This window comes from Leguminivora glycinivorella, chromosome 19 (assembly GCF_023078275.1).
Source record: "Leguminivora glycinivorella isolate SPB_JAAS2020 chromosome 19, LegGlyc_1.1, whole genome shotgun sequence".
NCBI classification, from domain to species: domain Eukaryota; kingdom Metazoa; phylum Arthropoda; class Insecta; order Lepidoptera; family Tortricidae; genus Leguminivora; species Leguminivora glycinivorella.
The window spans coordinates 15,997,460-16,058,407 of record NC_062989.1 but is presented as its reverse complement, the minus strand read 5'-3'; the positions used below and the strand labels follow the sequence as shown (position 1 = coordinate 16,058,407).

The 60,948-nt window shown below is 38.2% G+C and overlaps 1 protein-coding gene across 4 annotated transcripts; it reads left to right on the top strand.

Moving 5' to 3' along the window:
• The first annotated feature begins 685 nt into the window (after positions 1-685).
• On the top strand, positions 686-52,276 carry LOC125236338 (collagenase-like). Of its 4 annotated transcripts, XM_048143100.1 has the most exons (12): positions 686-783; positions 1,558-1,597; positions 1,911-2,067; positions 2,765-2,937; positions 5,784-5,885; positions 7,035-7,180; positions 8,943-9,051; positions 11,537-11,609; positions 11,828-12,256; positions 26,607-26,613; positions 51,350-51,368; positions 51,486-52,276. In XM_048143100.1, exons 1-12 carry the CDS (start codon positions 733-735, stop codon positions 52,232-52,234), a joined length of 2,055 nt encoding a protein of 684 aa, XP_047999057.1. In that variant the 5' UTR covers positions 686-732; the 3' UTR covers positions 52,235-52,276. The 4 variants fall into 4 exon arrangements, with proteins under 4 accessions (XP_047999057.1, XP_047999059.1, XP_047999058.1 ...); XM_048143102.1 differs by lacking the exons at positions 26,607-26,613; positions 51,350-51,368; positions 51,486-52,276 and adding an exon at positions 13,705-14,011 and having other exon boundaries at positions 11,828-12,055; positions 12,251-12,297; XM_048143101.1 differs by lacking the exons at positions 26,607-26,613; positions 51,350-51,368; positions 51,486-52,276 and adding an exon at positions 13,705-14,011 and having other exon boundaries at positions 11,828-12,297.
• Positions 52,277-60,948: the final 8,672 nt, after the last annotated feature.

Genomic DNA, 60,948 nt, shown 5'->3' with positions numbered 1-60,948 from the left:
TATATTTGACTGAACAGTTTCGTTTTAAATTGTGTATAATAATTACAACCACTAACTTAGTATTTATCTCCATTTTAACACAAATCAGCATTTCCAACATGAAATGAATCTACCCGTCAATTTGGGTAGATACGGGTAAATACCGGGTAGATAGGTATTTACCGGGTAAATACCTGGGTGGGTAGATTGGTGGTAAACTTGAACACTCCCTTTTGCCATGTTAAGTACACAGCAAAAAGGAATGTACAAGTTCCCAGGAGGGTTCGGGTTGCCGACGACTCAAAGGACAATAGACGGAACAAATTAGTTCCGTAGATCCTTCCGCCACCAGCACACCGCACCCTCGTTGAGCTCTGGCAGCCTTACTCACCGGCAGGAACACAACACTATGAGTAGGGTCTAGTGCTATTTGGCTGCGGTCTTCTGTCAGGCGGAGGTACTTACCCCAGTTGGATGGACTGTATGAAGAATGGTATGAGAGGTAATTACTATGACGACTGATAGAGAGGAATGGAAAAAAAAATCTACTGCGCCGAACTCAATAATGGGAAAAGGGCCAGTGATGATGATTTTTAGCGTATTAGAGATTACTTGGCTATGGCATTACTGTGCACCTAAGATATCCGGGGTTTTATGCTTTATCTTCTAATCCTTGATTATTCGTGTATGTCATGAAAGATTATTTTAAATTAATGAACTTAATCGAACCTAATAGATTGATTAATTGCCAAAATGAAATCGTGGGGTGTGATAGTGTTTTTGGTGGCATTAGCAGGAGTTCAGGTAATGGTTACCTAATTTGATTTATCTCTCGTGTAATATTGAAGCCCAAATATACCAATATTGAACCACGAAAGTCCTAAAAGGTTCGAAAAGTCAAATCTTGAGCGTCAAGAGGGTTTCAATGGACAAGGGTTAAATATATTATGCCACCGAGTGAAACACATTTTTAAAAATAATTAAACTCTGTTTGACCCAATTGTTGACTGCTAGAGAATGCCTTTTAGATTTAAGTCGCCAATTGTAAAATGTTTGTTACGTTGTGAAAAAAAAAACTTTTTATGGAAAATTAAAAAAAATTCAAGTTTTTATTTAGAATTCTCACAAATTTTAATGAAGGCCTAATTTCCAACGGCAAACTAGAATAACCGTAAAATGTAAAATTAGCGTCAAATGTAAAATAAAAACCGGTCAAGAGCGTACGCTCAGTGCAGGGTTCCGTAGTTTTCCGGGTACCCTAAAAAACTTTTTTTTTTTACCACTTTGTCGGCGTGATTGATATACATATTGGTACCAAATTTCAGCTTTCTAGTGCTAACGGTCACTGAGATTATCCGCGAACGGACGGACGGACGGCAGACAGACATAGCGAAACTATAAGGGTTCCTAGTTGATTACGGGACCCTAAAAATCACGAAAATATGTCTAATTTGTTATCACTAATAATTGTCACCAATTAGCTGGATTACTTATCACTCTTATCAGTATTTTATCTTGTTAATTAAAAAATAGCGATTGATAATAATTAAAATATATTGATAAGAATTCATATTTTAGGTATTCGCGGACGACGCTGCTTTCATTGAGAATGCAAGAAGTAAGTATCTACATCTAATTTATTTATTTATTTATTGGTAAACAAAAATGGGAAACAAACAGCACACAAGATAGGAAGCCAACTCTATTCAAAAATTTGACATAATTTGAACTGGTTTTGACACTACTGTTTGAGTCCTTTATATTCCTGCATACAGTTAAGTAACAACAAATGATAAAAATTCAAATTTTCCAATTGCACTTATTTTTGCTTCTTAAAAAACTACTTATTACCTTTCGCGTTCCACGTTGCAAGGGCATTACATTACTTAACAGGCCTTAACACTAACTTATAAACATTATACTTACTTCAGGTCCTGCCCGCATTGTGTCTGGATGGGAGGCCGAAGAAGGCCAGATCCCGTGGCAGCTGTCCCTGCGAATGGTGAACCCAACGGGAGACGTGTTTACATGCGGCGGCTCCATCATCCACCCTGAGTGGGGTCTGACCGCCGCCCACTGCACTGCTAAGTACGTAGTTATTCCATCATTATAGTGTTCGTATTAAGAAATTGTTTCAAGCATCTGAAACACCCAAATGCTTGGCGCCATATCCGAAAGAAGCAACTTAAGTCTGCTTAACGACTAATGTAGCTTTTACGCTGCTAAGTATTAAATTGTCAGTATTATATATTATGTTGTGGGCATTTTGAACCACTTAATGCTGACTGCCTTAGGGCCACTTGCACCAACGAAAATGGAGGGTTAACCCGAGCCACCCGAGGGTCAACCCACCATTTTATATGGAATTTGACAGAGGATGACGGCCCACTAACCCTCAGTTAAGTGGTTGGTGCAAGTAGGCCTAAGGCAATGAATGAATGAATTAATGGAGCAGTATTCGAATTGTAATTATAATTTCATCAAACACAAACTTTCGTTTTTTACCGCGTTGAGCGAGCGCAATGAAATGTCATCCATAGGTACATCCGGAATGCCCAATAAGGTACAAGTTATGAAAGAGGTGTAAAGAAACTAGATCTCAACGATATCGATATTAATTTGTACGGTTTCTCCACTACCTATGTTTTATTTCGCCAAAAAATACTTTTAACTCTCAAATTATTTGTCGTCTATCACCATTTACCTTACGTCCGAAATATCTCCCATTTAAAATGAAAGTGACAAAATACAAGTCATTCATTCATGATTCACATTTCTGTTCCAGTCGCGTGACCATGGTGCTTCGCGCCGGCGCAGTCAGCCTGCTGCGCCCGGAGCTCATCTTCGAGACGTTCGAGTATTTCAACCACCCGCTATACATCGACGCCATTGCTGCATCCAAGGTCCAGCCGCATGACATCGCTATACTTAAGTTCCAACGCACCATCACCTTCTCTGGTAAGCATCTTCTTGTTCTTAATCGTGCGCTTTTGTCAGAGAGGTCGTGGTCACTGGTCGAGTCTAGTGCCACTGCTTCTCTCGTGATGCGGCGCCTGGCAGCGTTTTTTTTTGGCAGAGCAGACAGGTTTACGCTGGAGTGCATCACAGATTTGATGTTCACAGATCTGTTCATCGGGTTAAAGAACACCCACGAGATCTTTTGCCCTAAACTTTCCAGTTGATCACACTAAATCAATTCGTATGCACTATGGGTGACATTTAGACATCAGCCATCCTCACATCGATGCCCGTAATGCGTAATTTCGTAATTCGTACGAAGTCCAAGCTCCAGCGAGCGTAGCTCTCTCTTTAACGTACATAAGTACGTTAGAACAGACGCATCGCGATCGAACAAGCGCCGGACAGTCCTAAAGTTACGATCAATTAGTATAGTTGTAGGCAATTTAAGACTCGTCTGTTTTATTTTAACCAACCAAGGCAGTTTGGTGGGGTTCCCTTTATCTTGCAGAATATCGATTGTCCGAAATACATTTGGCATAGCAGCTTTCGCAGATTTTTTTTACGCGAATGATACTTTTGCATAATAGTGCAGATAGCATAACTGTCATGTCGCATATCATTCGTTTGGCAGAATTCTGGATAGCAGAATACTAATGGGTCATTCTACGAGACAGCGATTTTTGTCTTATTCCTCTGTCCTTTTTTATTTTTGAAATTTGACCAATAAGGACATACTCTTGTGAAAATAGATTTATTTTTAGACATAACTATGGTTTTGGCCCATATTTTTGTGAACTCATTCATAAAATAAATTCATTTTAACTTTTTGGTCCAGAGGAATAAGAAATTTGGGCCCAGAGGAATAAGATAAGTCAGGATAGGTTAACAAAAATGTTAAAAAACCGTATATTTATAAATTATATATTGTACTTTTGTTCACAAAACTATCAAAAAAGTATTCTAGAATATTTTTATATTTATTTTTATTAATAACATTCAGACTGTAAATGCACTAGGTGCTAAAAAGATCTAAATTTTTTTTATTAATATTTTTAAAAAGATCTAAGTTTTTTTTATTAAGGTACTTTAAAATATAGGAAATCACTTGATAACTACTCTTCTTTTTGAAAGTCAGTTAAGAAAAACAAGAAAAATTTAGAAAATTCTTATTCCATTGTCCAAAATCCATAGGAATAAGGGACAGAGGAATAAGAAATTATCAAAAAAAAACCAATGATTCATAATGTGTATATACAACGCGGCTGTCGTTAATAATATGAATAGATAGTACGTAAAGCAATTAATTAAGCAAAAAAGTACATTTTTAAAAGTTACACAAATCCCAAAAAATCGAACAGAGTAATAAGAATGATACCTGAACCACGGACAGAGGAATAAGATATTTACCTTCGTAATTCCGAAGCCACGTGCAACAGCCGACACTTCCACCTCGTACCACGTTCCGAGCGCGACTGATTATTCCCCGCGGGGGGAAGTTTGTCTACAATCTTCAATACGTTTACGATACAGGCGAATAAACCCCGCACCAGAGAAATAAGAATTTTGTCGCGGACATCTCTTATTTCCTAAATTTTAAATACAAAATTATAGATAAAAAAATACTTGTTAAATTTTAGTAATGTAGTAACTAATAATGTATCCATGTACTCAATCAAAATATTCGTTAAGTTGACTGACTTGAAGTTATCATCACATGTTTAGAGAAAAATGGAGAACGGACACGACAGAGTAGTAAGAATAACGGATATATTTTTTTAATATAAAAAATTACAATGACCTTATACTAAAGCTAATCGATGTCCCAGTCGACTAGAGATATAAAGTATCTCTGAAAAAAAAACAGGATTTTAAACTAAAGTTTTCAGTGAAATAAGCCTCCGGACATTGAAAATTAGGGTCTCGGAGAATCACCCTAATATTGTCGATTGACAAAAGATATTATGCAAGATAATGGTAATCCAATTTGATGGCCTTACGCTGATGAACATCTTCCCTTCAACCTGACTGAAACTGAGATGGACTATAAACCTACATTATTTATTAACCGCCTTCCAAATCTCAAAGGAAGGGGTTTTCAATTCGTCTGTTTTTTTTTAATGTTTGTTCCTCGATATCTCCGTCGTTACTAGACCGATTTTGAATTTTTTTTTTTATTGAATGTATATGCATACAGATTGGTCCCATTTTTCTCAGAACCCAGTTCCGATGATGGGATCTTGGAGAAATCGAGGGAGCTCCTCAAATCTGAAAGGCATACATATGGTGATTTTTATGTTTTTAAAGGAACAGCATACATTTACGTACCTACGGAACAGTGCAGTGGAACTCCTGATGATGATCAGAATGGAACTCCTCAAATCTGAACGGCACACTTATAGTGACTTTGGTATTTTTATAAGAACAGCATGCACTTACGTCCAGAACAGTGACATTTGGTGCAGTGGAACTGCTGATGATGGTCAGAACGGAACTCCTCAAATCTGAACGGCACACTTATAGTGACTTTGGTATTTTTATAAGAACAGCATGCACTTACGTCCAGAACAGTGACATTTGGTGCAGTGGAACTGCTGATGAAGAGTGAGCCGCCCCTGGTTAGAGTTCCGTTCTGATAATCATTCTCATCTGTAAGTACTTCAGAATCATCCAGATTTCAAAATTGGTTCAGAAATGACGGAGATATCGAATAACAAACATTAAAAAATATACAGACTAATTGATAACATAATCCAACATTTGAAAGTATTTATCACCAAAACCCCAAAGGAAGGCGGTTTTTTTTTCTTAAAAATTATGATAAAGAGATTTGTTGATCTTTTCAGACCGTGTGCAGCCCATTAGAGTGCAGAATTCTCTGGAGAAGGACCGCAACTACAACGGCGTAAGGCTCGAAGCCTCTGGATGGGGAAGCACCTGGACCGACGGTAATGGCTAGGATATATATATTCCTACAATTTGTTATCAAGTAATCATAATAAATAATAAACATTGCACTTTCGTTCTCGTCTACACTAGGCTGTGGCCGATTACAAGAAAAAAGTAATTTTTCGATATATAAACGCCAAGCAAACCAACCGAAAAATAAAATCGATCGAAAAGAAAAATCTGTGAACACTCGAGTTTTTTTATCCATACTAATATTATAAATGGGAAAGTGTGTGTGTCTGTTTGTTTGTCCGTCTTTCACGGCAAAACGGAGCGACGAATTGTCGTGATTTCTTAAGTGGAGATAGTTGAAGTGATGGAGAGTGACATAGGCTACTTTATGTTTCTTTCTAACCCCCCCCCCCCCCTTCCCTAAATTAGGGTGTGGAAGTTTGTATGGAGAATTCCGCAATTTTCGAATTTAGCGCGAGCGCAGCCGCGGGAAAACGCTAGTTTCCTATAAATGATTGCCCCTTTAGGCCAAGCAATATTATCGCTTAAAAGACTTAAACTTTTCAGTGCTTTTCCTTCCTTATCAAAGAGTAAAAAATATCCTAAGAGGATATTGCTTCAAACAATTTTTGTGGCCTTGTAACAGATTCATCCACATAATAGGCTACTTGACCCTATTTAAAGTCAATTTTATTTTATTTATTACTGTCCAATTAACCAAAAAAAAATACTACCATATTTTATTACGACTTGAAAACCACAAAAAAACATTTATAAAGTTTACTTTAACTTAATTAGGCAAAAAACATCATTAGCCATGTTAATCTATAGATTGTCTGCGCATGACGTAAATCGAATTGAGCACAAAATTTTCTGACATTTAAGTTATGAGGCATAAAGTTTATCATGTCAGTGATTGACTCGGCATGAAGTTAAGTTAGGTTCTATGACGTCACTGTACACGTCTGGTCTGATAGCGTTTTCGGTGGCCAAAGATAAAATAAATATTACACACATTTTTAATCGAAAATACGTAACCACCATATACTTTTAATACCAAAAATCTATAAAAATTGGTTTCTTATATCAAATACTACAGGAAACAATCATTTCTTGTGCCTATTCAATAATAAACCTACTTCGCAGAATCTGGTCCAGAATACTCTAATCACATCTAACAGTCTATTAATCCTCAGGAGCTGCTCCCGAAAACCTGCAGTGGGTGTACCTGAGCGGCGACTCCAACGAGTTCTGCCGTTCCGCTTACAACGGCAGCTCCGTCATCGTTAACTCCACCATCTGCGCTAGCGCCTACAACGTCACCAGCCAGTCTACCTGTCATGTAAATCATTTTTCATCACACCCGCACTTTAAATGTGTTATTGCAATCAGGCGGAGCGTGAGTTATAGAAAAATCGTTCTCCCAAGGGAATAATGAAATTTCTTGTAATGTACTTAACTTTTTTACATCTATTTACATATTTTTTACATTGCGAGTGTGATGAAAAACATTGTGTGTAACTCGGGGAGTATGAATATTACTAACTCGAGTCTTTAAATCGCTCCGGCAAGCCGTCGCGATTTAACTTACTCTCGTTAGTAATATTCAACTTCCTCCCCTTGTTGCACAATGTACTATTTCATTGGTAAAGGTACTTCAAAGACGGAGGAGAAAATTGCATTTTATCCACAAGACTGCAAAGCAATTTCATAAAAACTTAACTATTCATGTCCCTCGAACTTTCTACGCAGAATTTTCTTTATAAACGTTAGAGAGATCGTTTGTACAGAAGAAAGCTCGCAAGCTTTCATCTGATAATGACAAACAGGACGTGTTTCTGACTTCTAACCCCCTAAGTCCCCTAAGAATACTCATTTATTAACCGACTTCTTTACTGAAAATATGGTGGTCCCATATTAATCTGGAGCAGTTCTGATTAGGGAACTCCTCAAATTTTAAAGGCACATGTATGGTGATTTCGGTGTTTTCTTGACAAACTTGAGCAGTTTCTTTCGAAAACAAGCACTTTCATAAAGTGGACTTGGTGATGATGATGATTTCTTAAACAATTACATGTTGACCGATTATTCCAAGACCCGTAGACCCGTAGAGACCTCCAAGGTGGTCCAGTATTAATCTGGAGCTGTTCTGATGATGGGATCTATGAAGAGTTGAGGGAACTCCTCAATTTTTAAAGGCACGTGTATGGTGATTTCGGTGTTTTCTTAAGTAACTCGAGTAGTTTCTCTCGAAAACTAGCACTTTTATAAAGTGAACCTCATGATGATGATTGTTCTTTTTGAAGTCGGTTGTATTTTTTTGTAAAAGTTTTTATATTTTTAGTCAAGGTGACTAGTATACATATAAGCGCTTTGGTTAACACTAATGCTTGTGTGTGTATGCTGAAAATTAATGAAATGAAATTTTTACAAGGCTGAATTTGTAATTTTAATAGTTCAAAATTATATTTTACATCGTTCGTTCGTTTTAAAGGAACTCGGGACTTGAAAGGCTTAAGATGTGCATTAATATTCTAACTGTTGAACTGTAACTGTTGATGTGTAATGTATCTGTGCATTTACGAAATAAATGAATATGAATATGAATATGAATAACGAATAAAAAGCTTGTAACTTTGATCGCAAGCAATTCACTAAGATATCAAACTGGTATGAAAATGATGACCGTGGGACAATCTGATTTGGTATTTTAAATCTAGAAGTATAATAAGTATGTAATGTATCCCATTGAATCTGGTCTCATTAGCTCATTACTAAACAAGTAACGATGTGTACAAACTCTACAAATAATTAATAAGTACCTATATATGACATACTCTTATAATCTTTAATAAGTATGTATGACAGAATATTTTAAAGGTTTCTCATGAATTTTGTATTAAATCCTCCCCCTCCACACTCCTTTTTCTGTGTATTTAACACAGCAAAAGGGAATGTACAAGTTTCTAATGGGGTGGCAACGCGCATGTGACACTCTTTGAGTTGCAGGCGTCCATAGGTTACGGTGACCGCTTTCCATCAGGCGGGCCGTACGCTTGTTTGCCACCGACGTAGTATAAAAAAAAATGTGTCTATTTTCACAGGGTGACAGTGGCGGTCCTCTCGTAGAGTTAGAAGAGGACGGCAAATACACGCTCGTCGGAGTGACCTCCTTCGTGTCCGGACGAGGCTGCCATGTTGGTATACCTGCTGGTAAATCATTCTAAATATTTTAAATACCCACATACAGACAGGTGTAGTGTGGAGTTGTGTCTGCTCGTTCACTGAAAAGATCGCTCATATAAATTGTGCATATAGCGTACAGTAACGTTCGCTCGTACTAGCCGAGAGCTGCAGCCTTACCACGATCTTTTAAAAACGATTCAAACGCAGAGCAGTTCAGTTTAGGTGCCTAAACTGAGCGTCTCAATTTGCTACCATGACCTCCAATGTTCAGAGTCGAAACTGAACCGCGTACAAGTGAATGAAAGACCGATATTGTCTCTGGTCCGCAACTGAATCGTTTTGACAAGAAAAGGATGACGCTATAGGAATCGTATAAATCTATCTCGTTTTCCCCTTGTGACGCTTGATCGTTCGAAAACCAGGAACGATTTGTAGTTAACTTACAAATTTTTAATTTAATTTTGTCCTCATAACTGAAAAAGGAAACATTTAAAAGTAAAATTCATAATAATTGCAATGTTTTTTGTAAGATTTCGTATCTTTTTGAGCAAAAATATACATAAATGAAAAATAATATAATGACAGTTCGTTAAAGCTTATGTTTCGAACATCGCGCCCTTGACTAGTAGGTAATTAATAATAAAGTTTTTGTTTATGTATTAGAAGTGCTGTGCTCGGCTATAGAACTCGCAGTGTTTGGATGATATTTTAACAAATACGTAAGTCATTAGTATTTGTAGGTAGCTCACTCGTGTCTAAATTTAATGTATATCGCTAAGTTATGCTAGACCTAGTTGATTCCTTAGCCATCCTAGTTCTAGGCATAGTTTGTCGCAAGTGTTAACATGACTCCTTGCCTATCGACTAAAAACGGATCAGACATTTTCTCGTTTCTTTTGATTTGCGTTTTTGCGAAAGTTGCGAGATCATAGGGCACTCTAAAAATGTAAAAACGTGTAGTTAGTTGGAATAATTGGTCCGTAAATATTACTAAACAAAATCATAAAACTTTATATTTTGTTATCGAATCGGTAAGGATCGAAAAACCAAAATAATAAATTTATCAGGTCATGAAACCAGCTTTAGTTATATTTTCCATCTCCTACTCCTTATAAAAAACACAAAACTATTTAGTATCGCTAGTGTTCCAACAAAGCGATTCAGAATAATGCCATAAGTGAGTAACTTTTTATGAAACGCTAAATTTGACATTCCTGCGATTCAGTTTAGGCTCAAGTGGCATGTCATGGTACGAAATACACTTGAGATGAGTGAATGAAACGGCTGGGACGCTTATCGCTCGCTCGGTCGAAATTTGATCGCAATAACAATGTCATGGTAGGAAATAGCGACACAGTTCAGTTTAGGTCCTAAACTGAATCGCGTTAAGAGATCATGGTAAGGCCCCTGATCGGCCGTTTTCGCGCGCTGTCGGTCCGAGTCAGTCGGTTCTAGGTAGTTCGGTTGCGGTCGGATCACACGGATCGCTTTGCTGTCATTGTCACTCCTCGGCTCTTCGCTCCTTTCGCTGCCATTCTGTTGCGCGTGTGTGAGTGTACTAAATGTACTAGAGAGCAGAATCATTTGGGAGTAGTTCGGTCTAGTACAGTGCAGGGAATCGTGTCTTTTGTACTATTAGTACATGTCCTACACAAGCCTAGTGTAGTGCGAAAAGATTTGCCTTCGTATCGTTACGGAAACGTACGAACGTGTCATGCTATTTCAGTCAGTCTCAATACAAGACGTACTGACAGTGTCTGATAGCATGGCAAATACGAACGTTTCCGTAAAAGTACGAAAGAAAATCTTTTGGCACTACATCTAGCTGTAATTCTGTACAGTTATTGATAATTCTGATACACAGGTTAATGGAAGTAAATGCATATGATGTAGGTACTATTGCTTCAGGTGGGCCACATGCTCGTTTGCCTCCTACAACCGACTTGTTATTAAATAGTACAATGTGTTAAGGGCGGAAAGTGAAGGATTACGAACGAGAGGCTGTGAAGCCCTCCGCCTTAACTCGAGTTTGTAATCCTTTAGCCGCCCGTGATATACACAATGTTTTCCATCAATCACACTTGCGAAGTAATAACTAAATGTATTGAAATACCTCCGCCATCTTGTAATTTTTGACAGGTCGTGGAAGACCCCACCCAGGTATTCACTTACCGCCCTAGGGCGGTAAAATATCTCATTACGTATCAGTATGCAGGCATGTAATAACACCGTTTACGAGCGAGTGTGATGAAAAAAGTATATCTATCTAGGCGTGATCACAAAATATAGCTTACTTTACGCGTCTGGCTCTTGTTCCGCCCACCAAAAGAACAGCAGCTGACGTTCAACAAGGTGCAATGTATCTCTTAGTCTCTCTTCGAGTTTTCTGTAATGCTACGTGTAGAAATCTATTGCTGATTCATGACTCCAACATTTTAAATGAGTATCATTAAAACAGGTTTCGAATTTGACTTTCTGTGAATTTCCATGATTAAAAACGCTTTCTTTTCAGGTTTCATTCGTCCCGGATATTATCACGATTGGATCCTCGAAGTGACCGGCATCAACTTCGACTGGGTCCCTGAACCACCTGTTGCGGACTCCTTTCTACGAGTGTAACCTGCGTCACTTACCTTTTTATAGACATATATGTTCTGTTATGAATTTAATTATTTTTGACTTTGACATGTGTCGTATGAAAAAACTGATACGGAAAATAAACACGCAATATGTATGAAGTCGTTTATTTCGATCTTAATAGTTACGTAACGTAAATATTATCGTGTTGCCGCGAGTCGGCAACACCACCCTCCGAATCTAGCTCCAGTGAGTCCAAATCTAGCGAGTCTAGTGAAGAAAAATCTGAATCGAGGGAGTCTTCGGAATCTGAATCTAAGGACTCTTCGGAATCAAAATCTAGCTCTGAATCAGAATCTAAGAACTCTTCTGAATCCGAATCTAAGGACTCTTCTGAATCAAAATCGAAGGAGTCTTCTGAATCCGAATCCAAGGACTCTTCTGAATCAAAATCTAAGGACTCTTCTGAATCAGAATCTAAGGACACCAATGAAACTGAGTCGAAGGAAACTTCTGAGTCAAAATCTAAAGAAACCTCTGAGTCAGAATCTAAAGAATCCAATGAGACCAAATCAAAAGAATCTTCTGAATCAGAATCTAAAGATACCAATGAGAGCGAATCCAAACAGATTTCTGAGTCAGAATCTAAAGAATCTAATGAGACCAAGGAATCCTCTGACTCTAAAGACACCAATGAGTCACAATTAGGGATTGCAATCCGGTCTGATATCCAATCCGGCCGGATCCGGCCGGATTTTGGTCCCAATCCGGCGGATCCGGCCGGATTCGGCCGGATTTGCCTTGAGGATTAAAAGTACCCAAATAGTAACTTTTTTTGTATGTTTTCAGCATAATATGAGAAATATGATTGTATTTTGCTTTACGATTAATAAACCAAAAGCTGAAAGCTTAGAAATCAACATTTTTACCAGGTAACAAGTAAATTTTACTAAAATAATCAGTCGCAAATAAAATTCTTTCGTTCTTTTTAAAGTTTCATAGGATAAAAAAATATATTTACTGTATTGTTTTACAGTAATGCCTTTAGAGCTTTTAAGATGCAATTAAGAACGGACATTATAACATTACCTACATGCATTATGAGATAACTATTTAAAAAAAATATAATTAACGTTATTTTACAGTTGACTTTTCTCACACGCAAAGAAGAACTAAAAAAAACTACAGTAGCTAAATTAAAATCATCAAGAGTAATTGACCTTATTTGCTATCGCTGAAACCACAATCTTACTGGATACCTTTTAAAAATGTTCATATTTAAGATTTGAATTGTTTTTTTATGATTCTTGTAGCAATTTGCCCTCATACTTCTTATATCATGCGGAAAACGTTATTGTTCTTGTAGTCCTACGTCACCACAGAGATGCAAAGGGCCTTCTAAAGCTCGCGCCATGCATTCTATCTTTAGCTACCCTCGTGGCCTCGCTCCAGCTCGACCCGGTCGCTCGTAGTTCATCCTGAACGGACCGCTTCCATGAGTTACCAAGGCTCCTTCCAGCAGCAGGCGATTTCCAGCCGAAATAAATGGTTGCGTTATTTCGTTAGAGGGAACTCTTGGAATTGTGTGCTACCAATGTACTTTTTGTGTCGCGGTTTCCTCACTAATGAGTGTTTGCTGGCATATACTCAATAGGTCTTGATTTCGAATAGTGTTTGACCAAAACACGCGAAGGATCGACCTCAGTAACATGTTAATAAAAGTTTTGTTGTATGGCCCTTTGTCACTCTCCACTATTCCACATTTTGCATCCAAGCAAACAATTGCACAGATTTCACTACAGATTCAAAGACGGAAAGTTTGACGCGTCACTTGAGCACATCATTTTACTTCCAAACGGCCTAGTAATACAAAAAACGTACGTTCTAAATTATGTTTTGATTGGAAATCAGACCAGATTGCAAGCCCCTGTTGAGCTACGTTGAAATGTTAGCGTAAAGGTTATTTTTTGCACTATTCTAACATATTAAATTACATAACCGGATCCGGTACCGGATCCGGCGAATTTCACCGGATCCGGTAGCATGAAAAAATCACCGGATCCGGCCGGATTACCGGATCCGCCGGACCGGATTGCAATCCCTAGTCACAATCTAAAGAAACCAATGAGATTGATTCAAAGGAAACTTCAGAAGCCTCCAAAGAGACCGTTGAAGTAGAATCGAAGGAAACATCCGAAGCTCAAGAAACTGAAGAAGCTAAATCTGATGAAGAAGCTGTTGAGGAATCTAAGGAGACCGCTGAGGCAGTTTCTGAGGAAACGAATGAAGAGACGAGTGAGGAAGTACAGTCTCGCCTTTTCTGGTCAGTCTTCCGCGGTGCCTCACCTTTGGGAACATTTTAAGTTAAAGAAGAGTAGAATGATATAAATAAAATGTTTAATAAAATGTGCTTTAAATCTATTTCATTCCCTCTGTCCTCTGTTATTGTTAGTGTCCACGGGCGGCAGTAATAGCTTACCATCAGACAACTAGACAAGACAACAGCTGCTCGTAAATCGTAGAAATGTCCAGAAAAGTAACAGATGATGAGAATTTGAAGTACTTAGCTTATAAAGGAATTAAGTAGGGTAAATTCAGAGAACGAGGTAATTTTCAAAGTAAAGTATCTCGTGAATTGGAAAATTTTGCTCAGAGGTCGCCTCAACTACAGAAGACTTAAGAACAGTATACCTCGAATCATATTTCGTTGTATCTTCTTCTTTCATGCGGCCCCTGCAAATGGGGCTGTTTAGTGTGTTCCTATTATTTTGCGCAATGGATTCCCAAAAGGCAGCAGCATTAACAACCCTGTGCATAATTCGTACATTGCTATCCCATGTATAATTAATACCTTTATCTGATACCATATCAAAAAACAATTTGAGATTATAACATCGGTGTTTACATATGTATAGCAATCATTTGTGTTTATAGCAATTATGGTTTCTTTAAACTCTGATAAGAACAAAACGATATCAACGTAATAATTAATCAATTCAAAAATATAATTAGCAAATTCTAGAAGCAGCAATAAATATTCATTGTCGGGGTGGGCAGAACACGTGATGCTAGTCTAGTCTCAGTGCCCCTCTCGACAAATTATGGAGTTGAAAGAAAACGAAACTGAAATTGCAGTTACAGTTACAGGTTGCCAGCCCATCGCCCACACAACATTGCTTGTATAACTTTTGTTTTATTAGTTTAAAATTAAAATCTCTTGATTTTTTAGGAAATTGAAAGGTAAATCCAAACACGTCAAATTTATGTATTATGTAAGACCCTTCACTAAAACCAAATTTCGAAAAAAGTGTTTTTTAGACCATATTTAAAAAAATCATAAAAACATAAGCATTTCTTTTTTTCTAAATATGGCTCTTACGAATAGAGATAAAACATTCATTCGTAATATTTTTCTCGTCACATGACTTCGCCATCGCACAATCGTCTTCTACCAAACCAAGTAATAAGTACAAAATGCCGACTTAATACTTTGCGGTGTTCTCCACCAGTAAGCCACCGGAAATTCGAGCAAGACACGTGTTGATAATTATTCATTGATAAATAAACAGTATTAAAAACCATGATTGGATTATAGGATAAAAGATAATTTAAAAAAATAGTCAAGAGAGTCGTCCGGCTCACGTAGGGTTCCGTACAAATTTAATTTATTACTACATAGTATAAAGCAAGGTGGCTTTCCGTTCTGTCTGTATGTCCCTATGTATGCTCAGATCTTTAAAAATACGCAACGGGTTTTGATGCGTTTTTAAGTATTTTAACCGCCGCCCCAAATCTCAAGCAAGGTGGTTCTCAATTCGTCTGTATGTTTTTTTTTAATGTTTGTTCCACGATATCTCCGTCGATACTGGACCGATTTTGATTTTTTTTTTTGATTGAATGTATATGCATACAGATTGGTCCCATTTTTATCAGAACCCAGTTGTGATGATGGGATTCTGGAGAAATCGAGGGAACTCCTCAAATCTGAAAGGCATACAAATGGTAATTGTTGTGTTTTTATAAGAACAGCATTCATTTACATACAGAACAATGACATTTAATTGGTGCAGTGGAACTGCTGATGATGGTCAGAACGGAACTCTTCAAATCTGAACGGCACACTTATAGTAACTTTGGTATTTTTATAAGAACAACATGCATTTATGTTTAGAACAGTCATATTTATTTGTTAGGAGATTTGTTCTCTTTGTTATGCTTACATATTGAGTTTTCAAATTTTGTCAAGCTCGATTTCTTATAATCGGATATCGGATTCATGAGTAATTGAGGAAACTCTTCAAACCTTAACGGTACACGTATATTTATAAATTGAAATAGATATCATACACGAAAGAAAAAACGGCAAGGCAGAAAAGAATTATTTAGATTTTCTGGAGGTTCCTTGTAGGTTAGGCGATTATTCGTTTTTTTTTTATTTTAACGTTTTTTTTCGAGATGTAGACAAGTCTAGATACAGTTTTAATTTCATTTCAATACATCTTAGCTGACAGACAAATCGACAAACATACGGGCGAACAAACAATAAAGTGACTTACAAGTTTAGTGTACTTAAAGAGTAGTCCGTTTTCCTTTTTTGAGGTTGAAAATAACTTCAGTACACAATTTGTCATATAAATGAAATAATTGCGGAGCTAAAATAAGTTCCTGATCCAAATTTATCACATATGTAATCCCATTATATCAACGGTCCCAAGTAACACTGTCGGATCTACAAAATCGTCATTTTCATTTTATTGCATTAATGATCTTAAAACATCCAAATTTATAATATGACATTTTCAGAATTTTACATTTCTCTCTATTTTCCGAAATAATATGTCACAAGAACGTCGTATCTTACACAGCGTCTAGTTTACAATGTCGGATGTCGCGTTGTAACAATGTTAGCGGGAGCGCGGGTAGGGCGACGCGGTCGTTTGTGCCACTACCCACAATATTGTATGGATAACCGCCGACTTCGCGAGCTCACACACTCTAAACACAAACCACAACATCTAGCTGTCGTATTTCACCACTATAGAAGAAAATGCACAACACAGGTAATTTAGTCGTAAATGACACATGCGACCCATATTATTACCTATTGTCCAATAAAAAAAGGCGTTAGTGACACATACGACCATTTTATATGAACCATGTCCAAACAAAAAAGTAGTATGTGACACATCCGACAAAATCGTTTAATAATCTCCTGGCAAGAATGTCGGTTGTACTATTTCTGAGGTTTCCTCAAGTATTTTCTTATTTTTACTTATGCACATCTTAAGAGTATCTAAAAATAGTAACTATTCCTAAATTTTATAACTTAATATCATAATTTGACAATTTTATAGAGCAAAAACCTGTTTGCAAAACTTTGATTGGCTCTGCTGGAAAGTAGTCATTTCGCAAATCCGACAGTGTTACTTGGGACCGGCGATATCTTTTAAACCACGATAAATGACGTATAGTAGATTAATTTGATAGACAAATAAAATTAATCGCTGTACAATCGACAAAATGAAGTCGAGGGGAGCGATTGTGTTACTGGTAGCAATAGCTGGAGTACAGGTAATTTAATTTTTAGGGATCCGTAGTAAAAAGAATACATCTTATAAGTGTACGCTAAGCGTAAAGAGTTCATATCTGCCATAAATACTACTACTACGGTGTTTCTCGGATTCGTGAACTGCGCTCTTCTGGCAACCTTTCCTTATCAATACCATCTCACCGAACAGGTTTTATGTCCAATTCTTTCTCCGTTCAGGGTGGCTAGCCGAATGGCACAATCGCTCACGAAACGCTCACGAAACGAAGCGCTAGTAGATATCTATCTCTATCGCGCTTGCGTATTGGCGCGACAGAGCCAGCGGCGTATCGCTTTCGTTTGGCGTCGGAGAAATGCCATTCGGCTACGGGGCCTGGCCATTGTGCCATTCGGCTAGCCACCCTGGTGTCTCGTCTTTGAAATAGTCTCCCAGTCAAACTTAGACAATGTCCGAATAGATTTGCGTTTAAAAAATCCCTGATTAAGTAGGTACTTTGCTGGTAGAATGACAAAACCTTAGTATTTCATTTTTGTAAGTTTCATCTGATGTCATATGTATGTATGTATTTTTATGTATTTAAATATATTGTATGTATGTATATTATTATCTGTGTGTATGTTTATTCTTTTATATATTACATATAGATTAGCTTAATAATATTGTGCAAATAACTTAACTATTTTGTTCTTAAGTAATATATTATAATTTAATGTTGCACCACCTACAATTTCTCTGTTTTGCCCGAAGGTTGACTGGTAGAGAATGACTGGTAGAGAGTGCAATAAAGATTAAATAAATAAATAAAATAAATGGCTTCGTATGCGGTAAAGGGTTAATATCTAGTCAACATCTAAAATAGCCTCTTAGGCATTTTACTGCATGCTGGCGACATGTCCTCGCTGTATAGCAAATATAGCAATGCTGATGTTATGCGAGGAACTCGCCAGTTACGTCAACCAGACGCTTCACGATTTCTATAAAAAAATCTAGTGAAATTGGAAAAGAATTATATTATATCTGTCTGTTCGTTTATTCCGTCTAATATCAAAATGCGGATTTTCTCCGTAATCGTTAAGTCCTAAGAACCTAACCTAACCTGTAAGGAAGCCGAAAAAGTGGTACAATAAAATATTACAACTCTTTCGATCATCACTATTTACCAAAACCCCACTAACTTATGCGCGCAACTTATTTATAAAACCAAATGATGTTAATTAATTCCTAATATTTTTCTAGCCATAAGAACGTAGGCCGATTTGACAAATTTAAACAAAATTAAACGCCATCTGCATATTATGGTAAAAGTGCTCCAGTGCTCGACAGTGTCCCCGTTGTTGTCACTTTCAATAAATGTGACAGACGGGTTTCATCTATTGGGCAAAGCGTGTCGAGCACCACAGACCAACCCCTATAGACATCTATTACAAGACGACTCGCGGTCGCCAGCCTTCCTAGTATTTGCACTGATATAAGCGCGGGCGCTCGCCGTGCCCGATCAGTATCGACCAAGTAACAGACCCGAAAGCAGCGCGTGTTTTTCGCACAAAAAAATTGGAAAAGGGTATTTTGATGCCTTAAAGATGTCCACCTGTAGTGTGAAATGGTGTGGAAAGGTAACAAGAAGCTCAAATTTAAAAACAGACGGCATTACATTCCACAAATAAATCATATTTATAATTTATTCAGAGCCGGCATAGGTCAACTTACATTGGCCACTTACGCGTCAGTAGAGGGACAGTCATACTTCTGTCCCTTTTCATCTGGCGCGACTGCCCGCCGTCCTTGAAACGGCCAATCACAGCGCGCTTAACACATTCCCCGCCCGCTCCTCGCACCCCAAACACTGGTGACTCGTATCGCGAACCAAATATACAAGACTGCCACTCTATAGGAGGTTCTCTGTGTCGAGCACAGTGTAACGGAACAAGCGTCCATGACGAGGAAATGGCCTCGTTATTACATATAAAACTTACGGCGAATAAACTTTTCCTTGACCAACATTTTGGTGCATATTTCCTTCGAGATTTCATTGAATATTTTAACAAATAATATCTGTGATGGTTAATCACATGTTTTGTCGCGTCATCACTTTCACTATAATTCGATGCTTGCAACTTAGGGAAAAAAGCTTATTTACAAACTATATTCACATGGATGGATTGTTGACACTAACAATCTGATCGGTCAAACGAATGGCGTTCCGATATTGCGTCTTGGTTCCAATTACAAGTCAGAGAGGTAATTAATCACTAATATTGATTATTATACTTTCTGAATATATCATTCAATGTAACAATTAGGAACAAATGTGATCTTTCATTGCGAAGTTACTAAATTGATTTAAACAATCTTTCACAAAATAATATTTACGTAAAAATATTTATCGATTTACGGAATGTTCCACTACTGGATGAGATAGGAATCAATATCAATAGCTCTGACTCTCTCTAAAACACGTGCAATCATGCAGGTGTTACTACTGATAGGTAAACGATTATTTGCTGACACAACATGGACGTTAAATGTATAGGGTGTACGGCTTAGTAAACAAAGCAGTCTCCAGTAGGTCTCCAGTCTCCATTATGTCTCCAGTATGTCTCCAGTCTCCATTATGTCTCCAGTATGTCTCTTTTATGTCTCCAGTATGTCTCCAGTAGGTCTCCAGTCTCCATTATGTCTCCAGTAGGTCTCCAGTCTCCATTATGTCTCCAGTATGTCTCTTTTATGTCTCCAGTAGGTCTCCAGTCTCCATTATGTCCCCATTATGTCTCCATTATGTCTCCAGTCTCCATTAGGTCTCCAGTCTCCATTATGTCTCCATTATGTCCCCAGTAGGTCTCCAGTCTCCATTATGTCTCTGTTATGTCTCCGGTATGTCTCCAGTCCCCAGTATGTCTCTGTTATGTCTCCATTAGGTCTCCAGTCTCCATTATGTCTCCATTAGGTCTCCAGTCTCCATTATGTCTCCATTATGTCTCTGTTATGTCTCCGGTATGTCTCCAGTCCCCAGTATGTCTCTGTTATGTCTCCATTAGGTCTCCAGTCTCCAGTATGTCTCCATTATGTCTCCAGTCTCCAGTATGTCTCTGTTATGTCTCCATTATGTCTCCAGTCTCCAGTATGTCTCTGTTATGTCTCCATTATGTCTTCAGTCTCCATTATGTCCCTGTTATGTCTCTGTTAAGTCTCCAGTATGTCTCCAGTCTCCATTATGTCCCCAGTCTCTGTTATGTCTCTAATAGATACTATAAAAGGGTCGGAGCGAGCCGACGCGCGTCATTCTTACAATATCCACAAGACTAACAGTGTCTCTGGCTTTCGTGTATTATACTGGTGAGTGAAGTTGTTCTGCTATTGTTTCTTTGTTTGTTTTTACTTGGAAATTATTCTAAGTGATTGTAAACTTTGAAATTGTGTCTCTGTTTGATTGTGCGGGGACAATATCGTCGTACAGTTGAACTTAGACCTGTAGTGGAATTGCTTTACTGTCAGTTGGGGGTTATTTTAGTGTTCTATTTATTGTGTAGTGTTACATTTCAATTAAAGTGAATAGTGAAGTTTTCTGTGCTTTGTTTCATGAGTGCCGTTAAGCAATACAAAGACTGGGTCGATGTATGGCTGGTGCTTGGAGATAAGTCTGTGTTTGGTTTTATAGGGAGTAATTCTTGCAAAACTAAGCTTAGATTATAGCACATAAAGGAAACTTCATTCGTTTGTTTAGTTGGTCAGTAAAATTGAACTTAGTAATTTTCTATGGGGTTATTTTATGAAAATTATAAGCCAGATCATTTTTTGTGACAGACTGTTATCCGGCTAAGCTTTATACCTTGCGGTGTTAAACATAAAGCGTTTAGGAGTCTTTTTGTTCCAAGTGGAGGCTTGGGCGCCTTTATTTATACTTACAAAAGGCGTACTTTCTCACTGGTCTCAAAGAGTCCAACTGTTAGATGGAAGTGAGGACTTTCACGATTGACGAAAGACATTAGGAGTAATCCTTGCTCACTGAAGTCGGCAGTATTTGAGGCTGGGGTCCTATATATAAATATAATTATTTACTCGGTGCTCTGGTTCATGCTGGTGTGGGTCGCTGAGGATTTCGGTTGTGATCGATCCATATCTAAGTAAAGTTTGATCGCACCTGGGTCTTCCATGTGGCTGGTACTGGTGTGTCCTAGAATACTGGATATATACACGGATAGGGCGATCTACTCTCTGCTACCCTAGCCCGCGGGCAAAAGCAGAGGGGGGGATCTAACCAACTCAAGCCTATAGGTTGCCTATCTCAGCTTCGCTGGCTGAACTGTACAGCTTATGGTAGGGATACACTTATGCATATTCTGAACATTAGATCTATGGTAAGTGACGGTCTTTGTTTCAGATATGCTAGAGTAGGGAAAACGATAGGAGTAGGGTAGAGTCACACACTATTTCTATGAAAGTAGAGTTCTCTTATGATTGGTCTTAAAATATAATTGGTCAACGTGTATTGTGGAGAAATAATTTAACTAATACTATTTATATGGTTTAAATGGACTTTAAATGTGGTGTTTACTATCTTAAAATATGTGTTAAAACTGGTAATTTATAAAAACTCTTATTATTTAATTTATTTGAGTGAAATTAATAATTGTGGTAGCAATTTCTGATTTTTCGGTGTGGCTGCGGGACACTTAGTGTTGCTAACTGGTTTTTCAAGGTAAATTCTATCAAGTTGGTTAGGGAAACAAACTATTCTTTGGAATAAAAAGCATAGGTTTGTTATAGGGCCCAGTGGCATGCGAGCGCCGTCCACTGATGGAAAGTCAAAAGCTTAGAAAAGTTAGTAGACTTAGTTCTTATAAAAGTTAGCAACTGCTCGGTGTTTCGTTAAAACATTAGAAAGATCGAGAAGTTATGGTCTATTAGCAGTATTGGGGAAAAGGGGGTTTAGCTAGGGAAAAAGAAACAAAATAAAAGGGGGGTTAGTTAGTAGATAGATAGCCCTTCTGGCTTGGCATAGGACTCTCAATAAAGCAGTTTGATTGAGATTAAGGATCCTATTCCGCAACGCAAGTTCGTACCCAAGCCAGGATCACTAATAGAGCGTAGCGGTTGTTTTCCAAAATATTTTTTAATATTTATTTCATGCAAGCGCGGATCCAGCTTCGTGCCCAGGGGGGGTCACGTGGTAAAGGCCCAGGCCCCCCGGGGGGGTCACGTGGTCTATTTGTATGGCCAGCCTAGGCTCCAGGGGGGGGTCAGGACCCCCATGACCCCCCCCCCTGGATCCGCGCATGATTTCATGTATGTTTCACTCACTAACTTTTATTCTAAAAATTTCTTTATTACGTCATTAATTGTTTCACTCATAACCTTCTAGGCCTAAATCTGATAAAATACTCTTCTATAACACTATATTATTATGCTACAATAACCTTTATCCTTCTTTAAAATATAAATAAATAAAATTTTGAAAATTGGTCAAAAATACAGCTGATACTCATTAAAGGATCTGAGTTATCGCGGTTCACATCGAAGGGTTCTACTTATTCACGCTAGACGATCACAAGGCCAAATTTACGGGGTATATTTAAAGGGGGGTTAGTTATACTAATGGTTAGTCAAGTAAGTAAGTAAATAAGTAAAGGTGAGCGGAGGTTTAGTTACATTTGGTTCCGTGACTGAGGGATCTAAGATGTGTTCTATAGAACACATCTTGGATACCAAGGTTTACAAATAAATAATAAGAAGTAGCCTTACCAGGCTACATTTGTTGCTGTGAAGACGAGTGGGTGTGCTGTATTTCTGACTTATTTCATCTCTAAATAAAACTCATATACCTAATATTTTATAAAAACTAAAATGACTTTATCGTTAATAAACAAGTCTGTAGTATTTTCTTCCATTGTTCATTCTTGCCGCGTTCCGAGCGAAGTCATGCATCAGTACAGAATCAATTATATTTCGTCTTCCTCTGGTATCTGAAAAAATAAAATAATAAAATTAAAATAGCGTAGTAAACTTAGACAAAATCTATTTCTAGGAAATTAGCTCATAATCGTAGTGGTTGAACTAAACATCGTCCCGATTGATCTGATAGAGTAAGAAAAGGGTTTTGTTTTAAAGTTGGGTTCTGCCAAATAGTTTCAATATTATTTCATTTATCTAGTCACGGGGGCGCGTCGCTTGTTTTTGGAACTAAGACACGCCCGTGAGAAATATTGTGTCAGAAAATACAAAGCATACATCAAAATTTACAAAAAGAAAAAAATATTAAAAAGTTTAAGAACCTCTGCCTTGTAGTACATTTTTCCATGAGTTAGGACATAAATGAGTTAGTAATAAGTTTACTTAGCCAATAAAGTTAGGATAAGTTAGTTTAAGTTCAATTTTCACTTCATTGCTTATTGCCATCGCTATGCTTCGCAACAAAATTTTCTAAATATAATATTATTAATGTTATGAGCTATTAACTTTTAAATTTAGTAATGAGTAAGAGTTAACATAATAAAATAATAATACCTTTCATTTATGAAAGAAGGTCCGACCTGAAGCGTGGCCTCTCGGGTAAAACCTGAAATTGTATATATGAAAAGATTAGTTAAAATAGGGTGTATGTATGTTTAAGGAATCTTATTTATAAATACGTATCATTAAGATTGTTTATATTTATCTAGTTCATTCACAGTTAGGAAAAAAAAGCTACCATATCCATTTTTCCAAGTAATGCAGTTTTCCTGCCGAGTCTTTTTACTTACTAAGTAGGGTTAATTAAGTCTAAAAGTAGCTTCTTAGTGGTAATGATTTTTGTACTTACTTGGAGATAGTGCTAAGACAGGGAGCAGTCCATAGAGGACACTCTGGAAAAATTTCCCGTTCAGCTTGCAATTTACCGACAGCTAAGTGTTCAACGTCAAGCCTTATCTTTGAAAAATACAAAATTAAAGTTAGGACAAGAGTCAAAGCATCCTACCCATTTTTAGATGACACTACATTTATTTAAGTCCCTATAACTATTGCTTTCCATAATCCATAAGCTAGCGCCTTAGAAAAATAATTGAGTAATTTCCTTGTTTGGAATGGCAACAACTTTACAAGTTCCAGGAACAATTAGGTAGCCTAGGTCAACTAAATTAGTCAAAGATATATTTTTTACCCTTTAACCAAGGTATGTTCAGGTTCTATAAATATTGATTTCCATATATTCTGAGGCAGAAGTGTAGAAAAATTGGACATTATAGGATTCCAATCGGAAAGTTGAAGCTGAAAGATTAGAAGAATTATGTAAACCTTTTGACAAATACTATGAGTAAATAATTGTCTAGGGATATACATACTAATGTTAACTTTGGACTTGTTACTGTGCGATAAAAAAAGAAATAAGCAACATTTCACTATATATATTCGGACAAGTCGTTGTATTTCGCAAATATGTTCTGCGAGGTTTCGAAAACAACGACTTGTTTTATTACATTAAAGAGTAAAAACAAATGCTTACCTTTGCTGGAAAGCTAAGTATCCAGTTTATTTACGTCCATTGCACTAGGCTAGATTTCACTAGGTCTACTGTACACTGAACACTTATTGCAACGAATTAAAATAACGCGTTTTCGCCTGACTTCCTAACAAATTTATAGGTTATAAAAATCAAAACTCACTTAATGACACAAACATATTTTACATTGATCTGAAAGTTTATTCTTCGGACCACATTTGAAATTTTAAATGGAAAACATTTGTTTTAAGTTATTACAGATTCATGTTGTAGGCAGTATAGCGCTAAAATGGTCCATATATAAATAGATCTGTCATTCTTTCGCGGACAAAGCGGTTTGGCGGTAAACATGACAGATAGATTAAAGAAAATAATTTAGCCACAGATAACATATATATACGCTTTTCCCCGCCAAAAGGTGTTCTATTGGCGACATTACTCAAACTGTCATTGTTCTTAAGTTGGTATGCTTGATCGTCATACAATTTTGTAGCAGATGAGATTATGATAAGGTGTCACATGTAGTCCAATGGTTTGTAGTTAGTAAATACTTTATAAAATCAAATACTTTAAATAGTAATTACTTTATAAATGATGAATGTAGGATTTCTTCAAATTAAAATGAAATTTTCTTTGCCTTTGAGTCAGGGTAGAGTGAGGTAAAATGGGATACATAATTTTTGAAGTTATTATGCAATTTTATTTCCATTTTTATTATTTATTTTGATTACTTTTAAAAGCGTTGGCTTTCTGTAAACAATCGAGTGAAAGCGTAATTGAGGAGGAATGAACGAGTGTATGTGTATAAGTTAGAGGTGATGAATGCTTATAGATGTATGTTTGATAGATTGAATGGCTGGATATGACGGATGTAAGATATGAAAGTGTGTCTCGAATGTTTATTTTATGGAATGAATGGATTGATGTAGACAGACAGCGCTGGAAAGTGGTCAAAACTAGTTTGGTCGGAATTTGCGGGGAACAAACAAGGGGGGGAATTTTGGGAACACATTAGTCATAAAATTCTTATTGGTTAGGTTAAAATCCAATGGATTCGACCCATTTCAAGGGTAGTTTTTTGTGACTACTACTACACAAGGTAATAAGACCCATACGAAAACCACACACCTCATCTTGAATGGGATGTATTTGACAATCGACATATTTAAGGGCCGATATCGTCTAGTGAGAACGAGGCTCTTTTTAATATTTGTTTCCTTGTTATGTGTTCAAATATGTGAAGTTTAGTATCATCAAATCATTTCTTCATTTGATCAAGGATGTGGTACCAAGTTGAGGTACATGCTTATGTCATTTAAGGTTTGTTTTATATTAAAAAAAAAACACACTCAAACAAACTTTAAGTCGGTATATTTTATTCAAGTATGAGACATGCGCCAAAACATGTGGCTGGGAGTGATTAGGTAGAGGAATTGGTTTGAGTTCCGACAATGGAGATTGAAGGCTCTGGACTTATAATGAGAGCTCAAAAGGTTTCTTCGTAATTGCATGGGAAGTTATTGTGAACTCGTTGAAATTACTACGGTAATTATTCCGGTCCAACAGTGTGGATGGAGTGAATATTCGCCGCGACCGGGGAACGAGCTAGCAAGAACGGGTTAGTAGGACCTATCAGATTCACAACCTGATATCCCTGGCGGTGCGTGGACTCTGGGAAAGGGGTTATCATGGTTCATTGTCGAGATTCTGATGAGCTGATTTCAAAGCTGAGTCGCTGGCAATCGCATAGTATTGAAATACACACTACACGATTAGAAATGGGGGGATATTTCCGACTGATCTAGAGATATAGTAGTAGTAGTAGTAAAACACTTTATTGTACCAGAAAATAATACAACACACAGGAAAAAGAGCTATTTATCTTAGAGAGATATTTATCTTTTATTCAATTTTATTGCTTCTTTTGCTAAATAAGATTGAAATTTTTTACAAACCACTTTGTATTTTGTAAAAGAATTCCAATCTGGGGGCGAGTTGTAACGGAACAAGCGTCCATGACGAGGAAATGGCCTCGTTATTACATATAAAACTTACGGCGAATAAACTTCTCCTTGACCAACTTTTTGGTGCATATTTCCTTCGAGATTTCATTGAATATTTTAACAAATAATATCTGTGATGGTTAATCACATGTTTTGTCGCGTCATCACTTTCACTATAATTCGATGCTTGCAACTTAGGGAAAAAAGCTTATTTACAAACTATATTCACATGGATGGATTGTTGACACTAACAATCTGATCGGTCAAACGAATGGCGTTCCGATATTGCGTCTTGGTTCCAATTACAAGTCAGAGAGGTAATTAATCACTAATATTGATTATTATACTTTCTGAATATATCATTCAATGTAACAATTAGGAACAAATGTGATCTTTCATTGCGAAGTTACTAAATTGATTTAAACAATTCTTCACAAAATAATATTTACGTAAAAATATTTATCGATTTACGGAATGTTCCACTACTGGATGAGATAGGAATCAATATCAATAGCTCTGTCTCTCTCTAAAACACGTGCAATCATGCAGGTGTTACTACTGATAGGTAAACGATTATTTGCTGAGACAACATGGACGTTAAATGTATAGGGTGTACGGCTTAGTAAACAAAGCAGTCTCCAGTAGGTCTCCAGTCTCCATTATGTCTCCAGTATGTCTCCAGTCTCCATTATGTCTCCAGTATGTCTCTTTTATGTCTCCAGTATGTCTCCAGTAGGTCTCCAGTCTCCATTATGTCTCCAGTAGGTCTCCAGTCTCCATTATGTCTCCAGTATGTCTCCAGTAGGTCTCCAGTCTCCATTATGTCTCCAGTATGTCTCTTTTATGTCTCCAGTAGGTCTCCAGTCTCCATTATGTCCCCATTATGTCTCCATTATGTCTCCAGTCTCCATTAGGTCTCCAGTCTCCATTATGTCTCCATTATGTCCCCAGTAGGTCTCCAGTCTCCATTATGTCTCTGTTATGTCTCCGGTATGTCTCCAGTCCCCAGTATGTCTCTGTTATGTCTCCATTAGGTCTCCAGTCTCCATTATGTCTCCATTAGGTCTCCAGTCTCCATTATGTCTCTGTTATGTCTCCGGTATGTCTCCAGTCCCCAGTATGTCTCTGTTATGTCTCCATTATGTCTCCAGTCTCCAGTATGTCTCCATTATGTCTCCAGTCTCCAGTATGTCTCTGTTATGTCTCCATTATGTCTCCAGTCTCCAGTATGTCTCTGTTATGTCTCCATTATGTCTCCAGTCTCCATTATGTCCCTGTTATGTCTCTGTTAAGTCTCCAGTATGTCTCCAGTCTCCATTATGTCCCCAGTCTCTGTTATGTCTCTAATAGATACTATAAAAGGGTCGGAGCGAGCCGACGCGCGTCATTCTTACAATATCCACAAGACTAACAGTGTCTCTGGCTTTCGTGTATTATACTGGTGAGTGAAGTTGTTCTGCTATTGTTTCTTTGTTTATTTTTACTTGGAAATTATTCTAAGTGATTGTAAACTTTGAAATTGTGTCTCTGTTTGATTGTGCGGGGACAATATCGTCGTACAGTTGAACTTAGACCTGTAGTGGAATTGCTTTACTGTCAGTTGGGGGTTATTTTAGTGTTCTATTTATTGTGTAGTGTTACATTTCAATTAAAGTGAATAGTGAAGTTTTCTGTGCTTTGTTTCATGAGTGCCGTTAAGCAATACAAAGACTGGGTCGATGTATGGCTGGTGCTTGGAGATAAGTCTGTGTTTGGTTTTGTAGGGAGTAATTCTTGCAAAACTAAGCTTAGATTATAGCACATAAAGGAAACTTCATTCGTTTGTTTAGTTGGTCAGTAAAATTGAACTTAGTAATTTTCTATGGGGTTATTTTATGAAAATTATAAGCCAGATCATTGTTTGTGACAGACTGTTATCCGGCTAAGCGCTTTATACCTTGCGGTGTTAAACATAAAGCGTTTAGGAGTCTTTTTGTTCCAAGTGGAGGCTTGGGCGCCTTTATTTATACTTACAAAAGGCGTAATTTCTCACCGGTCTCAAAGAGTCCAACTGTTAGATGGAAGTGAGGACTTTCACGATTGACGAAAGACATTAGGAGTAATCCTTGCTCACTGAAGTCGGCAGTATTTGAGGCTGGGGTCCTATATATAAGTATAATTATTTACTCGGTGCTCTGGTTCATGCTGGTGTGGGTCGCTGGAGATTTCGGTTGTGATCGATCCATATCTAAGTAAAGTTTGATCGCACCTGGGTCTTCCATGTGGCTGGTACTGGTGTGTCCTAGAATACTGGATATATACACGGATAGGGCGATCTACTCTCTGCTACCCTAGCCCGCGGGCAAAAGCAGAGGGGGGGATCTAACCAACTCAAGCCTATAGGTTGCCTATCTCAGCTTCGCTGGCTGAACTGTACAGCTTATGGTAGGGATACACTTATGCATATTCTGAACATTAGATCTATGGTAAGTGACGGTCTTTGTTTCAGATATGCTAGAGTAGGGAAAACGATAGGAGTAGGGTAGAGTCACACACTATTTCTATGAAAGTAGAGTTCTCTTATGATTGGTCTTAAAATATAATTGGTCAACGTGTATTGTGGAGAAATAATTTAACTAATACTATTTATATGGTTTAAATGGACTTTAAATGTGGTGTTTACTATCTTAAAATATGTGGTAAAACTGGTAATTTATAAAAACTCTTATTATTTAATTTATTTGAGTGAAATTAATAATTGTGGTAGCAATTTCTGATTTTTCGGTGTGGCTGCGGGACACTTAGTGTTGCTAACTGGTTTTTCAAGGTAAATTCTATCAAGTTGGTTAGGGAAACAAACTATTCTTTGGAATAAAAAGCATAGGTTTGTTATAGGGCCCAGTGGCATGCGAGCGCCGTCCACTGATGGAAAGTCAAAAGCTTAGAAAAGTTAGTAGACTTAGTTCTTATAAAAGTTAGCAACTGCTCGGTGTTTCGTTAAAACATTAGAAAGATCGAGAAGTTATGGTCTATTAGCAGTATTGGGGAAAAGGGGGGTTTAGCTAGGGAAAAAGAAACAAAATAAAAGGGGGGGGTTAGTTAGTAGATAGATAGCCCTTCTGGCTTGGCATAGGACTCTCAATAAAGCAGTTTGATTGAGATTAAGGATCCTATTCCGCAACGCAAGTTCGTACCCAAGCCAGGATCACTAATAGAGCGTAGCGGTTGTTTTCCAAAATATTTTTTAATATTTATTTCATGTATATTTCACTCACTAACTTTTATTCTAAAAATTTCTTTATTACGTCATTAATTGTTTCACTCATAACCTTCTAGGCCTAAATCTGATAAAATACTCTTCTATAACACTATATTATTATGCTACAATAACCTTTATCCTTCTTTAAAATATAAATAAATAAAATTTTGAAAATTGGTCAAAAATACAGCTGATACTCATTAAAGGATCTGAGTTATCGCGGTTCACATCGAAGGGTTCTACTTATTCACGCTAGACGATCACAAGGCCAAATTTACGGGGTATATTTAAAGGGGGGTTAGTTATACTAATGGTTAGTCAATTAAGTAAGTAAATAAGTAAAGGTGAGCGGAGGTTTAGTTACAACAGGTAGTACCTTATGTACAACTTTAATTATACATTTCTTTTCTGTAGGTATTCGCGGACGAGCCTGTGTTCCCTGAAAATGCACGTTTTAATCGTAAGTATCACTTCCTACTTTTTGTAAATAAACACTTTCTTGATAGCTTAAAAGTCGTTTATTTTATAATCAAACTAGCTACTTATAGTACCGCGAAAAATCTTAACAGCGTGATGCAGCTTCTTTATGGGAGCTTTATTAGCGACACCTAGTGAGACATTTGGAAGTATAATAACTATAATATTACATTTAACAATATTGTTGAATGTTTTATGAAATACAATTTCTGAATATGATTTAGGTGAGGTTTATAGTAAAAAAAAAATCTTTTCAGATCCCGGTGCTCGTATCATCTCCGGCTGGGAAGCCAGGGAGGGTCAAATCCCCTGGCAGCTGTCCCTGCGTATGGTTAACCCTATAGGCACCGTGAGCGCCTGCGGAGGCTCTATTATACACCCTGAGTGGGGCCTCACAGCTGCCCATTGCACTGCTAAGTAAGGAACCCTTCAATATCATCAGATTATGTGAACTTATGTGTTGTTAGGCACAGGTCTCTCTCACAAAAGTCTCACAGAGGCGAGAGAAGGAACAGGTTCCCTGGCAACTGTATCTGCTGATGGTTAACCCTATAGGCACCGTGAGCGCCTGCGGAGGCTCTATTATACACCCTGAGTGGGGCCTCACAGCTGCCCATTGCACTGCTAAGTAAGGAACCACGTAATATCATCACCAGAATATATTATACACATTGCTACGCTCAAGTCTCTCTCACAAGTATCTCTCAGACACCAGGGAGGGTTAGTTTCTGTAGCAGCTGTCTCTTCGGAAAGTTAATCCAATTGCCACCGTGAGCGCTTGCGGAGGCTCTATTATACACTCTGAGTGGGGCCTCACAGCTGCCCATTGCACTGCAAGTAAGTAAGACTATATACACTGATAGGCACACAACATAGGCCTGTATGCGTAGCCGAATGCACAAAAGCTCACGAAAATATCTCTTTCGTTATCTATCAATCAATCAATCAAATATATTTATTTCGTCATCACAGGTAACAATTAGGTGACAATATGTTATATTATTTATATCAGCCATGATGAGCCGCGTAGGCGTACGAAATATAATTTGGCAATATATTTACAAAGCAGGCAGGCAATTATGGTCGCGCGATAAGTGATAAAATAGCAGGCCGTCCCTATCGCACTAATTGTAAGTGCGATAGGGACGGCCTGATATTTTATCGTCTATCGCGCGACCATGCTTCCCGTGCAGATCGTAAAATAATGACCTTATACTAAATACATTTACATAATATTTACACTAAATAATTTATATGTCAAAGTTATACATTCATCATCTAAAAATTCATTAACGTTATAGTAGCATTTATTACAAAGAAACATGTACAGCACACCCTTGAACCTACTTGCAGGTAAGCTTTGCCATGCTTCAGGAAGTTTATTAAATAATTTCGGTCCCATGACTAGAATATTCTTTATCGCTCTTGCGTATTGGCGCGACAGAGCGAGACTACCTTTCGCGGCGTTTTGTTTTCGTTTCGCGTCGGAGAAACGCCATTCGGCTACGGGGCCTGGTCTCTCTCACAAATTAATCTCTCACAGAGGCCAGAGAGGACAGATTCCCTGGCAAAACAATTTATACTTACATATTTACAGCGAATTTCTAGCTGTCTACGATTAGTTTTATGTTTTTCAACGTGATTATTGAATTTATATTACATTAGTTAGTACAAGATACAAGTCATACAAGTGCGTTTTAGAAGAAATGGAAGTAGTACCTATAGTTATAGTTATAGCAAGGTATTCATATTCATATTTCTTTTAGATAGTTATAGTTATAGCAAGGATAATTTATATAGGATTTACAATTCTCATACTAAGATTCGTACCTCGAATTTTTAGCGCCACCTATTAAATACTATCATAACTACACTGATGATGCCTACATATTTTTTTTTTTCAAAATGTATATTGACATGATATTAAAATAATAAACGTGTCATTTGTTCCTATAAAAAAAAAACACGCAAAAATATTATATAAAAATGCATTGTAAATCCGGCCCGCCTCTAAACTTCCTTCATATTTTGGTCCCCAATGAAAAAAAAAACGGCCAAGAGCGTGTCGGGTCATGCTCGGTGTAGGGTTCCGTAGTTTTCCGTATTTTTATCAAAAACTACTAAACCTATCAAGTTCAAAATATTTTTTCTAGAAAGTCTTTATAAAGTTCTACTTTTGTGATTTTTTTAAACTTATGGTTCAAAAGTTAGAGGGGGGACACATTTTCTTTACTTTAGGAGCGATTATTTCAGAAAATATGAGCATTATCAAAAAATGGTCTTTGTAAACCCATATTTATTTTTAAATACCTATCCAACAATATATCACACGTTAGGGTTGAAATGAAAAAAAAATCACTCCCCACTTTACGTGTAGGGGGGGTACCCTAATAAGACATTTTTTTCCACTTTTTATTTTTGTACTTTGTCGGCGTGACTGATTTACATATTGGTACCAAACAGCTTTCTAGTGCTAACGGTCACTGAGACCGTTATTTTCATGAGTTATCCGCGGACGGACGGACGAACGGACGGACGGACGGACGGACGGACAGACAGACATGGCGAAACTATAAGGGTTCCTAGTTGACTACGGAATCCTAAAAAGAGGAGATTAGGATTTAGCTATTTTTAAACTGTATAAAATGTCTTCCCCAGCCGCGTAACCATGGTGATCAGGGCAGGAGCAGTCAGCCTCTGGCGTCCTGAACTCATCTTCGAGACCTTCGAATACTTCAACCACCCTCTATACATCGACGTCTTGACGAACGCGCAGCCGCATGACATAGCCATACTGAAGTTCCAACGCTCTATCACCTTCTCTGGTAACTATTTTGTATAACTTTTTACAAAAAGATAGAGTTAGAATAAGCTCGAAAGATAAAAAGCAGTTAAAAACATACCCGAACCACCCCGAACTCTATCATCCTATTTTCAACACCTTTTGCTTTTTAATATTGTAAAACTTGCAATAGGTTAGTTTCCTACTAGTCAAATCAGTTTCTTTATAAGAACTGTCAAAACGATTTGCTAATATGAAATTACTATGAAATACTGAGGAGTGACGTCATGTTCAATTCATTTACTTTTCCCCTCACTAGCTTGGAAACACGTGTTTTGTCCTTTAATACCAGCGGGTAAAAACGCATTTTATCCACTAGTGGGTAAAGTAATTTGACCTTGAATAAAGTCAAATTAACTGCTTTAAAATTGACAAAAGTAGGTGAATCTAGTAATAAAGATGATTTACCACCTGTGGAACTACTGGAAGCAGTGATAAACGCATTTTTTGCGTTGTAGTTTCTTCGCTATAGTGAGGGGAAAAGTTTTGTGTTACACTCGGGTGCAAATGCATTTTATACTTCTCGTGTGTTAAAAAACTCGCAAGTTCAGGATTCTATTCTTGAACCATTCGCTTCGCTCGTGGTTCAACTATAGAATCCTTTCACTTGCTCGTTTTTCAATTCCACACTCGGCGTTAAAATACAACTTTGCCCCCTTGTATAACAAATAACTATTATATCTTTCACTTTGACTTATTAAATAGAAATTATGTTTAAACATAACCATTGTCCATATTTTTCTTCTAATTATGTGGTGCTATATTTCGTGCACTGCATAAAATATTTTATTTTAAGTATAGAAAACTAGCCTATTTCTTCATCAATTTCATTTGTGGCGACACTCGTGGCATCTAGTGTTTAGTAGCGGTACTAATAAATCCGATACTTAACGCTAGATGTCGATCACGAAATTAAGCAGTGTTGTGTTTTGGTTAGTTGAAGGCATTATAACCGTTGATACATATTCCTCATTTTGTGTGTCATATCATGAAATAAAACTCATAAAAAGCCTGTTGACTAATCTAAATATATAAAAGAAGAAGCTGACTGACTGACATATCAACGCACAGCCGAAACCGCTGGTCCTAGAGATTTCAAATTTGGCACGTAGGTTCCTTATATAGTGTAGAGGAGCACTAAGAAAGGATTTTCCAAAATTCACCTCCTAAGGGGGTCAAATGGGGGTTCAAAGTTTGTATGGGGAAACAAGATTAGTTTGACTATTTTATACGAAACTTCACAGGAAGATTCCTTAAGACATATGACTGAATACGTGTTTCAGGTTTTTTGAAAATTTAACCCCTAAAAGGGTAAAAAGGGGTGATAAAGTAAAAAAATCAATATGGGTATCGTTTTTATGGTTTATCGGGTCACTGATCACGATAAATACAACGTTTTTAAAATCTAACGAGGCGGAAGTGAAATACCTTCTCCCCTGCTGTGGTGCAATGGGGTTTAAATATCAAAAAAATATATAAAAGAAGATATTGACTGACTGACTGACATATCAATGCACAGCCGAAACCGCTGGTCCAAGAGATGTCAAATTTGGCACGTAGGTTCCTCATATAGTGTAGAGGAGCACTAAGAATGGATTTTTCAAAATTCGCCTCCTAAGGGGGTCAAATGGGGGTTCAAAGTTTGTATGGGGTAACAATGTTAGTTTCACTGTTTTATTCGAAACTTCACAGGAGGGATCCTAAAAACATATGACTAAAGACGTGTTTCAGGTTTTTTGAAAATTTAACCTCTAAAAGGGTGAAAAGGGGTGATAAAGTCAAAAAACTAATATGGGTATCGTTTTTACGGTTTATTGGGTCGCTGATCACGATAAATACAACGTTTTTAAAATCTAACGAGGCGGAAATGAAATACCTTCTTCCCTGTTGTGGTGCAATGGGGTTAAAATATCAAAAAAAAATATATAAGAGAAGAAACTGACTGACTGACTGACATATCAACGCACAGCCAAAACCGCTGGTCTTAGAGATTTTAAATTTGGCACATATGTTCCTTATATAGTGTAGAGGAGCACTAAGAAAGGATGTTTCAAAATTCTCCTCTTAAAAGGGTGAAATGGGGGTTCAAAGTTTGTATGGGGAAACAAGATTAGTTTGACTATTTTATTCGAAACTTCACAGGAGGATTTCTAAAGACATATGACTAAATACATGTTTCAGGTTTTTTTGAAAATTTTACCCCTAAAGGGGTGCAAAGGGGGTAAAGTCAAAAACACAATATGGGTATCGTTTTTATGGTTTATCGGGTCGCTGATCACGATAAATACAACGATTTTAAAATCTAATGAGGTGGAAAAGAAATTTTCTCCCCTGTTGTTGTGCAATGGGGTTAAAATATCCAAAATAGCCATAAGTATAGGTTTAGTTTTTATCTTTACTTCTGGTTCAAGAGATTTCAAATTGACACGGAAGTTCCAGGAGAACTAAGAAAGGATTTTTCAAAGTTCACCTCCTATTAGCATGATAATTTGACAGGGGCAAGGACAGGGACAGGGACAGGGACAGGGACAGGGACGGGACGGGACGGGACGGGACGGGACGGGACGGGACGGGACGGGACGGGACGGGACGGGACGGGACGGGACGGGACGGGACGGGACGGGACGGGACGGGACGGGACGGGACGGGACGGGACGGGATAGGGTTAGGGATAGGGATAGGGATAGGGATAGGGATAGGGATAGGGATAGGGATAGGGATAGGGATAGGGATAGGGATAGGGATAGGGATAGGGATAGGGATAGGGATAGGGATAGGGATAGGGATAGGGATAGGGATAGGGATAGGGATAGGGATAGGGATAGGGATAGGGATAGGGATAGGGATAGGGATAGGGATAGGGATAGGGATAGGGATAGGGATAGGGATAGGGATAGGGATAGGGATAGGGATAGGGATAGGGATAGGGATAGGGATAGGGATAGGGATAGGGATAGGGATAGGGATAGGGATAGGGATAGGGATAGGGATAGGGGACGGGGACGGGGACGGGGACGGGGACGGGGACGGGACGGGACGGGGACGGGGACAAGGATAGAGATAGGGACAGGGATAAGAATAGGGATTGGGGTCGGAATAATCGATCGGCAATCGATATCTAGGCAGTGTAAAATGCAGGTGGCTCAGTGGGAAGGGATTAGTAAGTAGGCATCGGCGAGTATCCTGCATCTGTAGACTGTAATAACTATTACATTCAATGTGCTGTAAGAAGATCGTTGTTTGCTTGCCTTTTATATGTTTACGTTTGCAATAAGTATAAGCAAAATGGAAAAAATTGTAAGCGATAATGCAAGATAGTACTTTTTACCCTACCGACCATAGCGTCGAGATACTGGCTATGTGGGTTGTATGAAGTTTCCCCAGTATAAATATTCATATACTGGGTAAAATACATACATATTCGTACCTACTACCTACGCTGTGGTCGCTGTGTAACAATTCTACAATCATTGCAAGAATTTCTTTTAAAACAATAGTAATATGTGTAAGGTACAGTCGGCCAAAAAAGTGGTTTACCACTTTTCGATCAATAGAGTCGAAAAGTGGTAAACCACTTTCTTGGCTGACCGTACAGCAAATAGATCAGTTACAATGGCAGTCGAGAATTGCCCCGCTTTACCTTAATCGAAATAATCGCGGACAGATGTACCTACTTACAAAGAAACCTACGGATCCAAATGAAAATCTTATTTTTTGTAAACGTTTCAATAAGAATACTTTTATTACGCGGGCGAAGCCGCGGGTAAAAGCTAGTGACTAAATAAATGACTAACTAAAAAATATTACAATTATAAATAGGTTTTTATAACACGATGTAGAGTCAAAATCTGGCCCTCTTGTAAAATTCCTTAAAACTTTGGCCCCCGGTGAAAAGAACCATTGAAGTAGACCTTTCTACTTAATGTCTATCATTATCAGAAACTATGACAGTATGTTTTCAATTATGTGTCCGAACACTTAGGTTTCTTTAGCTAACACATACATACACATACAATCACGCCTGTATCCCATAAAGGGGTAGGCAGAGCACACGAAACTACCAAAGCTGCAGTGCCACTCCTGGCAAATAAGGGGTTGAAAGAAAACGAAACTGTGACATTGCAGCGACAGGTTGCCAGCCTCTCGCCTACGCCACAATTTAACCCATATCCTATAGTCGTCTTCTACGACACCCACGGGAAGAAAGGGGGTGGTGAAATTCTTAACCACCACACAGGCTAACTAATAATAAGGCTAATTTAGCTAACAATGTACATAAATCTTTTGTTTTTAAAGTGTGCTAAGTAATAACAATAACTTTCAATTAAAACCGGTTAATGATACATATAATTACACTAAAACTGTCGCTAATGACTAATCATTACCATAAGCAAGTGAACGTAAGTGATTATTATATTTCTTGCATAGTTACGTTGTTTTTTATTATACGGGCAGCATGCACGAAAAAGATGACGTCAATGTCCCGTTTCCCAATATAGCTTAAGCGCCATCTATTGGCGCGCGTTGGAACTAAGCGGCTGATCGATGCGCTCGGTATGGTTGTAGCGTGTGGCCTGAGTAAAGCGCCACAGCTGCGACAGATGGCGCGCCCGTGTTTATTATTTTCAATGAAATAGGAATCAAATGGAGGTGGCATAACTACAAAAAGATGTGGCCGACAAGAACAAAACATGGCGGTCGAAAGTGATATAAGTAATATGAAATTACTATGAAATACTGAGGAGTGACGTCATGTTCAATTCATTTACTTTTCCCCTCACTAGCTTGGAAACACGTGTTTTGTCCTTTAATACCAGCGGGTAAAAACGCATTTTATCCACTAGTGGGTAAAGTAATTTGACCTTGAATAAAGTCAAATTAACTGCTTTAAAATTGACAAAAGTAGGTGAATCTAGTAATAAAGATGATTTACCACCTGTGGAACTACTGGAAGCAGTGATAAACGCATTTTTTGCGTTGTAGTTTCTTCGCTATAGTGAGGGGAAAAGTTTTGTGTTACACTCGGGTGCAAATGCATTTTATACTTCTCGTGTGTTAAAAAACTCGCAAGTTCAGGATTCTATTCTTGAACCATTCGCTTCGCTCGTGGTTCAACTATAGAATCCTTTCACTTGCTCGTTTTTCAATTCCACACTCGGCGTTAAAATACAACTTTGCCCCCTTGTATAACAAATAACTATTATATCTTTCACTTTGACTTATTAAATAGAAATTATGTTTAAACATAACCATTGTCCATATTTTTCTTCTAATTATGTGGTGCTATATTTCGTGCACTGCATAAAATATTTTATTTTAAGTATAGAAAACTAGCCTATTTCTTCATCAATTTCATTTGTGGCGACACTCGTGGCATCTAGTGTTTAGTAGCGGTACTAATAAATCCGATACTTAACGCTAGATGTCGATCACGAAATTAAGCAGTGTTGTGTTTTGGTTAGTTGAAGGCATTATAACCGTTGATACATATTCCTCATTTTGTGTGTCATATCATGAAATAAAACTCATAAAAAGCCTGTTGACTAATCTAAATATATAAAAGAAGAAGCTGACTGACTGACATATCAACGCACAGCCGAAACCGCTGGTCCTAGAGATTTCAAATTTGGCACGTAGGTTCCTTATATAGTGTAGAGGAGCACTAAGAAAGGATTTTCCAAAATTCACCTCCTAAGGGGGTCAAATGGGGGTTCAAAGTTTGTATGGGGAAACAAGATTAGTTTGACTATTTTATACGAAACTTCACAGGAAGATTCCTTAAGACATATGACTGAATACGTGTTTCAGGTTTTTTGAAAATTTAACCCCTAAAAGGGTAAAAAGGGGGTGATAAAGTAAAAAAATCAATATGGGTATCGTTTTTATGGTTTATCGGGTCACTGATCACGATAAATACAACGTTTTTAAAATCTAACGAGGCGGAAGTGAAATACCTTCTCCCCTGCTGTGGTGCAATGGGGTTTAAATATCAAAAAAATATATAAAAGAAGATATTGACTGACTGACTGACATATCAATGCACAGCCGAAACCGCTGGTCCAAGAGATGTCAAATTTGGCACGTAGGTTCCTCATATAGTGTAGAGGAGCACTAAGAATGGATTTTTCAAAATTCGCCTCCTAAGGGGGTCAAATGGGGGTTCAAAGTTTGTATGGGGTAACAATGTTAGTTTCACTGTTTTATTCGAAACTTCACAGGAGGGATCCTAAAAACATATGACTAAAGACGTGTTTCAGGTTTTTTGAAAATTTAACCTCTAAAAGGGTGAAAAGGGGGTGATAAAGTCAAAAAACTAATATGGGTATCGTTTTTACGGTTTATTGGGTCGCTGATCACGATAAATACAACGTTTTTAAAATCTAACGAGGCGGAAATGAAATACCTTCTTCCCTGTTGTGGTGCAATGGGGTTAAAATATCAAAAAAAAAATATATAAGAGAAGAAACTGACTGACTGACTGACATATCAACGCACAGCCAAAACCGCTGGTCTTAGAGATTTTAAATTTGGCACATATGTTCCTTATATAGTGTAGAGGAGCACTAAGAAAGGATGTTTCAAAATTCTCCTCTTAAAAGGGTGAAATGGGGGTTCAAAGTTTGTATGGGGAAACAAGATTAGTTTGACTATTTTATTCGAAACTTCACAGGAGGATTTCTAAAGACATATGACTAAATACATGTTTCAGGTTTTTTTGAAAATTTTACCCCTAAAGGGGTGCAAAGGGGGTAAAGTCAAAAACACAATATGGGTATCGTTTTTATGGTTTATCGGGTCGCTGATCACGATAAATACAACGATTTTAAAATCTAATGAGGTGGAAAAGAAATTTTCTCCCCTGTTGTTGTGCAATGGGGTTAAAATATCCAAAATAGCCATAAGTATAGGTTTAGTTTTTATCTTTACTTCTGGTTCAAGAGATTTCAAATTGACACGGAAGTTCCAGGAGAACTAAGAAAGGATTTTTCAAAGTTCACCTCCTATTAGCATGATAATTTGACAGGGGCAAGGACAGGGACAGGGACAGGGACAGGGACAGGGACGGGACGGGACGGGACGGGACGGGACGGGACGGGACGGGACGGGACGGGACGGGACGGGACGGGACGGGACGGGACGGGACGGGACGGGACGGGACGGGACGGGACGGGACGGGATAGGAGGGATAGGGGGATAGGGATAGGGATAGGGATAGGGATAGGGATAGGGATAGGGATAGGGATAGGGATAGGGGGATAGGGATAGGGATAGGGATAGGGGGATAGGGATAGGGATAGGGGGATAGGGATAGGGATAGGGATAGGGGGATAGGGATAGGGATAGGGATAGGGATAGGGATAGGGATAGGGATAGGGATAGGGATAGGGATAGGGATAGGGATAGGGATAGGGATAGGGATAGGGATAGGGATAGGGATAGGGATAGGGATGGGGATGGGGATAGGGATAGGGATAGGGATAGGGATAGGGGATATGGGGATGGGGATGGGGATAGGGATAGGGATAGGGATAGGGATGGGGATGGGATAGGGGATAGGGATAGGGGGATAGGGATAGGGATAGGGATAGGGATAGGGATAGGGGGATAGGGGGATAGGGGGATAGGGGGATAGGGATAGGGATAGGGATAGGGATAGGGATAGGGATAGGGGGGATAGGGATAGGGATAGGGGACGGGGACGGGGACGGGGACGGGGACGGGGACAGGGGACGGGGACGGGGACGGGGACAAGGATAGAGATAGGGACAGGGATAAGAATAGGGATTGGGGTCGGAATAATCGATCGGCAATCGATATCTAGGCAGTGTAAAATGCAGGTGGCTCAGTGGGAAGGGATTAGTAAGTAGGCATCGGCGAGTATCCTGCATCTGTAGACTGTAATAACTATTACATTCAATGTGCTGTAAGAAGATCGTTGTTTGCTTGCCTTTTATATGTTTACGTTTGCAATAAGTATAAGCAAAATGGAAAAAATTGTAAGCGATAATGCAAGATAGTACTTTTTACCCTACCGACCATAGCGTCGAGATACTGGCTATGTGGGTTGTATGAAGTTTCCCCAGTATAAATATTCATATACTGGGTAAAATACATACATATTCGTACCTACTACCTACGCTGTGGTCGCTGTGTAACAATTCTACAATCATTGCAAGAATTTCTTTTAAAACAATAGTAATATGTGTAAGGTACAGTCGGCCAAAAAAGTGGTTTACCACTTTTCGATCAATAGAGTCGAAAAGTGGTAAACCACTTTCTTGGCTGACCGTACAGCAAATAGATCAGTTACAATGGCAGTCGAGAATTGCCCCGCTTTACCTTAATCGAAATAATCGCGGACAGATGTACCTACTTACAAAGAAACCTACGGATCCAAATGAAAATCTTATTTTTTGTAAACGTTTCAATAAGAATACTTTTATTACGCGGGCGAAGCCGCGGGTAAAAGCTAGTGACTAAATAACACTTAGGTTTCTTTAGCTAACACATACATACACATACAATCACGCCTGTATCCCATAAAGGGGTAGGCAGAGCACACGAAACTACCAAAGCTGCAGTGCCACTCCTGGCAAATAAGGGGTTGAAAGAAAACGAAACTGTGACATTGCAGCGACAGGTTGCCAGCCTCTCGCCTACGCCACAATTTAACCCATATCCTATAGTCGTCTTCTACGACACCCACGGGAAGAAAGGGGTGGTGAAATTCTTAACCACCACACAGGCTAACTAATAATAAGGCTAATTTAGCTAACAATGTACATAAATCTTTTGTTTTTAAAGTGTGCTAAGTAATAACAATAACTTTCAATTAAAACCGGTTAATGATACATATAATTACACTAAAACTGTCGCTAATGACTAATCATTACCATAAGCAAGTGAACGTAAGTGATTATTATATTTCTTGCATAGTTACGTTGTTTTTTATTATACGGGCAGCATGCACGAAAAAGATGACGTCAATGTCCCGTTTCCCAATATAGCTTAAGCGCCATCTATTGGCGCGCGTTGGAACTAAGCGGCTGATCGATGCGCTCGGTATGGTTGTAGCGTGTGGCCTGAGTAAAGCGCCACAGCTGCGACAGATGGCGCGCCCGTGTTTATTATTTTCAATGAAATAGGAATCAAATGGAGGTGGCATAACTACAAAAAGATGTGGCCGACAAGAACAAAACATGGCGGTCGAAAGTGATATAAGTAATATGAAATTACTATGAAATACTGAGGAGTGACGTCATGTTCAATTCATTTACTTTTCCCCTCACTAGCTTGGAAACACGTGTTTTGTCCTTTAATACCAGCGGGTAAAAACGCATTTTATCCACTAGTGGGTAAAGTAATTTGACCTTGAATAAAGTCAAATTAACTGCTTTAAAATTGACAAAAGTAGGTGAATCTAGTAATAAAGATGATTTACCACCTGTGGAACTACTGGAAGCAGTGATAAACGCATTTTTGCGTTGTAGTTTCTTCGCTATAGTGAGGGGAAAAGTTTTGTGTTACACTCGGGTGCAAATGCATTTTATACTTCTCGTGTGTTAAAAAACTCGCAAGTTCAGGATTCTATTCTTGAACCATTCGCTTCGCTCGTGGTTCAACTATAGAATCCTTTCACTTGCTCGTTTTTCAATTCCACACTCGGCGTTAAAATACAACTTTGCCCCCTTGTATAACAAATAACTATTATATCTTTCACTTTGACTTATTAAATAGAAATTATGTTTAAACATAACCATTGTCCATATTTTTCTTCTAATTATGTGGTGCTATATTTCGTGCACTGCATAAAATATTTTATTTTAAGTATAGAAAACTAGCCTATTTCTTCATCAATTTCATTTGTGGCGACACTCGTGGCATCTAGTGTTTAGTAGCGGTACTAATAAATCCGATACTTAACGCTAGATGTCGATCACGAAATTAAGCAGTGTTGTGTTTTGGTTAGTTGAAGGCATTATAACCGTTGATACATATTCCTCATTTTGTGTGTCATATCATGAAATAAAACTCATAAAAAGCCTGTTGACTAATGACTAAATAAATGACTAACTAAAAAATATTACAATTGGATGGTGATAAGCAATAATGTGTCAACCCACACGCCAACCATTTTGAGAAAATGGCGTCTAAAGATTTTTTCTCATTTTTTGTGTTTCTCTTAAAAAAAATTGTTTTTTATATAGATTGTTGTGTTTTTCAGCTATAATACGTTCAGTAGTAGTGATTATTGTAGCTTAATTTCAAAACAAACTTCAATTTGACGAAATAATGCCCTTTTCTTTTATTGCGAATTGTTCGACGACGTCAAACTTTTTCAAGACTGTGTTATGATACTTAACCCACTTTTGCTAATTGTTTAAAAATATCTATGAGTCTTAAATAAACATGTTAAAGCACATAAATTGTTATTGTAAAATACTCTACCTATGCATATTTTTAACTTTATAAGTGTTAAGTAACATATCAGTCATGGTCACTTATGTTATTAGGTATAAATAATAAAATAATAATAAATATTATAGGACATTCTTACACAGATTGACTGAGACCCACGGTAAGCTCAAGAAGGCTTATGTTGTGGGTACTTAGGCAACAATATATATAATATATAAATACTTATATACATAGAAAACATCCATGACTCAGGAACAAATATCTGTGCTCATCACACAAATAAATGCCCTTACCGGGATTCGAACCCGGGACCGCGGCGTAGCAGGCAGGGTCACTACCGACTGCGCCAGACCGGTCGTCATGTAGAAATCAATACATTATTTATTAATCAAACCTTTTAATGATTTTTCTACTCCCGAATTGTTATTCGTCATTTACAGGATTGTGCGTATCGAAAAAACTGGAAACGCATTGTTTGGTTCTGTAATCATGGCAACGCATTGTATTAACGATACTGCGTGCGTGCGCGGGAAGGCTTTGGGCAGCTGAGCTGACAGTGCAAACCTTTGCAATACAGGAAACAGTGTGAATTTCGCGAGAATTATTTAAAAAAAAACTATTAAAAACTAAGTGCATGGTCTTTGTAAAAGTATTGTATGCAATGGTGTTTAACTGACTCCAAAATACTCGTGGAAAGTACGCCACTCATATTTCTTGACCTCCTTTAAACGCCTGTTGAATAAAATACTATAAATTAACTATTAGAGTAATGATCATTTCTAGACACATATTTAAATTATCTGTGCTTTTTCAACAAAAAATCGTTACAAAAACCAAATAATCATCTTTAAAAAAAATAAACTACTTATCTAAAATATACAACAAAATATTTTTTTACGCTAAGAAATAGACTAAGTCATTTAAATTATGAATAACTCATGACTTGTACAAGAACAAAACAAAAAATATCTTTAACAAAATAATAAACTACCATTCAGTAAGTATTCAAAAATCAAACAATATTTGCATACATTAACACGTCTTAATGTAATTAGTAATTATAAAAAAATAGTAGCTTATATTAGATTTTTATATAAACACGTACTTGTAAAAAATGTTTGCAAATTATAATAACGAATATGTATATTCATGACTTAAAATGTTCAATTTCGTACTGAATTTACCATTCATGTGCAAAAATATACTAATGGACTAAGTCATAACTTATTCAAACATAAATTAATATGAACAGTTATATTTTACAATATAGTGTCATGGTACTTACACCAAAAACGAACAATTTATGACCCGAATATAATTTAACAATAATGACTTATGTTTTATAACACGGGTCGTAGCATAAAACAACGAATAAAATATCATTTTGCAATAATCATTCAAGTCTCATAGTGGGTAACTATGTCATTTTTTGCGTTTTGCAAGAATGAGTCAAGTGTAAAAAAATCGTTGAGTCAACCCTCATAACACATTATTGTAATTTAAATATGTCTTCTGCCAATTACTATAATAAGTTAAGGTTCTTGACACATTAATGCAAAACAGGCAACACACGATATAGGATTTGTGTTAACCTATTTTTTTACTTTTGGGATAGTAAAAATTTTCAAAATGAAAAGGTCATTTTTGCAAATAGAAGTTTAAAAATCCAGCTATAACATGGCATTAAAATCTCATTTTTTTAGTTTTTGTGGGTTGACACATTATTGCTTATCACCATCCAATTATAAATAGGTTTTTATAACACGATGTAGAGTCAAAATCTGGCCCTCTTGTAAAATTCCTTAAAACTTTGGCCCCCGGTGAAAAGAACCATTGAAGTAGACCTTTCTACTTAATGTCTATCATTATCAGAAACTATGACAGTATGTTTTCAATTATGTGTCCGAACACTTAGGTTTCTTTAGCTAACACATACATACACATACAATCACGCCTGTATCCCATAAAGGGGTAGGCAGAGCACACGAAACTACCAAAGCTGCAGTGCCACTCCTGGCAAATAAGGGGTTGAAAGAAAACGAAACTGTGACATTGCAGCGACAGGTTGCCAGCCTCTCGCCTACGCCACAATTTAACCCATATCCTATAGTCGTCTTCTACGACACCCACGGGAAGAAAGGGGTGGTGAAATTCTTAACCACCACACAGGCTAACTAATAATAAGGCTAATTTAGCTAACAATGTACATAAATCTTTTGTTTTTAAAGTGTGCTAAGTAATAACAATAACTTTCAATTAAAACCGGTTAATGATACATATAATTACACTAAAACTGTCGCTAATGACTAATCATTACCATAAGCAAGTGAACGTAAGTGATTATTATATTTCTTGCATAGTTACGTTGTTTTTTATTATACGGGCAGCATGCACGAAAAAGATGACGTCAATGTCCCGTTTCCCAATATAGCTTAAGCGCCATCTATTGGCGCGCGTTGGAACTAAGCGGCTGATCGATGCGCTCGGTATGGTTGTAGCGTGTGGCCTGAGTAAAGCGCCACAGCTGCGACAGATGGCGCGCCCGTGTTTATTATTTTCAATGAAATAGGAATCAAATGGAGGTGGCATAACTACAAAAAGATGTGGCCGACAAGAACAAAACATGGCGGTCGAAAGTGATATAAGTAAAAAAATTATATCAAATGCCATGGCATTTTGAAACTTATGTCCATCGAAGAACTGGAACACAATATGGCGGACCGGCCACAAAAATTTGCTACAATAGAGTACTATATGCCAAGTCCACTCTATTATGTCAATGATTATTTTTGAGTGTTTGTAATTTAAAAACATGAAAGATTGCATTAAAATAAGCATCTTTTATAGAATGAAGTTGTTTGAAAAACCTACTTATTTAGGAGTTAGAGCAGTACGAAGTTGCGAATTTTCCCATAGTATTTACTAAGGCGCCAGAGACTTAATAAATTTACGATGATTTTTTTACCAATATAACCTATGTTAATATTGATAAATCATATAGAACACGTTTAAATAAGGATCTTTTGTTATATAAACTTTTTCTTCTCCATTAATATTTACTGAGATATTAGGGTTCTAAGATTAGTAAATGGCACTAGCACTTTAATAAAATTAACGCGTGTCTCGCAAACGGTCTAGGATACAAACTGACGACTTTTATATAGGTATAGGTTAGGTTCGTTAGGTATCTTCAAACGGCCGAAGGCTCCTATTCTGTGCAGTTTCTGTAATAAGCGGGGCTCCGTCGATATCGCTTTCTGTCTCTGGCGCCTTAGTAATGCTACGGGAAAATTTTGCAACTTTGCACCACTCTAACTCCTAAATTAGTAGGTTTTAAAAAAAACTTTAATTTATAAAAGATGCTTATTTTAATGCATTCTTTCTAAAAAGAACAAAACACTATGCTAGAAAGAGTGCAGAGGAAGTTCTGTAGGCACATTTACAAACGACTGTACGGATATTACCCATATATGTATCCATCTCTATTCGTAACAGGAATGGTTGGTCTTCAAACTCTAGAAACCAGACGGAAACTGCTGCATATTATGCATTACCGCCAACTGTTTCACCATAGAGTAGATGACGCATCCGTGCTTGAGAGAATGGGGCTGCAAGTGCCAAGAGCGAATGTGGTGGTTGGCATGCCGGGCGCGGTGCCGGCGCGGCGGCGGCGGCGCCTGTTCGTGGCGGCCGGCGCACCGCTCGAGCCCGAGCTGCTCTTAACCGCATCATGTTGGAGACAGACGATATTGACATATTTGCTGATAGTGTTGGTGTGTTTTACAGAAAACTCTTAAGGTTTATAGACTCTACACTCCTTAGGTGATTAATGTAATAACCATAGTTTAACTTTTAAGTGTGTGTGCTTTTATTTATGTCAATTTAACATGTACATAATTATATTACCACATAAGTGCTTTGGTGAAATACTGTTAACTTTTGTGTATTTTTAATAAATAAATAAATAAATAAAAAAACGTGAAAAAAGTCCCAGAATCGGGCCCCTTTTGCTATACTCTGACCGCCCCTGTCTATACTACTGTAATGTTTGACGTTATCACGTTAAACTACCGTCCGTAAGCCGACTTTACAGACAACCAATTTTTTTCGATAAATTATTTTTATTCTACATTATTCTATTTTTCTTAATATAATAAAATTGTTACTAATCCAAGCTCTGCTGACACTGATGTTAACAATTTGACATGTTATATTGGTTTTGAGTATTGTTTTGATTTACAGGCAGGAAGCCGTTCTATAACAAAAAAGTTATGCTAAAGAGTAGTATAATATAGACCGTCAACCAAATCTTGTCACTAAAAAAAGGCGGCAAATTTGAAAAAACGCGGGCTAGCAACACTAATTTTAAAAATCGGTGGAAATTCGCGTGTCATTTGTATCTTATCTGTGGAAATCTCCACCCTACGAAAAAGAGAAATTTTATAACTAGCATATATCCGTCCCTTTTTAATACATTATCTAATTCGTAAGGAAGTAAAGGATGAGTATACGCGTTTCATATGCCATTTTTTATTAGGGAGGCATTCCAATTCTGCAAGCCCAACGAGCCCCTTAAAAAATATGTGGCCGTTCGACGTACATTGCTGGTTTTTGTTCGTTTCATAGGGATACCATACTTTAGTTTGATGTACATTGCTACTGCCAAAATTTGGTTGACAGGCTATATTATGTATGAGAAAGAGAGCCCTCCCGTAGAACTTTCTGATTCTATTTTGAAGCGCCATCTCTAATTTGTAATAACTAAAATCATTAACATCAAAATGGAGTACAGGGCCTGAATTATGCTAAACACATGTATAAAAAATACTAAGCCGTTTATTTCTGTTCTTTACCAAAACATGTATATATTGTCTTTGAACAGATCGCATGCAGCCCATTCGAGTGCAGCGCTCAGTGGAAAAGGATCGCAACTACAACGGAATCAGACTGGAAGCCTCCGGCTGGGGAGGCACTTGGACTGATGGTAATAAATAACACCATCTTTTTATCTCACCTATTCTTAAACATTGGTTTTCATATCGGCCGAAGAGCAACTGGAGAAAAAAAAATCGAACACGACTAGGCTACCACTTCATGGCTCAATTGGTTGGACCGGCGTTTCAAGATGGCCAACGTTCAAGTTTTAAATTATTCAAAATATATATTATCTTATATTGCATAAAAATATATAATTATACCCGATTTAGCTCCACTTTTTCTCGAGGACATAATGACATAATTCATTCAAAAGGGTGTGTAGGTACCTACAGCTTTAGCAGCCGGCAACAGGCAGTCTTAAAATTCATAATCTGAAAATTTAAATGGAGAACTTGTTCCCGTATATTGTTCTTAGGGTTATTTAGCTAAAGTCGGACAAAGCTAAATTGTGAACGATGTTGATAACACTCTGCGCAGCAAGTGTTATTCAAAGTCGTTGACAGCTTAGGTTTGTCTGCCTCTACAAATTTACAGAATAGGGTGTCATCCATACTATTATTATAAACGGGAAAGTGTGTGTGTCTGTTTGTTTGTCCATCTTTCACGGCAAAACGGAGTGACGAATCGACGTGATTTTATAAGTGGAGATAGTTGAAGGAATGGAGAATGACATAGGCTACTTTTTGTCCCTTTCTAACCCCCCACTTCCCTAAAATGGGAGTGGAAGTTTGTATGGAGATACGCTATTTTCGAATTTAACGCAAGCGAATCCGCGGGAAAAGCTAGTAGGTTATAATGGATTAACAACATTTTTTCACTTTCACTGGCATGCAGGAGCGTTACCAGAGAACCTCCAATGGGTGTACCTGCGAGGAGACACCAATGACCGCTGCCACAGCTTCTACCCCGTTGGCGGTTTCATAGTGGATTCTACCATCTGCGCCAGCGGCTACAACCTTACCACGCAGTCTACTTGCTCGGTAAATAAATAAAAAGTAGGACATTCTTACACAGATTGACTGAGTCCCACGGCAAGGTCAAGAAGCCAAGGTTTGTATTGTGGGTACTCAGACAACGACGTACATAATATATAAGTACTTATATACACAGAAAACATACATGACTCAGGAACAAACATCGACCACGGCTTAGCAGGCAGGGTCACTGCGCGCTATGCCAGACCGGTCGGTAAACTTCCCAAAAAAGCAAATGAAAGCTCGTCACGTGAAAGTGACACTCTTAGCAATTTAAAAGATGAAAGAAAACGAAGTTCTATATTTACGATAAGGAAAAACGTGGTGCTAACGTCGAGTAGCGGATTTGTCAGTACTTGATACTAGATGCCGCCATTATCGCGACGAACTGAAAGTGGGTTGCTCAACAATTTAAAACTAATGCTAAGTTATCCGGTATAGTGCAAAATATTTTTCCATCGTATGTGTAAATGCGATGGAAATTTAATTACGCACTACATCTGTATGTACTTGCTTAATTAATTAGTAAAGTATTGTAACTTGTCTTCAAGGTGACAGCGGCGGTCCTCTCGTGGAGTTGGAAGAGGACGGCAAATACACTCTGGTCGGTATCGCCTCCTTCGTGTCAAGAGAGGGCTGCCATGTCGATGCGCCTGCAGGTGAGGATCAATCCACACATTCCACACATCCATATACCACAGATTATTAATAAGTTACTATCGTAACAGATCCTTCACTTGCCCGCAAAACGACAAATGCCTACGCTTTATTGAACTTTCAATATAATTTAAGGTACTAACTTTGAACGTAAGTTTGGCGAAAAAAAATTAGAAATTTTGTTTTCAATAAATAAAAAAAATACTAATAAGTTACGACGTAAAACTCAGAAGAATAGTAAACGTGGCACACGACTACACAGGCGGGCGCGTGGCGCCCTTCGGCCACTTGTTACCTCGAGGCAACTGCTAGCTTGTAGGTGCTTTACGCGCTACCGCGAGCGAGTGACGTAGACCTGTCCATACTAATATTACAAATGCGAAAGTGTGTCTGTCTGTGAGTTACCTCTTCACGCTTTAACCGCTGAGCCGAATTTAGTTGGAGTTTAGTACAGAGATAGTTTAACATATTATCCCCGGCAAGCCGGCACTGTTTTACTAAAAGCCGGCATAGTGCAGTAGAAATTACTAAATTCTCATTCCTATGCCACTGGCATAAGTCAAGTTCTTACTCCTATGCCAGCGGTATAGAAATATGAACGTTTTGAACACAACTGCTGTGTCACCGGCATAGGCCAACATAGAAAGGTTTTTATCATGAACGTCATTGTATGGACGGACGTAAACATAATCTCACTTCCACCCCAAAATAATTGCACCTCAGTGGACGTTTATTTGCTGCATAAAAAATAAAAGCACACCATTTTCTTGCAGGCTTCATCCGCCCTGGACACTATCACGATTGGATTACCCAGGTGACTGGCATCATTTTCGACAACTGGGAACTGAAACCACCTGCAAGCTCTAGTGAGTCTGAATCTAGTGAGTCCAGTGAGTCTAGTTCCAGCTCTAGTGAGTCCAGCTCCAGCTCTAGTGAGTCCAGTTCCAGCTCTAGTGAGTCTAAGTCAAGCGAGTCTAAATCCAGTGAGTCTAAGTCAAGCGAGTCCAAATCCAGTGAGTCTAAATCTAGCGAGTCCAAATCTAGTGAGTCCAGCTCTAGTGAGTCTAAATCCAGCGACTCTAGTGAAGAAAAGTCCGAATCGAAGGAGTCTTCTGAATCCAAGGAAACCTCTGAAAGCAAATCTAAGGAGTCATCTGAGTCCAAGGAAAAGTCCGAATCAGAATCTAAGGAAAAATCTGAGTCAGAATCCAAGGAAACTGGCGAGGTTTCTAAGGAAACCTCAGAGAGCATATCAAAAGAAACCGCTGAATCGGAATCTAAGGATACCAGTGAGGAGGTATCTAAGGAAAGCGCTGAGTCAGAATCTAAGGAAACAAGTGAGGTTTCTAAAGAAACAACTGAGACTGAATCTAAAGAGACCGCTGAATCTGAATCTAAGGAAACCAGTGAAGCAGTATCTAAGGAAACCGCTGAGTCCGAATCCAAGGAAACTAACGAAGTAGAATCAAACGAGACTTCTGAAGCCGTTTCTGAGTCTAAGTCCCAAGAAACTGCTGAAGCCGAATCTAATGAAACTCCCGAAATTGAATCTAATGAGACTCCTGAAAAAGAATCCAATGAAACACCTGAGGTAGGATCTCCTGAAGTAGAATCCAATGAGACACCTGAGGTAGGATCTCCTGAAGTAGAATCCAATGAAACGCCTGAGGTAGGATCTCCTGAAGTAGAATCCAATGAAAGACCTGAGGTAGGATCTAATGAGACTCCCGAAGTAGGATCTCCTGAAGTAGAATCCAATCAGACTCCTGACGTAGGATCTCCTGAAGTAGAATCCAATGAGACTCCTGACGTAGGATCCAACGAATCACCAGAAGCCGAATCAAATGAAATACCCGAAGCTGAGTCTAAAGAAACCCCTAAGGTAGGATCTAACGAGAATCCTGAAGCAGAATCCAATGAAACCCCTGACATCGAATCGAATGAAACACTTGACGGATCCCAGGAAACCCCTGAGGCATCAGAAGAAAGCAAAGAGACGAGTCAAGAAGAACAGTCTCGTCTGTTCTGGTCGGTCTTCCGCGGTGCTTTTGCAGGATTCTAAGTTGTAAGTTGGGAAATAAAGACAACGTTATTTTTCACTGAATTTTGATTTTTACTTCTATAATATCCATTTTCTTTCTTAAGAACATAAACGAGCATTTCTTTTCTTTTTTGCCAATATTTTTTTTTTATTGTTTTAGGGAATTTTAGGTCAATTGTACTCAAAATCACGAGTACTTTCAATCTCACTGGGAGACGAAAAGTGTCCCAGAATTTCCATACATTTTTGTTACTTTCCTCTTTTGTTACCCCATACAAAATGTACGGAAAATGGTAACAAAATAAGAAAAAATCGTATGGGACAATTTTTTTAACTACTAGGATTGAAAAGGCTAGTAATTCTGAGTAGAATTAGCATTCTTTTTTTTTTTTTAAATATCACACTTCATAAAAGTGGCAAAAAAAAGAAATGCTCAAACATTATGAACTTGAACTCATGGTTAGCGCAACTGGGGTCTGCTTTGACAACCAATCCTAAGATTTGACGTAGGCTCTAATCACTAGGCCTCGACAGAAGATCGGCGATCGGCGATGTAGCGTTGTAAAAAGGCGGCAAATTTGCAAAATGTAGGCGCTTTATAAAGAAGCTAACAAACGACCGCAGCATACAGTCTGACCAAAAAGAGGTTCAAATCAATGAGTGTGAGAAAACGGGACGACACTACGATGTTGCCACTTTTTAATTTCTACTGTTTTTGGTTAGACTGTACCTTGGATTGTTTTCATGTAAGTGAGAGCGAGAAAAGAATAACTCTTTCTCGCCCCCACTTACAGGATTATGTGGATAACCTTGGTGCGGTACGGTCCTCGTATGTTCATGTGTTTGCACTATAAAGCAATACTAGGTGTCAGTGTCTCGTCTGCCAAAAAAATAATATTACAACAGTTTACAACTTATATTACAAGCAGAAGGAATTGAAAACAGAATACTGATTTTTTACTATTGCAATGTTAGCTAATAATTGGTGAGCATTAGACCGTGTTCATATTATCCGATCCGATATCGGATGTCGGAAGGATTTCAATAGAAAAAATCCAAGATGGCGCCAGTAATATATGGGATATCGGTCCGACATCCGATATCTGATCGGATAATGTGAAAACGCACTAAGACTCTTCGTTCATCGCGACATCTATTGACAAGTAGCAGTACTGATAATTTACGCTAGTTGAGGAGTGATTGACGCATGATTGTTGCTAGATGTCACTATAACTCGCGTTTGCTGATGTATGGAGTTACAACATTCAATATACTCTATGGTTACAACTCTTCCCTGCCTTAATCCTCTATGATTATATGAATAGTCTTCTTTTACTTTACTTATTTTAACTTAGGTACATGTTAAAATCTAAAATTATGTAAAAATGTTAATTAGTCGTTATCTTAATTACTTTTAATTAATTAACAACTGTAAATGTAACACACGGTGGGCTGCAAGATACAGGCCTAGCCTAGTTTGCAGTCCACCGGATAATGCCTGCGTGTAAAACTTTGTGTTTTTATTTAATTAATAAATTTACTTTACTTTATAACATACATAATTTGCAATATTGTTCTCTCGCAGTCCCATAGAAAATCAGATTTTCCTTTTTGTACTTAGTGGCAAGATTTGCTTGACCGTTAGTCTGCCGTTAGTGTTATATATTTTATTATCAGCTTTTCCTTCAGTGACTTTAAGAGGCCTTATTCCTAAAGACGAGCGTTTTTTGCAAAATAGAACCTTTTTCATTCAAAATTATAAAGAAACTATAAATGATTATTAGAAAAATGATAATGTTCCTAAAAGTACATATCTTAAGCTAGAAAGTCAATTGGTACTACTTTAAAATATGTCTTTTTATACTTCCGAAAAACCAGTTTTTTCGGAAGACGTTTTCAATTTTCATAGTGGGATAGCTCGTTTAGAATCGTGATTGTGCTGTTAAAAATGTTATTTGGGGTAATAAATGATCACAATCCTATTTGTTATATCCTGTACGAGTTAGCTAATACTTTGACATTTTAAGATTTACTTGAAATGGTGGATAAATAACCTTCCGTATCCTCCCCATTTTTTCGATAAAAAGAGGTTTACATTATGTATTTTTCCTGCGATTCCTGCATTTTTTGTAACTCTTAAATAATATTATCCTAAACTAGAACTTCTTATTGACCTATAAGAAAAAAATCATACATATAAGACATACCTTTCTGTCGATAGATATGTTTTTAAAACACCTAAAATTCGAATAAAAGACACTGTGCTAACGCGAGCCCGCTCAGTCTGCGCCGAACGGACCTGCGTTTGATCGTCCGGCGCACCTAGCTTTCGTAAGCAGCTCGATAGTTCCGAGAAGTGCCGTAAACTGCGACTAAACAAATCTTGATCCTTTTTACACCTTATGCAATTTTAGCATTCGACATGCTTTTCATATGATTTTGGATTTTAAGTTATACGTGAAGTTTGTTGAGAGTTTGAATTATTATTATATTTTGGGACCAGGATGAGGTTCTGGTTCTCATGATGATGGAGTCAGGCAGGAGATGTTCAACAGAACTGCTATTCTACTTATCATAACTCCACCATGTTTGGGCTCATTAGATTTGGGCTGATGAGCACCATCGATCTAGATGAGGTCCAAGGTCTCATGATGGAGTCAGGAGGTGGTCAACAGAACTGCTATTCTCCTCATCATAACCCCATCATGTTTGGGCTCATTAGATTTGGGCTGACGAGCACCACCGAACTAGATGAGGTCCAAGGTCTTATGACGGGGTCAGGAGGTGGCCAACAGAACTGCTATTCTCCTCATCATAACCCCATCATGTTCGGGCTCATTAGATTTGGGCTGACGAGCACCATCGAACTAGATGAGGTCCAAGGTCTCATGATGGAGTCAGGAGGTGGTCAACAGAACTGCTATTCTCCTCATCATAACCCCATCATGTTTGGGCTCATTAGATTTGGGCTGACGAGCACCATCGAACTAGATTAGGTCCAGGGTCTCATGATGGAGTCAGGAGGTGGCCAACAGAACTGCTATTCTCCTCATCATAATCCCATCATGTTCGGGCTCATTAGATTTGGGCTGACGAGCACCATCGAACTAGACGAGGTCCAAGTTCTCATGATGGAGTCAGGAGGTGGTCAACAGAACTGCTATTCTCCTCATCATAACCCCATCATGTTTGGGCTCATTATAAATATGTGGAAGGTCGTTAATAATAATAAATGTTTTATTAGGGTACCCCTACATGTAAAGAGGGGGCAGATATTTTTTTTCATTTCAACCCCAGCGTGTGATATATTGTTAGATAGGTATTTAAAAATGAATTAGGTTTTACTAAGATCGATTTTTGATAATTTTCATATTTTCGGAAATAATCGCTATAACTTTTGAACCATATGTTTAAAAATATGAAAAAAATCACAAAAGTAGAACTTTACAAAGACTTTCTTTGAAAATTTGTTTTGAACTTTATAGGTTAGTTTTTGAGAAAAATACGGAAAACTACGGAACCCTACACTGAGCGTGGCCCGACACGCTTTTGGCCGGTTTTTATTTTATTTTAATACTTTTCTGTGCTATTCATACATAGCCACCCTAGGGGATTCAGTATTGACAGCTTCTTTTTTTTCTTTCTGCATATATTTGTTTCCGCTTTTAAGTTTATTGTAAATAAGACTGCTTGCACTTACATTGAGATTATAATTACATAATGCTATTAAATTAAATCTAATGAAGCGTTGTTTTATTTCCTAAATCTCAAAACCCTTTAAATCGAATAAATTTCAAAAATTTTACCGCAGGCTTTCCAAACCGACGATGCTTGATCAGCTACTTTTAGAACGAACATGTACACCGTGTCCAATAAGTCCGAATACTCACATTTTACCTCAGTTCTAAAGATATAGGTGTAGTATGGAGCGAGATGTAAATCAAACAGCTGATGGCGTATGACTGGTTTATTAACTATCGTGCATTTACCCAAGTACCCACATTATGTTTATAAGTATACCCACTACATCTTCCTTCTTATACAATGAATAAATACAGGTCTTTGACCTTTACTGTTAAACTCTCATGCAATGTACAAACTATCGTGTATTAAAATTAACATTACAATATAGTTTGATAATGACACTAAAGAATATGATAGAACATCTTTCATTATCTATTATCTTCTCCCTTCTTTAAAATTCGTATACCTAAGTGCATTATCAATGGTACATATTTATTTCTAATTAGGTGGTATTATTTATACACATGTAGTACTTCTAGTACCTACTTCCATTAGTGTTCAGAAATGTTACAAATAAAATCAATTTTTTATGAAAAAAAATACCCAATAAAGTGTAAAAGCAATGTTAGGGACACAATGAAATTAATACAATAGTTATAGTACTAAACCATTAAACAAATTATTGGATTTTATAGGTGTTTGACTGTGCTTATTCTTACAGAATAATGTTCATAAATTATTTTATTAAAAAGTGATTAGTATTAAACAGTATTTTTATCTATAGTATACCAAATTATATACCAGATATAATGAGCATATATTGATTGAAATTAAATATACACATAAATTAGACTATGAGACATAATGTAAAAAAAAAATCTTTGACATACATAGCTACCTCACATTTATAAACATTAGGTACCTACAATGTAAAAAATTAATGAATTAATATCGCTGAGGCGGTTGTACCACTCTGCCACTTCGAGTTACATAATACCTATCAGCTGAAGTCGGTGGTTGCAGGTGGGGCCTGGCGCTCGCGACGCCGGCTGTCGGTCCCCCAGCGCCCTGAAACTGGTCCCAGTCTAAATAACCTCGTGTACGGCCAGTGTTAGGTGGACTACGAGTCACTGATTCGCTGGTCGTATTTGGAATTGGAACCTTAATTATGTGCTGACGGTTCCTTCTATAAACTCCCCGTCGTTAGTCCGTAGCCAGTATGAACGACCGTCTTGAGCTTGGTCAATTATTTGGGACTTTACCCACTCCTTATTTTGTTTCACGCGTACTGTATCATTAGGATTTAATTTTGGCAGGGCCCTTGTCCCGCGATCATAATCAGATTTATATTTATTTATTCTGGATGATCGTTCGTCTTTAAATAAACTACGATCAATTGCGCGGGGTGTCAATAACGCATCTGTTACAGGTAATCGTGTTTTTAAACTTCTACTCATTAATAATTGAGCTGGAGAGTAAGTTTCTCCTGTCACAGGAGAATTTCTGAAATTCAGAAGACTTAGGTACCAATCACCCCCAGTCTCATATGCTTTTATCATTAATCCCTTTATCGTGCGCACATTTCGCTCTGCGAGACCGTTAGATCTCGCGTACAATGGTGAACTGGTGACGTGAGCAAATTCCCATTGTTTACTAAACTCTTTAAATTCCATAGACGTAAATTGTGTCCCATTGTCGGTGACAAATTTTTCTGGTATCCCATGACGACTAAATATTTGTTTAAGTGATGTAATTACACTACCACTTTGTAAGTTACTTAAATAGCTGATTTCAACAAATTTAGAGAAATAATCTACCACCAGTAAAAACTGTTTGCCTCTAAACTCAAAAATGTCACCCGCAAGCACCTGCCACGGGCGCTCGGGCACCTCGTGCGGCTGCAGGGGCTCGCGCGCGGGCGCCGCGCGGTGCCGCTGACACGTCTCGCACGCCAGCACGGCGCGCTGCACGTCCCGCGCCATGCCCGGCCACCACATCACGCCGCGCGCGCGCCGCTGACACTTGTCTACGCCCAGGTGTCCCTCATGAACTCGACGCACCATCTCTTTGCGCAACGATGCTGGTATCACAATTCTATCATTTCTAAATAAAATACCATTTACATCGTGAAGCTCACCATGCACTTCCCAGTAAGGCTTCACGATGTCCTTGACCTCTCTTTTGTTATCGGGCCACCCATTATGATAGTATTCGCAAATCGCCATCAATACGGGGTCTCTCATAGTCTCATCCTTTATTTTACCAAGCATTTCGGGTGTCGCCTCCACATTATTATATAACATGTTGACGTGTACAACCACATCTTTGCACACGTCACTATCGACGCCTGCCTCGCTAGGCGCTCTCGACAAAGTGTCCGCAATAAACATCTCCTTTCCGGGCTTGTAGCGGAGATCAATATTATAATGCTGCAATTTTAAAAGCATACGCTGCAGGCGCGCCGGTGTTTCATTGAGTGGTTTTTTCATGATAGCTTCCAGCGGCTTGTGGTCACTTTCAACAATAATAATACCATGCCCATAAATGTATTGGTGAAATCGAGTGCACCCAAAAACCACCGCAAGTAACTCCTTTTCTATCTGTGCCCAGCGCGTCTCCGCAGGCGTGAGCGTGCGCGCCGCATACGCAACGGGCCGCCCGCCCTGCATCAGACACGCGCCAAGGCCACGTGAACTTGCGTCTACCGATACACACACCGGTTTATGTGGTGTATAGTATGCTAATACTGGACTATTACTAATTTTTGACTTTAATTCTTCGAACGTTTTGTCATGAATATGGAGCCACTCAAATTGAACATTTTTTGCTAATAGACTGCGCAACGGAGCCGATATGTCTGAGTAGTGTGGAATAAATCTCGACAATTAATTAGTAACTCCTAGGAACCGCTCAAGGTCTTTTTTATCAGTTGGTTTCGGCAAGTTAATTATTGCTTTCACCCGACTATTGTCTGGTTTCATACCCTCAGTATTGAAACTGTGGCCTAGGAAAACAATTTCGGCCACTTTAAATACACATTTATTTTTATTAAATTTCACCCCATTTAGCGAAGCCCGTCTCATAACCTCTTGTAATCGATAATCGTGTTCCTGCTCAGTTTTTCCCCAGATCAAAAGGTCATCACAATAAACCTCTACCCCTTCCATTTTAAATATTTTTGACATCTCATTGTGAAAAATCTCAGGTGCGCAATTAATTCCGAACGGCATCCTAATATACCTAAATCTACCCTCAGGAGTTGAAAACGTACAAAGCTTAGAGCTTTCATCATCCAAACGTAACATCCAAAAGCCATTTTATGCATCACATTTTGAGAAAAACTTGGCTCCCGCGAGATTACTAGTTATCTCTTCCAGAGTGGGAAGCAAAAAATGACTCCGTTTTACTGCTTTGTTTAAATGTTTAGGATCCAAACATATACGGAGTCTATTATCCGGTTTTTCCACTACCACTATGTTTGAGACCCAGTCCGTGGGCCCATCCTCCCTTACAATCACACCCAACTTGACCATATTATCGAGTTCTTCCTTTAAACGAGGACGCAGCTTTATTGGTATTTTCCGCGAACATGCAACCACCGGCGTTACAGCCTTATCTAATTCTATTTTACACACCGTTGGCAAACAACCTATACCTTCGAAAACTGACTCATCAATATTAACTGCACTAATTTTCAGTCTACTATCACTCTTAGTCGAATCACTAGTTCGGGCTATAAGATTCAAATTAATACATGTCTTCAACCCTAGCAAATTATTACAATTTACTCGCAAAACATAAACCTTTTGTATTATTTTCCTGTTATTACATACCAAGGACGCATTAAAATAACCTGCTAACGGTAAACTTTGTTTGTCGATTTGTCTTAGTACAGTGTTACATTGCCTTAAATTTTGCGTATTAAAACCTGCCTTTATGTATGAATTTAATGACATTACCGTAACGGCCGCGCCACTGTCCAATTTAAAATTGATATCCACCCCGTCTACATTAATCATTTCAATCCACGACTCGGTACACTCGGCCGCATCAATATCAATATTGTACAAAATAAGCTCACCAAAGTCCTCGCTTACGTCACCGTCCTCGTCACCGCCATCACCGCTGACCATCTCACGGACCTGCGGCTGCACAGGTCGCACACGACAGCACTTCGCGAAATGTCCAACCTTATCGCACCGATAACACGAAATTCCCGACGCCGGACACCGGTCACTAACACTATGCCTTAAATCACATTTGTTGCATACATTATTGAAGTAGTACTGTCGTGACGCCTGACGTTGAGACGCTCCGCGCCCCTGTCCGCCACGGGCGCCGCGGCCGCCGCGCCACCGGCCCCGCGCCGCGGGCGCACCCGCCGCTCGCGCGCCATCGCGCCACAAGCGCTCAATCGCGCCACCGCCGCTTGTCGCGGGCTGCACGCTGCAGCCTACCGCTTGCTGACCCGCTCGTTCTGCCGCTCGACACCAAGTCACCGCCTCTTCTAAACCTAACGACGTTTTCGCCAGCAGCTTTTCCTTCATTTGTACGTTAGTTGCGTTAATATTAGGCTATTTTTCAAACTGTCAAAACTACAATTTTTGCTTTTCACTTTTAACACCCCTAAAAACTTATCAAAAGTCATGTCATTTTGATACGTCTCAAAAAACATATGTCTTTCATAATTGACGTTTTTTAGAGGATCACAATAATCACTAAATTTTTTGCACAAAACGTCATAACTAGATTTTTCCGATTCGGCAACATCTAACTCCTCATAGATTTCCCGGCCATATTTTCCTATGACATGCATAAATAATGCGCATTTCTCTGCGTCGGTAACCGATGCCTTGTCTGAGGCAATCAAGAAATAGTCAAACGACATTTTCCATTCACGCCAATTGGTAGCCATATTGCCTTCCTGTTGCAACGGCGCTGGCTGCTGAATTGCCGCGTACACGCCGACCATTTTGTCACCCATTCTTATA

Excerpts from the sequence above, each read along its gene's own strand:
- LOC125236338 (XM_048143099.1), top strand. The coding sequence starts at position 17,122 with ATGAAGTCGAGGGGAGCGATTGTGTTACTGGTAGCAATAGCTGGAGTA. Across the intron at positions 48,588-49,375 it reads GGGAGGCACTTGGACTGATG|GAGCGTTACCAGAGAACCTC; the intron begins GTAATAAATAAC and ends ACTGGCATGCAG. Across the intron at positions 50,175-50,945 it reads CCATGTCGATGCGCCTGCAG|GCTTCATCCGCCCTGGACAC; the intron begins GTGAGGATCAAT and ends ATTTTCTTGCAG.